Consider the following 72,089-nt stretch of genomic DNA (forward strand, 5'->3'; position numbering starts at 1 on the left):
AATCAAAATTAAAATAAAATAAATATACAAAATTAAAAACAAACAGAGTGAATAAATAAATAAATAAGATAAAATAAATAAAAAAAATTCAAAAAATATGCAATTACACATAAAAATCACATAGGAGCATATAAGATTTTTAAATAATAAAAGAAAATACCTCCCCTTGAAGTAGTAGCTAATTAGGTTTGGATTTACCCTATTTAAAGCTCCAAAAATCAACAAAGTAGTCAATGTACCAATTTAATTAACATATAAAAGCAATAATATGTAAAGAAATGAAAATAATCATGAAATTAAATAATTAAAGCATTTAAATAAAAGTAAACAACTCATATTCAAGAAATTAAAACAAGCAAGGACCTAATTAAACAATTAAAGAATTTTAGAGGTCAAATTATTATTATTATAAATATTAAGGGTCTAAATTAAAACAAAGTTAAGGACTCAAAACAAAGCCTACAACACCTAATGATAAAATTTACAAAAATAAATCAAAACCCTCTCACCAAACCCCAAACAAAATATTACCCAAAATTTTTTTAATTATTTTACTAAAATCCAAATCAAAATCTATCAAAATTATTAAACCATCAAATTTCATCCCAAAACTCATGAATAATCTGTCCAAAAATCGCATTAAAGCATACCAAATAAAAATAACATTTTAAGGGACAAACATTAATTAATTTTTCCAATTTTCTGGGCCATAGTAACATTATTTAGAAAACTAGGGGTTAAAGTGCAATTTTTGAAATTGTGCATGCAAGCAATCGAGAAGCTTTCTTATTCTCTCTGCAACTTCTTGCATCCTGAAGTTCATTGCCTATGAGCGTTTCCAGTCAGTTTTTCTAAACATGCAAGACCTTGTAATCATTGCACTTTGTAATCGCACACCCAACAACATAAGGAAGAAAAGAAAATAAACAAAAAAAGAAACTATAACCAGAAAACAGATGGCTAAAAGAAAAGAGTAAACATCAATAAAAAATGAAAAAACTTATGTTGCATAGATTCCATCTTGTATATGCATAGGAATGAACAAGGGAGGCTGGAGAGTTACCTTTCTCTGCCTTAAAGATTCGAAATCGTAGTGGAAATCCACAGGAAGAGTGAGCGAACTTCACCAAGAATCGAGAAACCCAGGCTGCAAATTTTGGTGAAGAGTTATGAAGGCCTAAACTTTGGGCTCGAATTTGAAGACTAAAACGACGTTCTTTTTAGGAGTTTACAGAACAAGAATTACTCCCCTACAACTAAAGAAAGTCTAGAAATCAAAATATCCTGAAATAAACTAGTAATAAAAGAACAAATCTCGGCCGAATATGAGGGGATGATCAGCCTGTTTTCCAAGAATTTTTCTGCAAAAACCTTTTATCTCTTCCTATTTTCCCTCTTTTGCTGTTTTTCTCTCCTCCGCTGCCCTCTTTCTTGTTCCTCCTCCTCATTCAGCCCTCACCCTCTCTCATTCTCTCCTCCCTTCTCCCTGTTTCTTTCTTCCCTTGCTCCCTGCTAAAACCCTCCTTTTCTTCCTCTTTCGTTCTTTTTTTTTATTCCGTCTCCTCCCCAAAGCTCTTTTCTTCCTTCCTTTCTTGTTTTCCCTTTTCTGATCTCCCCCAGATTTTCCCCAGGTTCCCTTGGATTTTTCCTCTTTCTCCTTTTTCTCTCCCCCGATTTTTTCTCCTCCTATTTCTTTCTTTTTGCTGTTTTTTCTTCTTTCTCCCTCAGCCACCTCATTGTCTTTCTCTTTCTTTCTCCCTTTCTTCCTTTTTTCTTGCTTGAAACTCTCCCTTGTTCTTTTTCCTTCCCCCAGCCTCTCGGTTTCTTTGTTTCTTCTTTCTTTCACTCTTACCCGAAGCCCCTCTCTTGTTTCTTCCTCCTTTCACTACAACAAAAATGGCCTTTAGTGGCATTTAAAGGTGTCAGTATAAATAATCTAACCTGACACTTTATTTATCCTCCCACCTAGGGCGAGTGTTGTCCCTTCCAATGTGGGGATAGCCTCAAATCTTTAGCAGCATTCAAATGTGTCAGGAAAACCATGCTGCTATAGCATTCCCTCTGCCAACAAAAACTTTTTTTGTGATAATCGAAAGTGTCAGTATAGCATTAGAACATCAGTGGCGGATCAGTAGGATATCCAATTTATGAAGACATCTTGAGTTGTCTTAATATATGGCTTTAAGGACACATAGCCATGTGAATTTACACTGCTTTGGACGACATGCCCATTTGTCATTAGTGTTTTTCGAAGCTAAGCTATGCTGACACTTTTAATTGTCAGGAGTTTTTTTCCTATTTTTTTTATATGGAAGCAACCTGCAATTAGTCCTCCCCGCTGTACATTCCATCAACCAGAATCCCAAGGGACTTGTAAAATTAACCCAAAGAGCAGAATGCATATAGCAATTTAAAAGAAGAAGTCGATACTCAAATATAATTCATTGAATTAAAAGTCGGTAACAAGTACAAACATAGCAAGTACTAAAATCTCAAACAAGTACTAAAACATTCTCATGTACACAAACTTGAAATACTCTCTTGTGCACAAACTGAAAGATTCTCATCCCTAACAAGTTGAAAGAACTAACAGTAGCTTCCAAACTTTCCAATGAAATGAGAGCTTTCAGTCATAACCACGAAGTCTCCATCAATCTTCAGCTGGTTCCACCTGTGCACAAAGTTTGTGGGGGATCATTAGATCATCATACTAACAAGAGCTTTCCAGAAAAGCCACTATGTATTTGCTAAATATCAAATTAAATTGTCGTGATTCCAGAGGCGAAGCCATTCATGATGAGACCTAAGAGCCACGATGTAAAGACATGAACCCCTTTTCCACTACTCTGGGTTAGGCCACGAGCCATGTCATTTTGTTTGATTCAAAGTTAGGAACCATTCTAAGGATTTAAATTTGTTCAAATTTTCTGTATTCGACGAAATAATCACTTCCAGGGGGAAATTTTGCAACCCACTCACACTTAAGATCAATCTGCTATCAATGAAAAACTAAACCTTATATCCACTCAGTAACATAAAGTCAACTGCTAACAAAACTAGTTACATGCATTTCATATCGGCAATTACATGACAGATCAATGCGTAAAGTTAAAAGCTTTCAGAATAAGTATTAACAACTCAATGCCCATAAAGCCAATACATAAATGTGCAGCAGTAGCTGATCATGAAGCTTTAGTTGCATTTACTTCTTAAATATTAGCTAGAGAAAAGATCATAACGTTTCCCACCTGGAAGCTTTAATTTCATCTATTAGTTACCACCTCATACTTGCCAACAACCATAATCACACCACTCATCCTCTTATACCAACCACAAAGTCCAATAAACCCAATCTCCTGCCCCCTGACCCTCCTCTTCCCTATCCCAAAAAAAAATAAGAAAACTTAAAAAAGAAAGAACAGAACAAGAAATGGTTCTTGGAACATTTACAATTTTCACAACCCTTTCACAACAAATACATGGAAAGCACTAATAAACATCATCTGTAGGCCCAATTGAATCAAACAAAACTGACTACTAGTGAAATGAGAGCCTTGAGTCATAACCACGAATATCCCATCAATCTTCAACTGGTTCCTCTTATCTCACTGGAAAGGTCAAACAACAGAGATATCTTGGACAAAATTTCACGAAGCACTAACATCACAAATGAACGAATCCAAGTGCTCAATGAAGAAGTTTGAATGATTACTTGTGATTACTTGTTCACTGGATTGTCACAATTAGCACATCTAGACTATATAGTAAGTAAACATATCAAATACTAATAAACAAGGATAAGGGAGTGATTTTCGAATTATAGAACTAATTAAGAACATTAAGATATTTGCTTGAGTATTTGTTTTGTCCCCTTTAAGGCATCCTATGATTAAATCATAGCAATTGAAAGAACATAGGTACAAACAAAACTCATTACGTCAGTCAACCCAGCTATTAAAAGAAATTAAAAACTCCCACAAGCCTGCAGCATTTTTGTCTAAGAAAAGCCCATGACGTGTCTGCTTGAGAGCATAAACAGTTAATTGGCATTAAAGACGAATTACCATGGAGTAAAACTACACAGGTATGCAGAAAACGAACTTAGAGCACAATGGAAAAGGAAATTGCAAAATGCGTACCAAAGAGAGATCAAATTAAAGAAAAAGGCTAACATTCAATAGTCAGTCATTAAATACGTATTGTATAAACAATATCTCACCCTTAGTTCCACACGGGAAAGATAAGGCCTCTTCTCTGTGTCATGAGAAAATCGAACTTTTCCCTTTTTCTCTCCTGACTTCATCCATTCCTTATTAACATTGGGATGAATCCACATATCTTCCATGTCTTCTTTCGAAGTTCTGGAGTTCCAAGTTGTATTCAATGGACCTGCTGCCTCGTGTATAAACACACAAAATTTCTTTTTCAGCACAAATTGGAGTGAATTAATAAAAGATAGAATGAGATTCACAGTAGTCAAATCATAAAATTCAAAATGTTAATTTGGTAAAAGTCAAACTAGTCAGGTTTCAAGGATTGACCTAGAAAAATTGGATATAGGTTAGACTGATTAGGCACTATTTGTAAGGAATTCATACTAATAAAACACCAGAAAAGATATTTCATTCTGGAGAAAGTGCACTTCTTCTGTCTCCTTAACTAAGGTATCCAAATAGAATTACAGCTTTCTGTTTTGGTGTAAAGACAAAATAGTTAAACCCAAAATGTTCAAGAAACTAAGATGAGATATTTCTAGGACAGAACAACTTAATCTGAGTCCTCCACTTGTTCTATCACTAAACCAACGACATAACCAGAATCATATTCCAACAGGGAGACTGCATTTTTTCATAGATTAATCAGAAGATAACAAAATTTGAAATACAGTAAAAAACAACGGAACATGTGTATCTACCAACTTATAAAGCAATGATCATAATACTTGCACGTTAAAAAAAAAATTACAAGTTCAGCTCAACTTATCACCTTCGAGTTAACAAGGAAACATACACTTATCAGCAACAGAGTCTTATGCGAGTATATATATTGACACAATTCGATTATCCACCCTAGATTGATTAATTGACGACTATATGAGTTATTTCAAGCTACAGTAGAGCATAGCAGTAAACATTCATTGTTGCACAAAATCAAAATGATCTCCATGCCAAAAATAGCATCTTCATCAAGTAGCCAATAAAATGAGACTACTAGCTTCTAAAAAGAGATTTACCTTCTTGTATTATTGTCAAAGCTACAAATTAGTATAGTATCAATATTAGAAAATGAGTTTCTTTTCACTAAATTTCTATTAGTGTATATATTATTGAGTAAATTAATATCAGTACCAAAAGAAAGAAGGTTGACATTTTATCGAACAGGTTATGGACAACAAATCCTTAAAGCTGAACAGGGAGATTTAGCAAAAAACATTATATCAGATTCAACAAAAACATTGTATCAGATTCAAGTAGACAACCAAGAGGAATCAATTTAGGGCAGGAAGAAGTAAACGAGGTATATCATGGGGGTTAAAGAGAGTCCCGCACCCCTTTCACCTGGTCTTTTTGTCCTTGGAGCGGAGGTTCCTACTATAAGACTAGAAACTGGAAATCAAATTGCAAAAGCTGCAAGAACTGCATTAACTCAAGGACTCGGCTATCCAACACTCTTGTGGCTAGGCTGGTAGGAGATTGGGATCTTTGTAGAAAGGCAGGCTGTCCCTAATGCCCTCTATCGAATAAGAAGTAGTAGTATCCCAACCAAACAAGGGTTAGTTGTGCGGTAGCTGGAATCTGGCTTTGTTATTCTTGGTTTTGATGATCACAAAAGTTCGTTTATACTGACCAAGATTGATCAGGCCTGATGGAACAAGGAAAGCATATGTTTGATTGACTCCAGTCTACGATGCTTTGGATGTGGCAAACAAGATTGAAATAATATAAATGAATTTAGTCATTGTTTTGTTCCGATCAAAGATACTGTCTTTTAAGTATGTCTAGTTTGTCATTCTTGGTACTTTGAAATGTTTATCTAACCTCCTTCAAATACAAGTGTTTCTGTCTATCCAAGAATCAGGTTCAAATATGTCATGAAATGCAAGACAACCAAAATGAGAAGCAAAAACAGGACAATCAGGTCGGACGGCCGAAAGGAAACTGTCGGACGTCCGGAAGGATCGGACGCACACCTCGGACGCATATCAACCAGATCGGACGTCCGAAAAATTCCAAGATAACTTGCTAGCTCTCGGCCTACGATCGGACGCTGTGCTGTCGGACGACAAAAATCTCATCGGACGTCCGAACTTCAACTTGGCTATTTTCGGACGATTGGTTCGGACGATGATTTGATCGTCGGACGTCCGAAAGCCCCAACGGCTAGCTGACCCTTCATCTGCCTTCTATCCGTTGGAAGCTTTAATGAAGCTCATTTCTGTTCCCCTTTAAAAACAAACTGTTCTGAACGAAGGGAGGACTTTTGCACACTTTGTTTACAAGATCTCAAGAGATATTTTAGCTAGAAAATAGTCTCCAAAGCTAGATTTGTTTTAAAGTGGTGTGAATTTCTGGTGAGCATTTCTTTTGTGATTGAAAGGATCTTTAGTGTAGCTTTGTTGAGGGTTTTCTGAGTGATTGTAAAACTTCTTAGCTTGACTAAGTGAGGCTTAGGGCAAGGAGGAAGTGCTCCCTCCATTGTACATCTAGTTGATCGTCTTCCATCAAAGAGAAGTTGCTCTTCCTAGTGTGTGGTCTTCAAGTTTGAGGATAGCTTGGTAGACACTTGGTTTGATTCCCCAATTTACTTTTCTGTTTAATAAAATTCTCATTGCTTGTTTATACTTGTGTTTCTGATCAATATTGCTCTTGTCTTCTAATCCACTTGGTTGATCATTACTAGAAAAGAAGGAAATTTTCATTTAGCAAAAATTGCCTAAATCTGATTAAGATTTTGAATAACCCAATTCACCCCCCCTCTTGGTTGTCTTTGGGACTTACAATTGGTATCAGAGCTTGGTCTCCTTGAGATTAAGCTCTAACGGCTTGGAGTAAAGATGACAACCAGTCATGCTATGTTTGTTGAGGGGCAATCTGTTACTAGGCCTCCCATGTTCAGTGGCTCCAACTATGTTAGCTGGAAAGAACGGATGATTATTTTTTTGCAATCTATTGATATTGAACTGTGGTTTATTGTGAGTGAAGGACCGCATGAAGCTAACTTTCTTGATGCAGATACATGGCTGCTTCGGCCAAAAATGAGAGCTGAAATGAATGCTCAAGACAGGACTAACCTCACATTGAATGCCAAGGCCATGAATGTTCTTTATAGTGCCTTAGATTCAAATGAATCAATTAGAGTGAAAGGCTGTAAATCAGCCAAAGAAATGTGGGATAAGTTAAGAGAAATCCATGAGGGTGGTGACAATGTGAGAGAACAGAGAAAGGCCATCTTGGTCACAAAGTATGAATCTTTTAAGATTGAACCTCTTGAGGATATTGACAAAATGTTTTGCAGGTTCACTGACTTGATCAAAGATCTCGAGGTGTTGGGCAAAGAGTACACCTTGGGAGAGAAGAACAGAAAAATTCTCAATGCATTGGGCAAAGAATGGGAAAATAAAGTGACTGCAATAGAGGAGGCTAAGGATTTAAGTTCTGTGCCTATTGAATCTATCATTAACTCACTAACCTCTTATGAGTTAAAACTGAAATCTAAAGTGCAGGAGGAAGAGGATGCTAGAGCAAAAAGAAATATTGCTCTAAAGACTACTCAAAGTGAAGATGATCCAGCTCACTTGGATGATGAAGATTCGGATGGTGATGATAATGATTTTGCTCTCATCACAAGAGGCTTCAAAAGAATCTTGAATAAAAGGAAGTTCAGAAATGGAGGACCTAGCAATCAATTCCAAAATTATTCATCAAATGCAAGGAACAAAGGAAAACAAGAATTCAACAAGAAGCAAGTGGACAAATGCTATGAATGTGGACAGCCTGGACACTATGCAAACGAATGCCCCATGAAGAAAATGAAAGATGGAAAAGCTGATCGAAAGCCAAGATTCAACAACTTCCAGATTACTTGGAATGAATGCAACTCTGAAGGGGAAGTTGAAGAAGAGGAAGAATCAGCTCAAATGGCCTTCATGGCTATTGGAGTTAATGAGGTAACTTCCATACACTCTCAATCTGAAAGTGATGATGAAGAAGATGATGATCTTGAATCCTTTGTTGAAAAACTGCATAATGCTTTGAAGGAATCTTATGATAAGAACAAGCAGCTAAAACAGAAAATTGCTTTTCTCATTCATGAAAATGCATGTCTCCTTCAACAAAATAAACAACTAAAAACTGACAATGAATGTCTTGTAAGAGCCGGATTTGATGTTCAGAATGAGCTTGGTATGAAAGACTAAGTGGTTTTTTGATTGAAAATGGTTTCAAAAGGGGTGTTGTGGACACCACACTTTTTACTAAGCAAGTGTTGAATGACCTTCTTATTGTGCAAATATATGTTGATGATATTATTTTTGGTGCTACTAATGAGTATCTATGCAAGGATTTTTCCACCACTATGCAAAGTGAATTTGAAATGATTATGATGGGAGAATTAAATTTCTTCCTTGGACTTCAAATACATCAAGCTCTTGAGGGAATTTTTATAAATCAAGCAAAATATACCAAGGAGTTGCTGAAAAGGTTTGGCATGGAGGACTCAAAGCAAGTTGGAACTCCAATGTGCACTTCTACAAAGCTTGACAAAGATGAAGAAGGTAATCATGTGGATGAAAAGTAATATAGAGGTATGATCGGAAGCCTACTCTATTTAACCGCAAGTAGACCTGATATTATGTTTGCTGTTTGCTTGTGTGCTAGATTTCAATCTTGTCCAAAAGAATCACATTTGAATGCTGTAAAAAGAATTTTTAGCTATTTGAAAGGTACATTAGACTATGTTCTTTGGTATGCTAGATCTAATGAGTTTGCACTATACGGTTATTCGGATGCTGATTTTGGAGGTTGTCGTGTGGATAGAAAGAGTACTAGTGGAACTTGTCATTTTCTTGGAAATTGTTTAGTCTCTTGGTTTAGCAAAAAGCAAAATGCAATATCTTTGTCTACAACCGAAGCGGAATATATTGCCGCTAGTGCATGTTGTGCTCAACTTTTATGGATGAAGCACACTTTGAATGATTTTGGATTGTTGTATGACTGCATGCCTGTATTCTGTGATAATACTAGTGCTATAAATTTGACCAAAAATCCTATTCATCATTCTAGGACAAAGCACATAGATATAAAGCATCACTTTATTCGTGATCTTGTTCAAAAAGGTGACATATGTGTAAATTATGTTTGTTCTAAAGATCAATTTGCTGATATTTTTACCAAAGCTCTGCCATTAGATCAGTTCATTCATCTAAGATCAAAATTAGGAATAATCGAAAAATCATCCTAAAATTTCTCAAAGTCTTCGGACGTCCGAAAGAAGATGAACGGACGTCCGATGATGTTCTTCAGCCATTTTCCAGAATTGCGCCTGTTCGGACGCAACTGTCGGACGCACAACTTCGTTCGGCCGTCCGACAGTGCAACGGCTCACTTTTTAAATTAACTTTCTCCCTTATTTGCTTCAAACTCTTCTTTTCTATTTCCTCTCGGACGAAAACCCTCTCATTTCTCACTCTCAAATTCATACCATTCTGAAGCTCTCATTCCCAAATTGACTCAAACAAAACTTTTCCTGATTGATTGCGATTCATTTCTCCTAATTATTTCATCGAATCGCAAAACATTTCGTAAATTCCCAAATTTCCCTCAAAACCCTACTTTCTCATAACCGCTCTGTCAAATCTTGTTCAAGGACTTTGTGTCCCAAAATTTCTGTGCGATTCACTTCCCTACTGCTGTGTGCATCATTTGCATCCCTCATTCCACACATTTCGCACAATGGTGAATCTAAGGGGAGGAAAAGTTACTGCCGGACGCAAGCATCCACTCAGGGATGAGGATGAGAGTCTTCCCACTGTCAAACGGACATCCAAACGCTTCAAAAGAGGAGCTATCAAGGGTCAAATGTCACGGCCTACACCACAACCCTCCTCTCAGCCTGAATCTGGACAGGGGACATCTTCTCAACCGCCTCCAAAATCAGCCCCTCCTCCTACATTCTTTGATGATGCTGCGAAAGACAAATACTCCTGGATATCCCAGAAGGGTGTCATCCCTCAAAGAACTGTAAACCCCTCTGAATTTCGCTCCATAGGTTTAGAATCCATTCTGAGTCTATTTGCTTTCCAGAAATGGTCACATCTTATTTCTATGCCAAATGTCTACTATCCTGATATGTTGCATCAATTTTTTGCCAATCTAAGGAAAGGTTCTGACCCAACTGAAATATTTTCCAGGGTTAATGGGGTAGACTTAATCATTGACTCTGAAATTGTGAACTCCATTTTAAATACTACCATTGAACGTTTATGCAAAGATAAGATTGCTAATTTCTTTTCCTATGAAGAGCTCCCGACTGTGGCAAATCATTTTGATGGGACAAAAATGTTAACCTATTTCAAAAGAAGTTTTTCCTCACATGCTGATGCTAAATTGAATGATCTGGCCCCTGTGAATTTAATTGCTTTTTCTATCATTTCAAACCTGCTTGTGCCTACTGATGGCCATAGAACTGATGCAAACAAAATGGAGTTGTACCTCTTTTATTGTTTTCAAGAAAAAATTCGTATTGATTTTGGTTTTGTCATGTGCAAGTTCTTACTTCGCTATGCCACTGATTCTCGCAGAAAATTATCTTATGGAAAGTTTCTTCAAAAGATTTTTGAGTTTAACAAAGTCCCTATTCTAGGTGTTTGTCCTAAAGAAGCATCTTCTTATGCCTTTACAAAAGGGTATTTTGAAAGGAAAAATTTTGTTTTCAAAGATAATCTGTGGGCTTATAAGGGTGCATCTTCTAGTGAACTTAGGTCTAAGGCTGCACATGATCCTTCATCTATTCCACTCACTCCCATTCATCCTAGGAAATCTGCCTCTAAGGCATCTTCCTCTTCCAGTGATGAAGTAATTGAGCTCCTTCGTGAACTCAAACAGCATGTTCTTCTTCTAGAACATGGTCTAATGCTCACTATGTCCTCTGAGCAACAAACTGCCTTCCTAGACAAAAAGAACCTCCTGTTTCCCCCCCTGTAGTTGAGGAAGTTTCCCATGACAAAGAGTCACACCCCACTGATCCAAGTTCATCAATTCCGGATCCTGGTTCTTCAACCCCTGTGACTCCTCATGGCACCTCTACATCAGATAAAGGCAAGACACCAGTTGAAGAGGCTGCTGAAGATGATGAAGAAACTGAAGAGGAGGATCTTGATCAATATCAGCTCTCTCGGAGGACACCTGGATCCACTTAGTTCATCATTTAGGACATTTACATTTTGTTTGTCTCTTTTATGTTTTCGTGGTATTCAACAATGAATATGTAATGTAATGGATATTTTAAGTTTTGTTTTGGATGTTTAAGTACTGTTTTGATGGATGTCTGAATATTTTGATGGATGATTGTCTATTCTGCTTATGTGAATGTAATGAATTTGTGGATTGTCTATTCTGATTGATGGTCTAAGTTTTGATGTGTGAACTTGTCTAAATTTGTGAATTTGTGGATATGTTGATGTGATTGGTTGCCCGTTTGTGATGACAAAAAGGGGGAGATATGGTATCAAATGATTTGATTGAGTGATGATTGATAATTGGTGATGTTGGCATGATTGATGATTGGTGATGTTAGGATATGTTGGATTGATTGTTTAAATTTGGAGTGGCTGATATGCTTAATTGTTTAACTCGGATGGGCAGCTTTGTGAGGGGGAGTTTTTCAAAATTTTCAAATTTTGTGATTCACTAAGACAGGGGGAGTTCTTGTCTATTTTGAAAGGGGGAGTTTTCATTGCAATAATAAAATTTCATTTCAAACTTTTGTTTTGTCATCATCAAAAAGGGGGAGAATGTTATTCTTGGTTTTGATGATCACAAAAGTTCGTTTATACTGACCAAGATTGATCAGGCCTGATGGAACAAGGAAAGCATATGTTTGATTGACTCCAGTCTACGATGCTTTGGATGTGGCAAACAAGATTGAAATAATATAAATGAATTTAGTCATTGTTTTGTTCCGATCAAAGATACTGTCTTTTAAGTATGTCTAGTTTGTCATTCTTGGTACTTTGAAATGTTTATCTAACCTCCTTCAAATACAAGTGTTTCTGTCTATCCAAGAATCAGGTTCAAATATGTCATGAAATGCAAGACAACCAAAATGAGAAGCAAAAACAGGACAATCAGGTCGGACGGCCGAAAGGAAACTGTCGGACGTCCGGAAGGATCGGACGCACACCTCGGACGCATATCAACCAGATCGGACGTCCGAAAAATTCCAAGATAACTTGCTAGCTCTCGGCCTACGATCGGACGCTGTGCTGTCGGACGACAAAAATCTCATCGGACGTCCGAACTTCAACTTGGCTATTTTCGGACGATTGGTTCGGACGATGATTTGATCGTCGGACGTCCGAAAGCCCCAACGGCTAGCTGACCCTTCATCTGCCTTCTATCCGTTGGAAGCTTTAATGAAGCTCATTTCTGTTCCCCTTTAAAAACAAACTGTTCTGAACGAAGGGAGGACTTTTGCACACTTTGTTTACAAGATCTCAAGAGATATTTTAGCTAGAAAATAGTCTCCAAAGCTAGATTTGTTTTAAAGTGGTGTGAATTTCTGGTGAGCATTTCTTTTGTGATTGAAAGGATCTTTAGTGTAGCTTTGTTGAGGGTTTTCTGAGTGATTGTAAAACTTCTTAGCTTGACTAAGTGAGGCTTAGGGCAAGGAGGAAGTGCTCCCTCCATTGTACATCTAGTTGATCGTCTTCCATCAAAGAGAAGTTGCTCTTCCTAGTGTGTGGTCTTCAAGTTTGAGGATAGCTTGGTAGACACTTGGTTTGATTCCCCAATTTACTTTTCTGTTTAATAAAATTCTCATTGCTTGTTTATACTTGTGTTTCTGATCAATATTGCTCTTGTCTTCTAATCCACTTGGTTGATCATTACTAGAAAAGAAGGAAATTTTCATTTAGCAAAAATTGCTTAAATCTGATTAAGATTTTGAATAACCCAATTCACCCCCCCTCTTGGTTGTCTTTGGGACTTACAGGCTTGCTGCCAAAGGGGTTGGATATCGATTGTTTCGCTGTCACCAACTTGATTGCTCGCTGCTAGATATGAATAGCCCACAAGTCTTCATCCCCATTTCAGTTAGGGTAGATGGCTCCTGCGTGGGCTGTTGCTTTCGCATGGCCTGCTTGAAACTACCCAAGTTTGCCAAGGCACGATTGTGTGCACTTGAATTTAGGGCCTTAGCCTCCTGGCACTCCAACTTGCAACGACGAGGGAATTAAGATCTTCGGCAAAAGCCTCTTCCTTGGGGTCCCAAAAAGAGAGAGCCAAGAAGGGGTGGCACTTGAATCGCAGGTTCTGAAAACAGTGAAGGGCCTCTCGGGAAGAGACCCAAGCATAATTACCGGTCTTAGCTCCTTCCTCCTCAAATGGACAGAGCCTCCTCTTTCCTTGGGAATTTCTTTTCTCTATTTTTACTTTTTTCAAAGCTTTCGTGTGGTAGGTTTTGTCCCAGATCCTTTTTCTGCAGTCCATACCTTCAATAGGAAAGCAAGGGTAGTTTGATTGCGGAGAGATTCAACAGAAAAACTTTGTGGGCAAAGGAAAATTTTGGTCGAGAGTTTTGAGAGATAGTTTGCCAAGAGAGAGTTTGTGAGAGAGATGAGAAGAATCAAAATTTCACTTGCCGGCAAAATGAAAGATTTGAGATTTCACTAAGTGCTTTGGCAGGCAAAGGAATCCTCTATCAAAATCAAATGATATGGTTTTGTGTTTTAACTTTTTTGATGTGTCTCACATTTTCTCAAGTGTCATGATAGGGAGCCTAAAGATATATTATTATTTTTATATCAAATAAAATAAAAAAAAATTAAAGTATATATTATTGAATTGATAACAAGTGTCATGATAGAAGTGTTATAATGACACAAACCAACAAGTGTCCTTATAGACGTGTCAGAAAATGCCATTTTTGTTGTAGTGTTTCCAGATTTTTGTTTTTTAGATTTTTCCCAAATTTTCCTTTCAAATTTCTACAAATTCAATAAGTGTCCTTGCCACCTAACCCCTAAATGTTGTGGTGTCAAAAAAATCAAAGACACATGTCTAATACTCACCTAACCCACTTGACTACTTTGCATGGCCTTCACCTATCTTGTTTTTCTTTTTCTTTTTTTTTTCAAAACAAATTTAGGGTAACCAAACTGTTAACTCCTAATTGAGATTTACCTTGCAAATTTTCACTTTATTTTTGAAGCAATTGAATTTAAAAAGATTAAAACATATTTTTTGTGAGAATTTTCTTTTCTTTTTTTAAAAAATTTAATGCAAAAATGTTTTAAAAAGAAAAATGATGAACCTAACTTACTAAAATAAATAAAAACAAGCACTAACTATCATTTTGCAAACTTAGTCAACTAAACAAAAATAAAATAAAAACAAGAATAAATAATAATAATAAAATAAATCTAAAATTGAATTAAATAAAATTGAAATTTTGGTGTCTACAACTTGCACCTCTTTGTCTGGGTTTCAAAGAAAGTTGAGACAAAGATGTAGACACCAAATACTTACCTATAGTTATTCTGCTGCGAACTGAAATAAGCAAACATATAAAGGTCAGTGGGATAAAATCCGAACCTGCCATAACATCGGTCAGTGGGATAAAACCCGAATCTGCTGTAAAATTGGTCAGTAGGATAAAAACCCTACCCTGCCATAACATCGGTTAGTGGGATGAAAACCCGAGCTTGCCGTAAAATTAGTCAGTGGTACAAAATTCGAACCTGCTATAACATCGGTCAGTAGAATAAAAATTCGAGCCTACCATAAAATTGGTCAGTGGGATAAAAACCCGAACCTGCCATAACATCGGTCAATGGGATTAAAATACGAGTCTGCTGTAAAATTGGTCAGTGAGATAAAACTCGAACCTGCTATAAAATCGGTCAGTGGGAAAAAAATCCGAACCTGCCGTAAAATTGGAAAGATTTTTGTAGAATGCTTTTCTATAAAACTTCGAAGATTCTAATGGAGGAAGCTAACTCTCTTAAAGAATTTGCCCCAGTGTGATGTTATTGGACATTTGAACCTGCAAAAGAGGAATAATCAGAATAACAGATAATGCTACCACCATCCGATCAATCCCTCCTTCAAGAAATGTGTAAACATGAGTATTTGAACGTTCTTCCCCAATATGGCGAAAACTCAACTTTGCTCTGCGAACTGTATCAAGTTTCGTTAATCAAATATGATATTTGGTATCCAGGCACTTTCAATAAATCATAGGGATTGCCATTTGATAAATCAAAAAAGATAAATGAGACCATGAAACACAAGAAAAAAATATTCTGCTTACACAAAAATGATGAATATTCCACTAATATGAAAACAATCATTTATTTTTATTGAAAAAAAAATTGATTTTAGAGAAATAAATCTGTAAACACAGCAAGTTTATGCTTGATAAACCAAAGTACTTTGATCTCAAACAAAAATGCCACGTTTGACCTTTTGGATATCGTTCCTTCGGAGTTCAATGTCGACAACAGAACCACAACGTAAAGAGAAATCCAAATGAATTGAGTCACCAGCCCTTCAATTCCATGCTTACTTTTTCTCATAAAACCCAACCTTAGCGCCCTTTCGAGTTTTCAGTAAAGTTACCCCCACCTTTTTATTTTTTCTTTCTTTTCCATCATCATTTTTCATCTTTTTCTCTCTTTTTTCTTCTTTTTATTTCAAATGTGTCTTTTTGGATTTTCACCTAATGAACAAATCTTGCCGATAGCCTTTATCAATTCAGAAATATGTTTTAAGAAATGATGGCATCAGTGCGACAATCCTTCCCCTGCAAAATTGGTGAAAGTATATTGACATCATTTGCCATGTGACTTAAAAAAATTCCTAAAAGAGGTGATGCAAAGAACGGAAGTCAGGACTTTCAGTTTTTCGTAATATAGTCAGGTAGGGTGTTAAGAAAAGTTTAAGACTTGAGGAAGATTTTATAAGTGTTTAAATCACCTGAGGTCGCATCTTCATATTAATCCTATTTAGGATTAAATTAAAATTGCCCCAGTTTATTCTCAACCAAAATTCTTTTCTTTAATTTCTTTTCCTTTTGTTCCTCTATCATTTTTCATTCATCTTTTTCCAACTCAAACTTGCCCCAGTGTGAGGTTTGCGATTCTCAGGGGTTGCCAAACGAAATAATACATTCTGAAAGTTCAAAAGGGATAACTGGAGATAAAATGTTTAATCGGAAAGCAAAAATGCCTGATTTTCATTCCATTCTTCGCATTAACCCTGAAAGAAAACTTATATTTATCAGATGAAAATTTTTTTACACATATCCGAATTGATCGGTTGAGAGAAAACTTATCCATCCATTTCTGCGAGAACAAGTGTTCCACCAGGCAATACCTTTTGGACGATAAAAGCGCCCTACCAATTTGGGGCAAACTTGCCTTTGGTCTTCTCTTGCACTGGCAAAATCCGTTTCAACAATTTGTCTCCTTCTTCGAATAGTCGCGGTTTGACCTTCTTTTTGTAAGCACGGACCATTTTCTTTTGATAGTACTGACCATGACAAATGGCATTTAACCTTTTCTCATCAATCAAAGACAACTACTCATGACGTTGTTTAATCCAATTGGTTTCATCTAGTTTGGTCTCCATTAGTATGCGCAATGAAGAAATTTCGATCTCAGTGCCAATATTAATGATTTCTGTTTCTTCTAAATTCGAATAGAATTTCTCTTCATATTATTCAAGAATCTTTAACAAAGATTCAGATTCTTTCTCGTTATCGCTCTTATCCTAAATTTCTGATTCCATAATTTCAAATTTGTGAGAGATATCGAGATTGCAGTCATTAAATTCCAGAAGATTGATATCCAAAAGGTCAATGTGTTTTATTTTTGACCATCTGAAAAAAAATGAGATAGATATAGCAATGCGTAAGTAAAATAATTGGAAAATGAACACTGTGTATTTTACTGAATTTCAAATAAAGGACCAAACGTCATGCTATTTAACAAAAGATACGCTACTTAATATTAGACTTGTATTGAAAAGACAGTTGATTCAAAACTATTTACAAAACTGAAAGGTAAAAGATGAACAATGCCAATGATTTCTTTCATAGTTCTCAACCAAATACAATCCCTAGATTTACCTAAATTCCTTTTGAGAGGGAATGTGATTTGCAGTCCAGTTTTGGATGGCTCCTTTGAGCACAAAAGGCATCTGGACTATTTCAATTACTTCATTCTCCGCCACAATGTATTTGGCAAGTTTCTCAAACTCCTCATCAGTGGTAATTGCCCCTACAGCATCATTATGCTCAAGAAGAGGGTTATTGCTGACATTTGACCCTGACTCATCTCTTTTCCCTAAAATTATGTCCCCAGCGTCAATCATGTCTTGGATCTTATGTTTTAGTGCCCAACAATTGCCAGTACAGTGGTCAAAACTTCCAGAGTGATATGCACAAATGGCTTGCGGATCATAACCAGCAGGATTGCTCCAAGGGTAGGTTTTAGGAGGCACCATGCCAATTTTACCAGCAGCCTTAAGTTGCTTGTATAATTGGTCAAGGGGTCGGTCTAAATTGGTAAAAATATGGTATTGGATTTGGTTTTGGGTTTCATTGGTTTGAGGATAATTATAGGTTTAGTTATTTGGTAGAACAGGTCTTGGATTAAAAGAAAGTCGAGATTGAGTTCGCAAACTTGGTTGAGAAATTTAGAAAGGTGGTGCAGGTATGTTTGTATAGTTGGATTGGAGGCGAGAATGGTTGACAGTAGTGTGATAGACAGGACGGGAGTTTGGGTAATACATGTAGGAGGATGAGTAGGTGAGTCGATTCTGAAATCTGGATCTAGTCGGGGGACCCTGATCCCAAACGAAAGCATTCTCTCCTTCCTTCTTATTGAACTGAGGCTTCTTGCCACTACTGCTCTGACTTTGCAAAGCTTCCAGTTGCATTTTCAAGGTCAACACGTTGACTATCTTTCCTTCTTTGACAAATTCATCAAATTCTTCTAACTTGCTTCAAATGAGCATTCAGTCATTCGAAAAATTTCCTCAAAATAAGACGGGTCATGAGATTTGATAAACGTTCGAACAATTTCGTCCTCAAACATCGAGGATTCCACTTTAGCAGCTAGTTTCCTCCAATACTTGGCATACGTCTTATAATCCTCCGACGGTTTCCTCTTAGTCCCCTCAAGTGTGGTTCTCGTCGGTGCAAGCTCACAATTATACTCATATTGTCTTACAAAAGCGGTTGACAAATTCTACCATATTCTCATCTCATCAGGCTTCAAATTGGAGTACCAATCCAGTGCGTCACATTCTAAACTCTCGGGAAACAATCGAACTGGCAAATTCTCGTCATCTATTGGGCTTCCTAATTTGTTTACAAACATTCAAAAATGTGTTTTGAGATTGCCCGTTCTATCATACTTGCTAAATTTGGGTATTTTAAAACCCACAGGCAGTTGCATATTAGGAAATAGACACAATTCATTATTGTCCAAACCTCCTTATTTGCTCAAGCCTTGGCTCTTCCTCATAAACTCGTCAAACTGATCTAACCTTTTTAACAGATTCTTGTCGATTGGCGTGGAGGATTCTCCTACTTCAACTTTTCCTTTGACAGCAGTGTCTAGCGTGAATGGTTCTGCAGTGGAATAATAATATGGCCCTTGAGATTCAAGTGGCATGATCAGACTAACAGGTGAATAATTTTGAGGAGTTTGAATGTGAGAAGGATTGATTTGGATATTGGATGCATAGGTATGTGGGAGGTCATGAGTGGGATAGGTGAAAGGTTTCTCAGGTGGATTTACGAAATGTGGAGCAAAAGAGGTTTGACTATAGAATAGGGGTAGTGGTTGAGGTTCAGGATGGCTAGCAGGTAAGAGATCTTGCTGGACACCGCTGTTGCTGCCAGCAACCAACTGATCAATCACGCGCCGTTGTGTGGCCATCTCCATACTTAATTCACTGAATTTGTTTAACATTTCGCTCAGTTGAGTTCCCAGATTTGCAAGGTCAGCAGGTGACGTCATCGCAGGCCTATCGAATGATTCAGGATGTGCATTCATGTTTACACTATTTCTCAAAACTTGTCTACGTGATCGTATGATGATGGGGTTTCTTTGTGTAGTTATATTTGTAATTACCTAAAAATTTAGAAAAAATCCTATTTAGATTCCCCTCTTGATTAACTGCTGACAAAAAGCAAGAAAAAAACTCGAGTTAGTAAAAATTTAACTAATTCAAATGCATGTCCTATTGGGGAGCCCTATGCCAAGGGTTGGCCTAGAATGAAAATACAATCCTCTAGAGTAGGCACCATACAATACCTGATGAATCCAATCAACTTATTGATATGCGAGTGAAAAATAATTTGAAAAATTTAGTCAATTGGAGTGGCAAGAGACATTTGTCCTAACAAAATGAGAACAAAGTCCGAATGGATCGATTACTTTGATTAACACATAAAGTGATGTGTGAAAGAGCCTACTCTTGAAAGGATTGTAATGTCTCGACTAGTTTATTCAGTGAACCTTAGATCGAAACCCTAAAAGAGAATAAACGGGTCAAATGGATCGGGTGAAATTGATGATTTATTCAAAAATTGACTGGATTGCCCTAAAAATGGGTAAACTGGTCAAATGGATTGAATGAAATTGATGATTTATTCAAAATTGATTGGATCACCCTAAAAATAGGTAAACTGATCAAATGAATTGAAATGAAATTGATGATTTATTCAAAATTGACTGGATCACCCTAAAAATGAGTAAACTGGTCAAATGAATTGAATGAAATTGATGATTTATTCAAAATTGAATGGATTGTTTTAAAAATGAATTGGATGGAATTGATGGTTTATTTGAAAGTTGATTAGATTATCCTAAAAGTGAATAAACTAGTATAATGGATTATTCGAAAATTGACTAAATTGTCAACCCATTTGTGATTTTCAAATTGTACGAATTTCGTTACAATGCATTAGTCTTTGAGTTTTCTAAAATTAAGATTTGGTCTCGATATATTTATCGTCTCAACAATGAAGAATTATTTGTGAATTTCTTCAACTTAATGTCCTTTACGCAAGGGATTTGTACCAATTCTGATAAAATGGCGAAAAGATGATTATTAGATGCTCATATTCTAACATGTAAAATTGCTCTATCATCTTCGAGGCCAAAGTCACCATCGTGGAAGGGATCTAATCCTACCTTACCTTGTGCACTACCCCTTTGGATGATACAAAAAATATAAACGTTCAAGTCTCATTGGATTACATATCCGAAACACAAGGTGGTTTATTCCAAACGTGGGATTCCCTAAATGGCATTCCCTCTAAAACTTATGCATGATGCCAATTTATCAAAACAATTAAATATGCAATTTGAAATGAAACATGACCTAAGGGACCCTTCGTATGTTAGGGTGGGTCTAAAATGATGTGCAATTTTTAACCTATGAATGCAATACATTAGAATTTAAACGTGCAATAACCTATTTAAGGGGGTAGGTTCTAAAAGAGTATCATGCCAGCACTCTTATTTTTTAATGTTTGTGAATGCAATAGACGAGAAAACAAGGAAAGGTTATTTAAACAAATAACATATAACATGTTGGGGCAATTAGATGATACAAAAAGCAAAAAAAAAAAAAAAAGGAAAGAGGGGTGGAATCCCTCCCTTTGTGCCTAGTGTTCCTAGTTAGGTACAGTCGACTCTATCCTAGATGATTTCTAATATGGATGCATGAGTTTGGGCTCACTAATTCATCTAGATTCGATAAGGTTTTCAGGCTCCCAAACCTTCAGACCAAAGGCGAAGAGTCATCAATCCCAAGGTCTAAGAGTTGGTGGTTCGAGTGATCTCTCGGATATTGCTACGCGCACGTCGTGCCACGGCCACATGTCTAAGTGGATCGATCCTAATTCTAAGAAGGTGGAGTTGTGTGACAACCACTAAAAGTAAAAAGAAATGAGGGTTTATAAAGTAAAACGTCTGCACGTATGAAGTGCTCCTTTTGAAGGGAAGGATTAAATACCATCAAATGTGGGTGAAGGTTCTAGGTTGGCTATCCCCCTCCCCAAGATGCAAGCACGAAAAACATAAGTGAATCAAAGAAAATAAAACACATTATTCATCATATACATGGAAATCGAGACGATTGTGCGTGTTAAATGCAAGAAACCCTAAAAAGGAAAAAATACAACTTAAAACCTCCAAATGTGATATATTCAAATGTTCGGACTCTCTAAAGTCCCCAGTGGAGTCGTCAAACTGTCGCACCCCATTTTTGAAAAATAAAATTACGGGTTATAAAAATGAATTTTTGATTAATTGTGATTGAAAAATGAGTTTTTGATTTTTAGAAAAAATAAAGAAATGAGGGCCTAAAAATGGGACTTAAAAGTGTGACGATTTTGACCCAAAATAATAGTTTAAAAAGAACTTTTTTTTAAGAAAAATGGGAGTCGCCACTTGGTATTGAGTTAAGGTGTATCAAGTCACCTAAACTGAATTTTAAATAAAAAGTAGAGAAAACCCTTTTTAAACGACTCCAAGTCTTTGAAAATTAAGAGAAAAAGGCTCGGGAGTCACAGTTGAAAAAGAGAAGGTAAGGATAAAAATTCAAGGCACCCTTTCAACCAAACCAAGGCTAGTTGCATGATTTAGTCGAAAAATTTTCTTAATTTAACCTATAAAATTTATCATATTCGAAGGTTACTACATGAATACAAACCTAGATCTAATGGATATCGGGGAGTCGAAATATATCTTTAAATCTTGATTTGGTGCAAAATCACATTAATTGTGATGCCCAAGAGGGGCTCATTGTAGAGATCACAAACATGCAAAATATGAGACTCGAAGGAAAGAAAAGAAAAGAAAATAATAATATACAAATATACATGATCTAAAAGAATGCATCATAACGGGTGCATGGAACTTTGATTCGTGACTAGATTTTCCTTTTTGTAGAGGAGATACAACGTGCTAAGGTTTAAGAGGCTATACTCGTCCATATTCCATATTTAAAGGGTTCTCTCCTAATCTAATCAAACAAATGATCTAACCTATTTCTAATTTTTCCTAAATGAGATGCAAATCTAAATATTATGTTTCACATATATAGGGATAAGGGATATTTATTAAAGAAAATATCATGTAAAAAGGATTTTAAAAAGTAGAAAAATATGTATGAAATGTAATGATTTGTCACACAAACATGATCTAATGCGTGGTCGGTTCCTAAGGGTCTAGCATTGGACTAACCCATATCTATAAGTTCTCACTAGTGTTGGACTAGTAAAAAATAGAAAAAAAGGGTCGCAACTAGCGTTGGACTAGTGTGGTGACGTCATGCACTTATTATAATCAAATATATCATATAAAATATAATAAAAAAATAAGCACATAAATCATATACAACATATAGCACATAAGCATGATATTTAAATGCAAAAGATTCTAAAAAAGTGAGTAAACACATAAGCACACAAACATGCAAACACAAACAAATAAAAGTGAATAAAGACCCAACTATTACATTTGGGAGCCCTAACTACAATCTAAAGGGGTAAAGAATGAAATGAAATAAAATAATAACCTAACTATTACAATTTGGCATTTAATTGCCTCTCAAATAATCAAAAATTAAAATAAAATAAATATACAAAATTAAAAACAAATAGAGTGAATAAATAAATAAATAAGATAAAATAAATAACAGACATTCAAAAAACATGCAATTACACACATAAAATCACATAGGAGCACATAAGATTTTTAAATAATAAAAGAAAATACCTCCCCTTGAAGTAGTAGCTAATTGGGTTTGGATTTACCCAATTTAAACCTCCAAAAATCAACAAAGTAGTCAATGTACCAATTTAATTAATAAATAAAAGCAATAATATGTAAAGAAATGGAAATAATCATGAAATTAAACAATTAAAGCATTTAAATGAAAGTAAACAACCCATATTCAAGAAATTAAAACAAGCAAGGACCTAATTGAAACAATTAAAGAAGTTTGAGAGGTCAAATTATTATTATTATAAATATTAAGGGTCTAAATTAAAACAAAGTTAAGGACTCAAAACAAAGCCTACTACACCTAATGATAAAATTCACAAAAATAAATCAAAACCCTCTCACCAAACCCCAAACAAAATATTACCCAAAATTTTTTTAATTATTTTACTAAAATCCCAATCAAAATCTATCAAAAATTATTAAACCTTCAAATTTCATCCCAAAACTCATGAATAATCTGTCCAAAAATCACATTAAAGCATATCAAATAAAAATAACATTTTAAGGGACAAACATTAATTAATTTTTCCAATTTTCTAGGCCATAGTAACATTATTTAAAAAATTAGGGGTTAAAGTGCAATTTTTGAAATTGTGCATGCAAGCCATCGAGAAGCTTTCTTATTCTTTCTGCAACTTCTTGCGTCCTGAAGTTCATTGCCCAGGAGCGTTTTTCAGTCAGTTTTTCTAAACATGCAAGACCTTATAATCATTGCACTTTTTAATCGCACACCCAACAACATAAGGAAGAAAAGAAAATAAAACAAAAAAAGAAACTATAACCAGAAAACAGATGGCTAAAAGAAAAGAGTAAACATCAATAAAAAATGAAAAAACTTATGTTGCATAGATTCCATCTTGTATATGCATAGGAATGAACAAGGGAGGCTGGAGAGTTACCTTTCTCTGCCTTAAAGATTCGAAATCGTAGTGGAAATCCACGGGAATAGTGAGCGAACTTCACCAAGAATCGAGAAACCCAGGCTACAAATTTTGGTGAAGAGTTATGAAGGCCTGAACTTTGGGCTCGAATTTGAAGACTAAAACGACGTTCTTTTTAGGAGTTTACAGAACAAGAATTACTCCCCTACAACTAAAGAAAGTCCAGAAATCAAAATATCCTGAAATAAACTAGTAATAAAAGAAAAATTCTCGCCCGAATATGAGTGGATGATCAGCCTGTTTTCCAAGAATTTTTCTGCAAAAACCTTTTTCCTCTCCCTCTTTTCCCTCTTTTGCTGTTTTTCTCTCCTCCGCCGCCCTCTTTCTTGTTCCTCCTCCTTGTTCAGCCCTCACCCTCTCTCAATCTCTCCTCCCTTCTCCCTTTTTCTTTCTTCCTTTGCTCCCTACTGAAACCCTCTTTTTCTTCCTCTTTCGTTCTTTTTTTTTGGTTCCGTCTCCTCCCCTATTAGCTGTATATTAGGTGTATAGATAATATTAGATATATATTAGTTACATAAGTCATTAGTTGGCTGGGATTCTGCTATATCTCTAGGTGATTGGATTCTGGTAAAAATCTAGGTATGTTCCTCAATCATAGGAGGATTTTTTGGCGGCTAAGGTTTTGGCCAAATCCTGTATATAGCCATTGTCGAATGTGGAGAAAGGAGAGAATGTTTCTCAAAGCTTTATCTCTTCTCTTTAACATGGTATCGGAGCCACACAAGAAAAAGTAACTCTTTTGACACCAAAGATTCATGGCGTCTTCAAGGAATTCCGGATCAGATGATAGGAAGAAATCCATCTCGCCGTTTGCCCTTACGGCAAATGATAATCCAGGAAACCTAATTACTTATACCCAATTGAAAGGTACCAACTATGAAGAGTGGGCGAAAGCAATTCGTATTTCGCTTCGAGCGAAGAAGAAAAATGGGTTTATCGATGATTCAATCAAACAACCAACCGATGACTCAAACGAGGTAGAAGATTGGTGGACTGTGAACTCCATGATTATCTCATGGATTTTTAATACAATAGAGCCAAGTCTGCGTTCCACGATCTCTTACAGAGAAACGGCCAAAGAGTTGTGGGATGATATCCAACAACTGTTTTCTGTACGCAATGGAGCGAGGGTTCATCAATTAAAAACTGAAGTTTCAAAGTGCAAACAAAACGGTGATACCGTTATGGGCTATTATGGTAGACTCAAAAAGATCTGGGATGATCTGAATGATCACAATCTGATGCCAGTGTGCACTTGTTGTGGTTGTACATGCAGTCTAAATGCACGGCTGGAACGGCGCAGTGAAGAGGAGAGAGTTCATCAGTTTCTCATGGGACTCGATGAAACTCCTTACAGCACCATTCGGTCCACCATAATAGCAACTGATCCCCAACCTAACATGTACTGAGTCTACTCGCAGGTGACGGAGCAGGAGCAGGTTTGCTCTATAACGCAGAATCCCGCTCCTGAGAAGACGGATCCGGTCAGTTTTGCAGTTAAGGCACCAGTTGTAGACGGATCGCGCAATTCAGGAGGAACTCGACGAGATGACAGACCTCTATGTTCTTATTGTCAAAGATCAGGACACACCATTGACACTTGCTATCAGTTACACGGATTTCCTGCTGGGTGAAGAGCAGATACGACTGGCCGTGGTAAAGAAAAAGGCGGATGGCCAGGTCGCGGTAGGGGTGGGGCGGCAAATGCAACTGTTGTGCAGACCGCAGAAACTACCGCATCATCGATGCATGTTCTTGGAGATGCAGACAAGGTGGGGCTGGAAAATCTTAGTGCAGAAGATTGGTTGACATTGAAGTCACTCTTGAGCACACACAAATCAATGTCGAGCCATCGTTTGTCTGGTAAGGAGAATTTACAATGGCTTTTTGATACCGGCGCTTCCCATCATATGACTGGAGTCGTTGAGTCTTTTAGCGAAGTGTGGAATATTTCTCCTTGTCCTGTGAAGTTGCCTAATGGTGAACAAGTTATGGCTACAAAGGAAGGAACTGTTATTTTGGGATCTTTGTGTCTTAAGAATGTCTTATTTGTACCTGACTTAGACTGTAATTTGATCTCAGTGTCAAAGTTGGCTCGAGACAAGACTCTTATATTGAAGTTTACTGATTGTCTATGTGTTGTACAGGACCGTACTTCGAGGATGCTGATTGGAGCGGGTGAAGAGCGAGAAGGGCTGTATGTTGTGAGGGAAGTACTTTCCGCTCGAGCAAATAAGGTGAACGGCGCCGTTAGTGCAGAGCTTTGGCACCAAAGACTAGGACACCCCTCTAAGCGTGTTGTGGAATTACTTTCTCCTATGATCGGTGGTATTAAGTTCGGGTCAGATTTAGGTCATTGTGATGTCTGTTTGCAGGCAAAACATACTCGAACTCCTTTTGTTTCTAGTGAAAATAAGGCTGCTGAAATTTTTGAGTTGATACATTGTGATTTATGGGGTCCATATCGTGAAGTGTCTCTTTGTGGTTCTAAATATTTTCTAACTATTGTGGATGATTACTCACGTGCTGTTTGGATCTTCTTGATAAAGGAGAAGCACGAGGTGCCTAAGATCCTTAAAAATTTTTTGGCTTTCACTGAACGCCAATTTAATAGAAAGGTCACAATTGTTCGTAGTGACAATGGCAAAGAATTTACATGTTTAACCAGTTACTTGAAAGATCTTGGAATCATTCATCAAATGTCTATGGTGGACACTCCTCAGCAAAATTGGCGCGTTGAACGTAAACATAGACATATCCTTAATGTGGGAAGGGCGCTTCGTTTTCAATCTTGTTTGCCTATCACATTTTGGGGTGAATGCATTTTGACTGCAGGCTATTTGATTAATTGAACTCCCACACCACTTCTGGATGGAAAAACACCTTTTGAAGTATTGTTTGGCAAAGCACCATCTCTTAATAATTTACGAGTCTTCGGTTGTCTCTGCTATGCACACAGTCTTAATCGCGACAGAGATAAATTCACCAGTCGAAGTCGTAAATGTGTGTTCGTTGGATACCCTTATGCCAAGAAGGGGTGGAGGTTATATGATTTAGATACTGGCGTCCTGTTTGAGTCACGAGATGTGGTATTCATTGAGTCCGAGTTTCCTTTCTTTACGGAGATTGTGGACCGAGACATCTCCAATGCAATTTTCACTCCACATGCTTTTGGTAATTTTGAAGAGGAAGCACACTAGCTATTGCCTTCTACCGATCGCGAAGGACACAGGAGCTCATCTACCTTGCACTCTGAGAGAGTGCTTGAGGACACCGGTGGGTCCGACAATATGAACCGAGGTGATACTACTGAGCTAGAGGTTGTGCTTGGTCGTGGATAACGGCAACGATATTCTTCTGTTCGGCTTCAAGATTATGTCACACATATAGCTCGCCTCAGCCCGTCACCTGCTCATTCATCCTCGACGGCGTCCACAGTTACACCATACCCTATTACTCATTATGTAACCTGTAATCAATTCTCCTTGCCACATCACCGTTTCTTGGTGGCTATAACTGCAGGGCGTGAGCCTTCCAGTTATTCAGAAGCCGTTCGTTCTCAATGTTGGCGCGATGCAATGAAGGAAGAGATAAAGGCGTTGGAAACTAATGGTACGTGGACCATTGAAGAGTTGCCTAAGGGGAAGAAAGCGTTAAGCAGCAAATGGGTCTACCGTATTAAGTATCATGCAGACGGGTCCATTGAACGTTATAAAGCCCGCTTGGTGGTTTTTGGCAATCATCAAGTCGAAGGAATTGACTACACAGAAACCTTCGCACCGACGGCCAAGATGGTGACAGTTCGCACATTCCTCGTAGTGGCAGCGGCAAAGCACTGGGAATTACATCAAATGGATGTCCACAATGCTTTCCTTCATGGTGAGCTTGACGAAGAGGTAAATATGCGCTTCCCTCCAGGATTTGCGGCATCAGGACACAACAAAGTGTGTCGTTTGCGCAAGTCTCTCTATGGTTTGCGACAAGCCCCACGGTGTTGGTTTGCCAAGTTAACAGCGGCCCTTACTCGCTACGATTTTGTTCAGTCTTCCTCCGATTACTCTTTGTTTACTTACCAGCAAGATGCTATGCACTTATCAATTTTGGTTTATGTCGATGACCTGATGATTGGAGGTAATGATTCGGCAGCTATACAACGTTTCAAATGCTACTTAAGCCACTGTTTCCATATGAAGGATCTTGGTACGCTCAAATATTTTTTATGTCTTGAAGTTGCTTGAAATTCTACTGGCATTGTTCTCAATCAACGCAAATATGCGTTGGATATTATTTCTGAAATAGGTCTCTTGGGATCCAAGCCAGCTAGCACTCCTATAGAGCAAAATCATCGTCTAGGATTTAATGAGGGTGTCGATATGAAATCTCCTGCACAGTATCGCAGGCTCGTTGGCCGCCTTATATATTTGACTATCACACGTCCCGAATTATCCTATTGTGTTCATATCTTAGCTCAATTCTTGCAGCAGCCGAAGGAAGCGTATTGGGAAGCAGCTCTACGAGTGGTTCGCTATCTGAAGTCCAATCCGGGTCAAGGTATATTGCTCAAATCCTTCTCTGACTTACGCCTAACAGCCTATTATGATGCTGATTGGGCAAGTTGTCCTATGACACGTAGATCTTTGACCGCATACTTTGTGTTTCTTGGTGATTCTCCGATTTTGTGGAAAACTAAGAAGCAACCAACGGTATCTCGTTCATCTGCAGAAGCCGAGTACCGCGCTTTAGCCGTCACCACATGTGAGTTGAAATGGTTACGCGAGTTGCTCTTTACTCTTGGTGCTCACCATCCTACTCCTATGCATATCTACTGTGACAATCAGTCTGCATTACACATCGCTCAGAATCCCATTTTTCATGAATGCACTAAGCATATTGAGGTTGACTGTCATTTCGTTCGCGATGAGATTTGTCGTGGTACCATTCGTCCAGCCTATGTTCCGACTACTCATCAATTGGCTGATATTCTTACCAAAGCACTGGGCAAGCATCAGTTTGTTCAATTACTCGCCAAGTTGGGCATTTCAAATCTTCATGCTCCAACTTGAGAAGGGGTATTAGCTGTATATTAGTTGTATAGATAATATTAGATATATATTAGATATATATTAGATAGATAAGTCATTAGTTGGCTGGGATTCTGGTATATCTCTAGGTGATTGGATTCTGGTAAAATTCTAGGTATGTTCCTCAATCATAGGAGGATTTTCTGGCGGCTAAGGTTTTGGCCAAATCCTATATATAGGCATTGTCGAATGTAGAGAAAGGAGAGACTGTTTCTCAAAGCTTTATCTCTTCTCTTTGACATCCCCGAAGCTCCTTTCTTCCTCCCTTTCTTGTTTTCCCTTTTCTGATCTCCCCCAGATTTTCCCCAAGTTCCCTTGGATTTTTCCTCTTTCTCCTTTTTCTCTCCCTCGAAACCCTTTGCTTCATTTTCTGGTTTTTTCTCCTCCTGTTTCTTTCTTTTTGCTGTTTTTTCTTCTTCCTCCTTCAGCCACCTCCCTTTCTTTCTCTGTCTTTCTCCCTTTCTTCCTTTTTTCTTGCTCGAAACTCTCCCTTGTTCTTTTTCCTTCCCCCAGCCTCTCGGTTTCTTTTTTTCTTCTTTCTTTCACTCTTACCCGAACCCTCTCTCTGGTTTCTTCCTCCTTTCCAGATTTTTGTTTTTTAGATTTTTCTCAATTTTTCCTTCCAAATTTCTACCAATTCAACAAGTGTCCTTGCCACCTAACCCCTAAATGTTGTGGTGTCAAAAAAATCAAAGATACATATCTAATGCTCACCTAACCCACTTAGCTATTTTGCATGGCCTCCACCTATCTTGTTTTTCTTTTTTTTTTCTTTTTCAAAAGAAATTTAGGGTAATCAAAATGTTAATTCTTAATTGAGATTTACCTTGCAAATTTTCACTTTATTTTGAAGCAACTGAATTCAAAAAGATTAAAACTTATTTTTTGTGAGAATTTTCTCTTTTTTTTCAGAAATTTAATGCAATAATGTTTTAAAAAAATGATGAACCTAATTTACTAAAATAAATAAAAATAAGCACTAACTATCATTTTGCAAACTTAATCAACTAAAACAAAAATAAAATAAAAACAAGAATAAATAAATAAAAAAAATAAAGCTAAAATTGAATTAAATAAAATTGAAATTTTGGTGTCTACATATAACATCACAATTTTGCCTTTTAGACACTACATTCTCCATTTTTCTTTTCATTTGAGGGTGAGTTGTATATTTCTAGGTTTCCCTTGCATTATATCACAGCAACCTGAAGTTCGCCAAACTTCTCAATTTGAGAAAAAGAAAAGTGGTATTCTCTATTAGATTCTGAAACATGGTTTGACTGTGTTGTAAGCAAAAGTATTCATCATGTAGCTCATATTTGTCCTTAAGTGTGCATTTCACAGTTAGGAGCTCTTCACAATAGCGGCATAATAAGCATCTAGCCTGAAATCAACCTAAAAATAAAGTAGCTTTTAAGACTAGTACTGTTAATGCATGTTCAATATCGATAATTAGGATATATTTTCTTCTCCATTTTTGCTATTAGGTGAACGCATTACAAGAGGGACTCAGCTGTTATCGACTATAAGTGAAACTCCAAATGAATTGCCTGCAATTCCATCTTGTGGTTATTGTCATGCTAAGAGATTCCATTCAGAATCTCCTAATTTTTGTTGTTCTGATGTGGAAGTTTTGCTCAAAGAAAACAAGTTACCTGATGTGCTGGTTGAATTATACACTGGAACTAGCGAAGAAACTATTTGTTTCTGCACATATGTTAGGACATATAATAGCTTATTTGCCTTTACTTCTTTTGGTGTTACATGTGATAAGGAATTATGTAAGAGAAATAAAGGTATATATACCTTTAGAGTCCAAGGGCAGGCATATCATTTTATTAATGAGCTGATTTCTCATGGAACAAATAGGCTATATTTACAGCTTTACTTTCATGATACTAAACATGAGCTGGAGAACAGAACGGCTTTTTTAAATAAGTCGATTGAGTTTATTGTTTCAAAATTGATGAAAGTCATGGAAGCCAATCCATATGCCTATTTCTTTAGAAGCTTGAGAACTGTTCCAGATCTAGATTCATATCAGATTGTGTTAAGGACTGAATGCCAGAATGATCAGAGAGTACTCAATAAGCCATCCGTTTCACAGATAGCAGCTTTTTGGGTTGATCGTAAAGATATTGATCAAGGTTATGCCAAACATATCAGAGTTTATACTCCGCAAGGTCACAGCCAATGTATCTAGTACTATTTGCTATGACCCTCTCCAATATCCGCTGTTGCATCTGTTTGGTGAAACTGGTTGGCATGCTGGTATTAGGAGATTTGAGAATAGGAATACAAAGAAAAGAAATAGGACCTCGAACAAGAAACCTGTTACTGTCAATTCTAAGAAAGTAAGGAATGCTGATGGAATTATTCAAAATGAAGAGCAAAGTAATGCAAAATCCTATAGAATAAATATTCTTGTATTTTTATAATATAGAGTGTTTTATAGAAATCAAGCTAAATCTATTTGTTTGGTGTTGTTTTCTAATATTGCAGCTGTCCGTGAAGCAGAAAGCTTAAAAGAATTTGTATCTATGCGCGAATACTATGCATATAAATTCCAGATGCGATCCGAGAACAGTCCAAACATACTTAACACTGGTCGAGAACTGCTACAATATGTAGTTGATATATATGTAAAGATTGAAATGCAAAGGCTTGACTTCTTCCAAAGCAAACAAAAGGAAATCAAAACAAAACAACTGCAAGGTATAATGGATTCTGTTTCTTAGGGTGAATATAGAGGCTCTCAAGTTGGTCAGCGAATTGTGCTACTAGCTACATTCATTAGAGGCCCTCGAGACATGAAGAGACGATACATGGATGCTATGACTTTAGTTCAGAGGTTCGGAAAGTTAGATCTTTTCTTAACTATGACTTAATGATTCATGGAAAGAAATTAAAGAGCATTTACTTCCAACTGATGAAACAGCCAATAGATGTGATCTACATGCTTGAGTTTTCCATGCTAAGTCGAATGCATTAAAAGATGAAAAGGTTTTGGTGAAAGAGATTTTCTGAGAGATCACTATTTATACATACGTGATAGAATTCCAGAACAGAGGCTTGCCACATGTGCATTTCCTTAATATATTGAAGTCTAATTCCAAGCTATATTCAACAAATTCTTATGACCAGATTGTTTCAGTTGAGCTGCCAAATAAAGAAATGTATCCTCACCTATATAAGATGGTCAGAAAGTATATGATACATGGACCATACGGTAACGATAACCCAGATAATGTGTGTATGCGCAATGGAAAGTGCAAAAACAAATATCCTAAGGAATTTGTTGCTGAAACAACACACACATTAAATGGTTATCCAAAATATAGAAGGAGAGATGATGGCAGATATGTTGTTATCCATGGAAAAAATTTGTATAATGGGTAGGTTATTCCATATAATACCTACTTATTAGCTAAGTTTAATTGCCATATAAACGTCGAAATCTGTTCTACAATTAAGGTTGTCAAGTATATGTACAAATACATATATAAAAGACATGACAAAATCAAGTTTCAATTAAATCCAAATGATAGCTCAATTGTAGTTGATGAGATTAAACAATTCCAGTTAGCAAGATGGGTAGAAATAGCAAAAGCTATGTGGAGGATATACAGGTTTGCGCTCTATGATATGAATCCATCAGTTATTCGTTTAAAGCTACATCTAGAAAATTTTCAGCCATTGACTTTTGATAAGTGTGCAAATCTGAAAAATGTGCTAAGAAATCCAGCAGCCAAGCGTACAATGCTCACTGAGTTCTTTAGAACAAATGCAACAAATACCGAAGCTGAATCTTTGAAATATACTTATGTTGGGTTTCCAGAGCATTATGTTTGGATTCCTAAATATCGAGCACGGAAAAAAAGAAAGCCAAATGGTGTTGTCCGAAGGATAGTTACAGCAAATCCAAGTGAATGCGAGAGATATTTTTTGTGACAACTATTGCTGAATGTAAGAGCTCCTAAGTCTTTTGATGATTTGAAAATAGCCGATGGTGTTTATGTCAATGTTTTAAAACTCGGACTGTTAGTTGAACCAGTGAGGTGTTCTGGTCAAGATTCAACCAGTCAGACCTGTTCAACCCTAGTTCAATGAATTTTTTTAAAAATAATATATATATATATGCACAAAATAAGACATCCAATGGACTAATTTAAAAATTTATATGATAAAAAGTTTAATATTTTCAAAAATTTTTGATTTTCAATAATCAATTTTTTACATTATAAGTTGAAATAAATAAATTTCATTTCAATTTCAATTATATTTACCAAAAAGTAATCTTAAATCCAATCAAAAAATAACACAATAGTTTTAAATTATGCAAAATTCATGTCTATAAGAATTAAACATTGTGAGTTTAAATTTCAATTCATGTTTTTGGGATTTAGAGATTGCAACTTAAAACAAAAAGAAGTTTGGAGGAAGTCAGAAGAATCGAAAATAGAGAAGAAACTTGATAAGAAACAAAAAATGAGATGAAAGTGAGTGGTTGTGACATTTAATAATTAGTCTTTGGGATTAAACAAAAATAATTCCTTTTTTTAATTTTTTTTTAATTTAATAGACAAAAACAAAATTAAAATAATGGAAGATAACATCAATAAATTAAAACTAAAGAGGTTGGATTAAAAAGGGGTGACAAAAGAAAAGAGGGGAGAGAGAGAGAGAGAGAGTTGAAAATTAGAAAGAAAGAGTCATGAGAAGATAAGATTTTGTAGAAAAAACAGAGGAAAAAAAGATGGAGATTTGTTTTATGTAAATGTGTTATCAAAAGAGACTAATTGGATGTGATGGTGCAATGGTTACTATGTTGGACTTCTATAGCAAAGATCCCAAATTTGATCCTTGGCAGTTGCATTTTGCAAAACTTAAAAAATATTGAGGGAAAAATAAAAAAATCAGGAATTACTTGTTCGGCCGGTTTTATCGGTTTTGATGAGTTTGACTGGTCTTGACTAGTTATTTGACACTTTCAACTGCAGCATAGAACCGAACCAGTTTCACAACTAGTTTGCGATTCAATCGATTAAACCGGCCGGTCCAGTTCGATTTTCAAAACATTAGTTTATGTTGATACATTTCGTGAAGTAGCAATGATAAGGGACTATATGCTCTGCGAAGATTATTTGCTATCACCTTAGTGTTCTTCCCTCCAGTGAATGCAAAATAGCTATGGCAAAAATTTGAAGAGTCTATGTCAGAAGACTTTTACAAAATTCCGGGTCTATTGCCTAAGGAGATCCAATTCAGAGTGCTGAAGCATATAAATGATGTAATAGCATCAATGGGTAAAAATATAAATAGCTTTGGCTTGGTCCCAAGAATTCTCAAATTTCATGGTTCAAAAAATGAAACAAGAGATACAGCAAGTGAAATGCATATTAGAGTGATTGATGATGAATTAGTAGCAATTCAGTTACTAAATTCTGATCAAAAGATTGCCTTTAATGCTGTACTCGAATCTGTTTATGTACACAAACAGGGATGTTTCTTTGTCGATGGCCCTAGTGGTACTGGAAAAACTTTCCTATATAAAGCTCTTTTAGTTAAGATCAGATCAAAAGGTGATATCGCTCTGGCTACAGCAAGTTGTGGAGTAGCTGCATCAATACTCCCAAGCAGCAGAATAGCACATTCTCGATTTAAGATCCCAATAGACATTGATGGAACAAACATTTGTAGAATTGGTAAGCAAACAGCTTTGGCAAAACTGCTCCAACAAGCAAAATTGATTATTTGGGACGAGGCATCAATGGCAAATAGAATCTGCATTGAGGCGGTAAATGATCTGCTAACGGATCTGATGGACTCTTAAGAACTATTTGGCTCCAAAATTATTGTTTTTGGTGGAGATTTTAGACAAGTTTTGCCAGTTATTACTAATGTAGGAAGGAATGACTTTGTTGAGGCTTCTCTTGTGAAATCTTATATATATGGCAATAGCTTCAGAAACTATATCTTAGAGAAAATATGCGTGAAAAATCTGATCCATCTTTCCTGGACTACCTACTTTCTATAGGAAATGGAACACAGGAAAAAATTCACAATGATTATATCAAGATCCCAGATCCTTTTTTGATTCCATATCAAGATGAAGGCACTTCTTTATCAGAGCTGATTTCTACAATTTATCCATCTTTTGATGATTTTTGTCAAAGTGATCTACCAAATCTAAATAAAGCTATACTAACAACAAAAAGTGATTTTGTTGATTATATTAACTCAACTCTCATACAACAGTTTCCGGTGATGCTTCTGAATACATAAGTACAGATAGGACTCTTAATGTTTGTGACCAAGCTACATATGAAGATTTTTGAATAGTTTTAACTCCAAATGGTTTTCCACCTCATCACTTACAGTTAAAACACAATTGTCTTGTAATGTTGTTTAGAAATATTGATCTGCCAAAAGGCCTATGTAATGGTACTAGGCTTATTATCAAGTCTCTTAGAGATAATGTTATAGATGCGGTTATTAGTAGTAGTGGTGAATTTGCAGGAAAACAGGTGTTCTTGCATAGAATTCAGTTCAGAACTTCTGCTGATAGTAACTATCCTATTCCTTTTGAGAGAATTCAGTTTCATGTTAGACTATGTTTTGCAATGACCATAAACAAGGCTCAAGGCCAGATATTAGATACTGTTGGTATTTATTTGCGTGAACCTGTTTTTTTCACATGGTCAATTATATGTTGCTTTGTCTAGAGCAAAGAATGCTAACTCAGCGAAGATTCTAATTAAGCATCCATTTTGTGATAGTAATCAGTACAATCTGACAAAAAATGTTGTTTATCAAGAAGTTTTAAGCTAGCAATAGACCAATGATTTCTTTTGTTTGTTTTCTTTATATAATTCCTTTTGCAATCTGTTGAACTGCATGTAAAGACTGATGCAACTATATAAGGCTTCTCATATGTGTTTTCACATGTGCTTACCTATTTTATTAGAATTCTCATGGACCGACCAACTTTACCAATTGCTGAAATTAAAGCTAGGCAGTAAGAGTAGACGTGCCTAATACAAGTTGTAGAAAAATAAAGACTTGCTTTATCACAATCCAAAAAACCAGTTGGATACCAAAAAATGACTTTCGTTGATGAATAGGTATAAAAGGTTATATTTATTCATTTACATCATTTTTTTTATTAATTGTATTTAATGTATGATATATGTATTTAATCTATATTTCAAAGGGAACTAAAGTGCACACCTCATCTATGGAACTGATATCTAGTTCTTTCATAAGTATTTTGAGTTGTACAGGCGCTACTATGTGTCAAATGCAAAGGTCATGCCAATTCTTCAAAAGTATTAAGACCCGTGAAGGAGAATGTATATGGACTATCGACAATTCTACTATTGTTGAGCCAATCAATGAATTAGAACCGCCTCTATTACCATCACTCTATGGTTTTACGCCGTTTAACAAAATCTATGACCACATTGCTGATAATTCACAGATTGGTAACTAATTATTATGTTTAACTTTGCATCATTTCCTTATTATGCATGTCTATTAATGTTCATTTTTCTACATAGATATGTTCGGCATTGTTGTTCAGCTTCTGCCAAAAAAAGAACGGACACAAAATTCTCAATCAAACAAGAGACAGATAGTTATTATTGACCAATGGTATTGCCTATAACAAATTACTTCCTCTATTGGCCCTCTAAATGTCATCATACATAAAGTTTTTCATAAGCATTGTTTAAATGTCATTTTCAGTTGTATTCCTATCACTCTTACTCTCTGGAATGACTGACATTCACGAAGGTAGTGCAATAGCTGAGATTCTCAACACAGAACCATGCGTTGCTGGGATTAGGCTCAAAACAACTTCTTTTCGAAGTAAGAGAAACAACATTCTTATACTACGATTATACAAAGTTTTAATATAGGCATTTGGTAATAAGACTTGTTACTCTCTCATTGCATTATCTAGCTATCAATGTGTAGACAAAGTTTGGCACATCTATACTGATTAATCTGCCATTACCAGAAGTTGTTGAACTATGCAATTGGTAATATGATCTTGTTCTTTTCCTAGCAATTATTTCAATACACCTAATTCTTACTCTTACAACCTTTTATGCATTCCTTCCTTATAGCTATTTGTTACAATTCAGGTATAATGAAGAAGAGGAAAAAATTCAGAGAATAGAGAGTTTCTTCTTCCTATGCCACTAGCTTCTGACATTAAAACTATAGATGATTTGCTTTCACTGCTAGAAGTATAACAATAAGATCCTTTTTCTATTACCATTAATTCTCTTTTACATCATTTCACTTGTGCCTCTTATATTGCAGAAAAAAGCAATATGGGTACAAGGAATTCCTCAATTGTTGGATAGAAGTCAAAACCTTTGGTATTATGCTTGTCCTTTCTGTCATAAGTCTCTTCGAGCAAACGAAGAGTCACAGGTGCCATGCATGCCCTACAACAAAACTATTCGTGTAGAAGCCAGGTTAGCTTACTTTTTCCCCCTGAAACGAAATCACAATCTATACTCACTTTTTTGCTACTAAGAAGATTCATAGTAACAAGAAGAATTTCGCTCTAACAACCCCTTTCCATTGTAGGAGCTGAATGACTATTCAGCTGAAAGATTATTCTAAAGAAGTCAAGCTCAATCTGTATGGCAAAGACATACAAAAAATACTTCCATACACAGTAGAAGAATTGAAATCTCAGTAGCAAAGGGTGAGCATGCATTTCTATTTATAACCAAATAACACCTTTAGAAAAATGACTCTTCCTATTCGATATTGTGCTTTCCTTTGTTTTTAGGAAATCTCAACAGCAAAGGGTGAGCATGCATTTCTATTTATAACCAAATAACACCTTTAGAAAAATGACTCTTCGTATTTGATATTGTGCTTTCCTTTGTTTTTAGGGAACTATTTCCTATGAAGTTATAGAAGGAATGATGAACAAGAACATCATTATTTGTTTCATCAAAAAAACTTCCAGCTTCTACGAATCATATGGAACTGATGAATTTGCTACAATCATTGCTCATGCTATTCCTAATATCAATGAAGACATGCTCAATTCTTTCATCACTAGTTGTTCTCTAGTTACATCTAATGAACAATCCATAGCCTATTTTTTCAAAAACCTTAGCAAATGCCAAGACCATTGCATCATTAGACACAATTTCTACTCCCACTAAATCAGAGACTTGGCCAACTACTGTTTCTCGACAATAAAAGAAAGACAAGAGTAGCAGTGATCAATCTAAGTCAGTGACAGCTTTGAAAGTAGCAAAATGCTCTTCAAAGAAGCCACACACTGAATGACAAATTTCATGTGCCTTAATAGCTTTGGTTTTCAGCTTTTTTTTTGAGAGATAGAAACTCTTTGCTAATAAACCAATGCATGTAATTAGCAATCTGTTATCTTGTCTAAGTTGTCTATTTTGGTTCACCTTATAGAGAATATATTTCATGCATAAAACTATAATTTTGTTTAATATGATTGCATGGAATATAATCTCTGGTTCAATGCTATGAACTTTTCCTTTTCTCAACTTTTAAGGTTATTATCATCTCATCTCTCTACTTTTTTGTATTCAATCTTTTCCTTATTCCATTACAACTATAAGATCAAACCCATTATAGTCCAAACATATTGAGCTGCAAGACTATATACTGAACTACAATGATTACTCTCTCCTTATTCTCTGTAGAGTTACCCCTTAAAACATCCAAAATATACTCTGTCTTTACTTTCTTACCAAACATCAGTATCAGTACACACAATACATATCACAATGCATACACCCTACAAGTTTCATGTACTATTCTGTTGTTTTACACTTCTGAATCTATTGAAAACTATTAAAGCTATCCCAAAATATGAATAATAAATCACCATTTATCTATACATTCATTAACTACTCTCTGTATTTGTTGATACTTTCTCTACTGATTATCAATTTCCTGCTCTGACACTGAAGCGAACGTACTTGATTAACAAAAAGATCATAATCTACTCATAGTACTATCTTATCATTCAAGCAAAATGAATCTCTGCTACTTTCTATAAATACTACAGATTTTCATAATCAAACATATGTATTCAGACATTTTCATTCTCTGCTTATACTTATGTCCATTTTTCTAATTTCCCTTTTTCCTCTTATTGTTTTGCTTAAACTTCGTACTACTGAATCCAACTTAGCAGAGATCAACACTAATAACAACTCTAGATCTTACTAATATCACTTGCTACGCAACTAACTAGATAGTTGTCTACACAATTAACTGGATAGTTGTGATTCAAGTGATTGAAGCCACTCACATCTTAACTTCAAAATAGTCCTCAAATGGAAAAATGTATTGAAGATTTTTGCTTGTTAACCCACAAGTATTTATCCTATATTAAATTTATCGCTTTACCTTAACAACTACTCTTCTAAATAGCCAAACTTTTGAATTTTTTGCATAATTTCTACCATTTACAAGGAATCGAGGTGCAAGCAATTTTCACAGATACTACCATACTTCTTGTTAATGACTTACTGTTGTCATTTAAGAGATACTCAATTTCAAACGCATTAGTTCATTTAAACCAACAAGCATCCTCTGTTGGAGATTGCCTATATTATTGGATTCTTGGTCCTACAACTCTCATTGAAGAAATCAATGACTTTAAAGATCCAAAATTTCCACCACACTTGACCTTGGACACTTTTTCTTCCCTCCAAAACCATGCTGATACTGATAGATACCTGAGTACTTTGTCATTTTTTTTCATTTCCTTTATATTATTCCTACAAACATATGATTCATACAAATTTAACAAAGTCTATTGCAAATATATTTGGAATTGTTATTTATGCTATGCCACTTAGAGGAATCCAGATTCAAGAGCAGCTATTTCAATCAAGAGACTACGTAATTGTTAATCAAGAGTAAGCACTCTTAGTAATTAAAATACTCATCAATTTACCTTACAAACAATAACAGACCCTTAACACTCTCATGTTGTACTTGGTTAGAAAAAAAAAACCAATCATCATAACAATGCATGATGACTGTCAAAGAAATGAAGGAGTTCTGATAACTGGAAGAGTAGAAGCATCTACCATCTTAGCAATCAGAATAAGAACAACTACAAAAAAAAAACTGTAACATTTCTAACATATATGTTTTGTGAACCTTGTATTAATCAACTTGAGGCTTATCCATATCTGTTTCTTTTTTTGCAAACTTTAGACCTATCTCTGGAAATATAGCCATCATCTGTTATTATGCTTGACCCTCCTGTTCAAGAATTAGTCCAAATAATTCACTGGTAACTATAAGTTTAGCTTTAATTCATTATCCACTATCAATCAGCTCTTTTCCTAACAAAAACTGCTACAGGTTTAACAATAATCTTTCAGCTTTAAGCAACATGATTCATCAGAGAAAGTTTGTTGATCTTGCAACTCTTCTTCCTCCAATAAAGGACACTAAACTAACTACAATTGAAGTACTACTTCAACATCCAAGATTCACAAGATCTTCAGCATTTTACTTATTCTTTTGCGCATAAGATGAATATACAACTATTATATACAACTCACTACATTTAACCACGATATCAGAAAGAAACAAACAACCTGGATTAAAGGACAGGTTCAAATCAACTATTATCGATCAGCATTTCTATATTCTGCCTATCCTTACTACCATGAACCTGATGAGTTTACAGCAACATGGGGTCTTAAATGTCAATCCTGTCATGCAGAAATGAATCCTGTGCCAAGGTGAATCATACACATATTTACTCAGCAGCTCTTATAATTTAATTTAACAACTATCTCCATAGAGCTTGTGTTCCACTAATAATAACTAATCATACTAACCAAATACATGCTATTGCTTTGAAAGAAGAAGTCAAGAAATTATGAGCATAACTGTTGCTCAACTTCAGGAGGCTAACACTGAGGTATATTTTGCAAAAAAGACATTTCACCTAACAAAGCATTCACCTATATTAATTCACTTACAACTACCAATAAACAAGACTTTACCCTACTTTATCATATAGCTCAAGCCCTTTAAGAAAAGACATTGCTATGCTATATCAAAAAATCAACCCTGCGGATCAGATTAATGAAAAGTACAAACCATACTATAGTGACTGCATACAATACTGAAAACCTTGCCACTGACAACCACTCTTGAAATGGCCCTTTTCTATATGCTTTCTTTTGTTCATCATTGCAGATGTACGCTACTTCTTCCTATTTTGTTTACCAGCATCACATCCGCACTACTTATAAGTTATACTTTTTCCTTATCTACCGTATGAATGCTAAATTATGTTTTCTATGATTTAATTGCCATATATGACTTAATGAATACAGATATATAATTTAATTAACATAATAGTAATGCATTTGTATTTTACATCACCACTGATAAAACTATCAACCATTCTCACTACCAAACCTATCAAACAAAGGAAAACTGACAAACAAACAACATAGTAATACATTATAATATCACTCAATAATACTCTTAATCACTCTCACTAGCAGAACTAACAAATAAAGGAGAACTAGGAGAACGCGCCGATTCCTTTGCTATCTCATCCTTCATTCTTCTAGCAATTAATTTCAACATAAACAAATATCGACCATTCTTAAGAATACAGGCGCCCAATCATCATGCCTGTAAAAAGTCTTAAATAGTTCATAAACTACATTTTTCAACAAGATACTATTTGCTTGAGCTCGAGCAAGAGGTTCAGCAGGTTTATTGCGGTAGCTATTTCTCATGGGAAAACAAGCACCCCCAACAATTGTTACCCTATTCAATGCATCTTCCAAATCTGGATAATCATCTTGAACATTTGGAAATCTTCTATTAGCAGTTGCCATAGTTTTAAACAGAAGGGAGAAGAAAATAAAAGAAGATCGAATCCTACAAAACAGATTTCAGCAATAGCACAACTGATAAATGCCCTAGACATAGAAAAACATGTACACATAAAGCCTGTGCTTATATTCTCACAAATACAACCAAATAAAAAGCTACTGTACTTACGTGAACCCATTGTATAGCTAATCTTTTACTGCTGTATGCTGCCAATGCTTTGCTATCATTGCATCTTAGAATATGTACATAAAGAAATACAGACTGCTACACGCTTTTTTCCTATACATTATCAAAAAAATGTTCAAATTGGTGCTCCACAGCATTGACAACAGAGTTTCTCACATGCTTTTTTATTTTATGAAAAATTACATACCATTTTAACATACACAAAACATAATTATTCTTGCAAGTCTTAATTTTTTTTTCATATTCCAATTTTCAAAAACTAACAAAAATACAACTAATTATTCCTTTTTTTGACATTTAGTGTGCCATATTGAAAAATTAAAACAATCTTTTTTCACCTCAATTTCCACTGAACAAGATTAATTTTCCATATTCTACTCTAAATAATTATATAGAAAAAATTACAACAAAATACTTAAGTCACAACAGGCGCCCAACTCCACGCCTTGCGCGGAGCTGTGCCTAGTATTACAAGATAAGAATAGCTAAACAACAAAAAAAGGAAGAGAACGGCTGGGTTGAATGATAAGGTGGAAGGGATTGTAAATAAGAAATCTTGGATTTAACACCTATCACTTACTAAAAAAAACAAAAGAAGAAAAATAATCACCAATCGTTCGACCACAAATTTAATGCAATCATGCTATATAATAACTAACGAATTTGTCAAACAAATTTAATGCAATCATGCCGCAACTATAGTAATAACTAACAAATTTGCCAAAAGATCACAAAACAAATTCATCTGACACTGAAAATTAAATAATATTACGAATGAAGAACAAAATTATAGATAGATGATGATTGGTGTCAAGCGAACACAATTTTAACAATCATGTAGTCAATGGAGAAATAAATGAATGAATTTGTTAATAGATCACAAATAAATTCATTCATTACTTTAAAATATAAATGTATTACAAAATGAAGAAAAAATTACACACAAATGTCGATCAAATTTTCATAAGAACAATATTCAAATTTTCTATACAAATTGAAGTCCAAAACTAACTTTTTTCAACTGAAAACTACTCCGTAAAGGTTTAAATTACCATGTAGCAATGATTTAGAGATGTTTGGTTCTTCACTAAAGAGTTGGAGCTTCTACATGTCTTCTTCTTAATTTTCATTACAAGTTGAAGTCAGAAAATGAATAGACGAAGGCATTTTTTAGATTTTTTTTTTAAAATTACTAGAAGAAAGCTTGAAGTACCATTGCACATGGACTCGAACATGCTTCTTCCTTCTCCATTATTTAGCTAGAGCTGTTGCATGAGTTTCTCGATGTTGGAGAGAAAAAGATTTGAAGAGAAATTTTGTAGAGACAGAAAGTTGTAGAGAGAGAAAGAGTTACAAAGAGAGGGAAAGAGAGTTGTAGAGAGAGAGAGAGAGAATGGAGGGAAACTTTTGAATTATAATGATAGTGCTGAAGATGTGAGCTCTATATGCTAATGGACCAAAATGCCCTTAAGTCTTTGGGTTTTTTTTTAAAAAAGTTTTCTTTATTTATTTATTTTTTGTTAAAGTATCATTTTTATTATTCACCCAATAAGAGGATATAGTTACAGAGCCCTATCTCTGCGAAAAGATGGATATGCGAATTTGTCCATCCGATATTCACCCCTAGACATTGCAGGCAACCCTGCAATACTATCATACATACAGACCGAATGAGAAGGATGAGTGGAGCCTATATTGGCCAATACATCCGCGACCTTGTTCGCCTCCCTATAACAGTGAGCGATTTGGAGCCCACCCTGAGTCATTTGCTCAATCTTCCCCACCTCACCCCTGACTGACCACGGGCATCGGTAACTTCTCGCAAGAATCCGTTGTAGTAGCAAGGAGTCTGTCTCGACCACCAAATTACCCATGAAACCTTGTTGCTCACACAATTGGAGCCCTATCAGCAGTGCCCTTGCCTCCACTTGCACGCTGGTACACCTCCCAAGGTATTGGGAGAACGCAAACACCATGCACCCCTCAGAATTCCGAAGGATCCCCCCACCGCCACTCACCCCTGGGTTACCCTTTGAGCACCCATCTATATTGAGCTTTACAACGCTAGGCCCCAGAGTACGCCACCGAATTTATCGGATGATGAAAGCATCTGGACGGCATTCCACCAGCTCCACGAATGTAGGCCACTCCAACACCCGCTGAAACTCCCCGAACCGTAGCCAGTACGCATCCTTTAATTCCCGAAAGATGGCATGATAGACACCAACAGGGTTAGGCACTGTACCGTGGAACATTGCTTTATTCCTAGCCTTCCAAAGATGCCAAAAGCTGAGAATGGGTACGAGCCGGAACACGAACCGCAGCCGTTCCGACTTCACCTGCCTGAGCCACCACCTACCCATCCACCCTCGAACATGTTCTACATTCATAGCCAGACCACATGGCAGTCCAAAAAACCTCCACACGGCAGCCGCAAGATCTCCCTCGACGAACAAGTGTTGAAGGGACTCAATGGTCGACTGCTGGCAACAAGAGCACTTTGACAGAAGATGAAAACCGCGCGCCGCCAACACGTCATCCAGTGGTAGGCAATTAAGTAATAAACGAAGCATAAAGAAAGACACCTTTACGAGAACACTGGCATGCCAAACCTGCCGGAATAAGAGAGACGATGGTTTTATCTCCCGGACCTCGCTATAAGCGGAGGATAACGAGAATTGACCTGAACTCGTTGCTGTCCAAATCATTCTATCCGGGGAAATCCCACCTGGGGGACTCACCGCTAGCACCTGCTGGACCATGTCGAGTGGTAGAATTTCAGCTAGCCTCCACGTGACCCAGCCCCCATTCGCCAATACGTCGGTAAATGTGACATCCCCCCGAGCCTCCACTCTAAGGTAGAGGGCTCCGTGCCCAGTCCAATTATCATACCAGAAGTTGCATCAACCCTCACCCAGCTGCCACACAATACTTAATTCCGCCAAACCCCTAATATCGAGGAGACGTCTCCAGGTTGCTGAACATACGGGAGACAGGGAGATCTGGCAGGGATGACGCCCCTTGCAATATTTGGACACGAGAAATGTCGCCCACAAAGACAGACCGCATCGAAAATTCCACCATAATTTGCAAGAGAAAGCCTTATATGTGCTACTAAGCGAGCGAAAGCCCGCCTCTCCTTCCTCGGTGGGGAAACACAACTCCCTCCATCGGATCCAGTGATATTTCTTTTTCTCGTCCCCGGCACCCCACAGGAAGTCCGCACATACCCTCTCAATTATCCGGAAGATACCTCTTGGCATGACACTCATTCCCAACAAATGGGTCGGGATGCTAGATAGGACATCTTTGATCAAAACAATTTTCCCCCCAAACGACAGCAGGCGTGATTTCCAAGATAGTACCTTCTCCAGGATCTTCTGGCACAAGTACGAGAAATAAACCTCCTTGGCTCTACTAACAAACAACGGCCCACCCAGATAGCGAACCGGAAAATCTTGTTTCCAAAACTTTGTTACCCTCTCAATTACTCGCTTGCGCACCACCGACGTCCGAGGATGAACTAGATAGCCACTCTTTTGCACGTTAACCAATTGGCCCGAGTCATTCTGGTACCATGCCAAGATCTGCATGATTCTCTTCAAAGACGCCGTCCCACCATTTGCAAAAATTATAACGTCGTCTGCAAATGCCAAATGAGTTACAGACGGGCAATGCTGCGGTACCTTGTAGCCCACAAACCCCGACTGATAAACCAGCGAATTTAAAGCTCGGGATAGCACCTCCGAGCCAATAATGAAAAGTGCCAGGGATAAGGGGTCCCCCTGTCGGAGCCCTCTAGAAGATTTGAAGAAGCCATAGGGCACCCCATTTACCAGCACCGAGAACCAGACATTGGAAATCAACCTCCAAACCATGTCAATAAACCTCTCCCCAAAGCCAAATCGGCGCAAGACAGTGATAAGGAATTGCCAAGAGACCCTATCATACGCTTTTGCCATATCCAACTTAAGAGCCAAATTCCCCCCCCTGCACCTCCTACCCATATCAGACATCAATTCCTGTGCCAACAAATAATTATCCGAGATAGACCTACCCTTAACAAAGCCACTTTGTTGGGGGGAAATAATCCGAGGAAGAATACCTGCTAATCGTCCCACTAAGATACGAGATATAACTTTGTTCAAGAAATTACAGACACTGATAGGACGGAATTGAGTGAAATCCTTCGGGTTCATGACCTTAGGGAGAAGGACAATGGACGTTGCCGTAATGAAACGCGGGAGTTCCGCACCACAAAAGAAACTCAAGACCGCCCTGTACACATCATGAGCCACCACCTCCCATGCAGTTGTAAAGAATTTTCCCGAGAACCCGTCAGGCCCCGCGGCACTATCACCATCCATTTCAAAAATCACCCTCTTGACCTCTTCCAACGAGGGGGCCACCTCTAAGCCTACATTATCATTCTCAGCGCTCAAGTCAGGGATCACATAAAGAAGTTGGAAATCAGATACTGGGTCGGCTGAAAATAGGCGACGAAAATGATTGACAGCTTCCTGCCCTATCCCGTCAGGATCCATCACCCATTCCTCCCTTGAGTCCATCACCCCATGAATTGTTGCCCGAAAATGACGTTGTTTGACCACCGAATGAAAATATCTTGAATTCAGATCCCCATGTTTCATCCACTTAACCCTAGCTTTCTGGCTCCAGAACTGCTCTTCCACAGCAAGCAGCCTATGCAGAGAAGCCTGTGCCCGCTGAAGCTCCATATAGGCCTCATCGGACAGGTCGGACTGTACCCTAAGCTCCGCTGCCGCTACCACCGCCTCTCCCTTTTTAATATTTTCAAAGATATCACCAAATACATGCCTGTTCCATAAGTGAAGAGCACGGGATACATTCTTCAACTTCCCCCAGACCACACAGAAAGGAGAGTCGGAGACCTCAGTCTGCCATGCATCCTTGACCACATCCAAAAACCCCTCCTTGGAAGGCCAAACGTTCAAAAAACGGAAAGAACGACACCGATAGGCAAGCTTAGGAGCGAAAGAGAGCAACAGAGGGGCGTGATCCGAAAGAGCCCGTACCAAGTGGGACACAGAGATAGACAAGGAGAAGTTTAGACACTCCTCATTGATTAATAGTCTATCCAAACGCTTCCAAATGCGGGCACGCCCGAGTCTATTATTACACCAAGTGAAACTATTGCCAGAGAAACCAGCATCAAACACCCCCCATTACTCATAAATCGAGAAAGTTCTACACCCTCTGCTGGCCTAAACAGTCTCCCCCCTTTCTTTTCGTTGGCCGAGAGAATAAGATTAAAATCCCCAACCACGTACCATGGCCCTTGCGCTGGCCTATCCCGCAATAAGCCCTCCCAGAGCCGCTGCCGGTCAGGCACCAGGCACTTCGCATGAACAAAAGAGACTATAATGGGGGTAGGGAATTGAGGGTGCACCCAACGAATAGAGAGATGCTGATCCGACTCCCCAACCACCTGACTAGCAAAATGTGTTCTAAAGAAAACCCACAGATCCCCAGACGAGTTACACACAACAAAGTCAAAGTTTAAGCGCAAGCGAATAGAGTCAACTTCATCCTTAGATAATTTGGGTTCACAGATCCCCACCACCGATAGCTTATGCATGTGAATCAATTTTTTTAGTCGTCTAAAATTTGGAGGCTTAGATATCCCCCGAATATTCCAAAAACATGCACTAATCATGAGATAAGACATGAAAGGTATTTTGAGATTTTTTGGATACCGACCTGAGTTCTCTATCTGACGGAATCGAGGCTCGGACACCCCGCCCCTTAGCCTTTTGAAACCTGGGATCTAGGGATGAGACTTGGTCAAGGTGTAGGTTCAGAGACACATCCTGCGGCTCCACCCCCCCACCGTGCTGCTCAACTAGCCCCATTGGCGAAAGGCAGCCCGCACTCACGACAATGCCAGTAGCATCACACGGCGGCACATCAACTACCTCCTCCTCAGCAAGCTCAGCTGGAATACTACTTCCAGGCAGCGCGATTGCCCCTGTAGAACCCCCATTCTCCTCCTCAACCACCCGCGAAGCAAGATCAATAATGATCGTATCAGCTGCAGCCACAATCGCGTTCTCCACCAGGTCGGCAGCCACCCCCATGCTGTCCAGCTCCTGCTGCAACTCCTCTCCCATCTCCCGTCAGCCAGTGCGGCCTCCCCAGAGCTCGCCACAGCAGGCTGCCCAGTCGGTTCCTCATTCCCCGCTGGTTCCAAGGGGCTTAGAGTAACCCCCGCTTGAACAGAAATTTTCTCTGGTCCAGTCCCGCAAAGCTCCACTCGCAACGTTTAATAATATATAACGTTTGGATGGTTACATACATATATATACATTTATGTATATAACGTTTAATAATATATGTATATATGTATATATATGCAAATAATATATAACGTTTGGATGGTTACAAACGTTTAATAATATATTAACGTTATACATGGTTACATACATATATATATATATATATATATATATATATATATATATATTCATGGGCGTTTTTATAGTTTTCATTTTTACTCACCAGCCGATCTCGATAAAACTTATCTTGCAATCAATTAATTTGGGGAGGGTAAAATATATAACGTTTAATAATGCTAATAATGGCATGTTGGTTAATTTAGGGAGTGAAAAACATTAAGTGCTTGTTGTTTTTTTGACTTTTTTAAATTGAATTTGATTATGTTTTAAAAAATTTTGTTTCAGCTTTAAGTTTTGCAATTTGATTTTAATTAGTACTCTCACCAAAATCAAGCCAAGTTAATAAGTTAAATCATTCAAACCACATAGAATCAAAAAAATTTTAAGCATTACAGAATTAAAAGTAAAAAAAATCATCAGCATTGAATTAAAGCTTTTAGAATATTAAAGACCAAATCAAATTCGGGATCAAGTTGAGAAATAATTGATATCATTTACCAATGAAATAATTATTCAACAAGCAAAAATCAATCACTGGCAGACTTGAAATTTAGAAAAGTATTAGTTTCATCCCTTCAAATTTAATTAAGTAGCACATAAGCCTCTTTTCATTAGGGTTTGTATTCAAATTTCATAAATGGTGTATTATAATCACATAATAAGCATGTCAATTGTTTTATTTTCAATATTGTTGATTTTTAAATTAATAATATTGCACATATAAAATTTTTATATTACTTATAGTTAAACAAAAATAAGGTCCTTGACATTGGTTGATTTAAGATTTTTTTAGGCCAAGAAGGATTTAAAATTATAGTTTATATAATCATGATTCTAAATCATAGCATCACATGACTCTACAATCTAGAGGTGTAGAATCAATACAAGATCGTACTTGATAGGATATAAATGTAGTTCATTTATATGTATAAGTTGCCAGTTAACTATGTTATTTGGACTTTATTTTGAATGGAAAGTACTTATTTTTGTTCTTATATTGTTCAAATAGATGAAGAGTTCAATTGAGAAGAAAATGGATCAAAAACTTGGCACAAAGAAGTAATGGAAGAAAAAGAAGTGAAGAGGTAGGGGTTTGGTAGGAATAACATATTTTAGTATTTTGGTAATAAATTGAGCTACCCAAATCTAATTAAGATGATTCTAGATTCATTTTGAAGTTAAGAGAATGACCTACAATTCTTTTAAGACATCAAAGTCCAGTTCATATGTTTTCATAGCCAAAAATCCAAATTACTAAAGTACAGTTTCACTATGATGCTCTTCTGGCCAGTTTTCAGTATTTTGGATATATCTTAGCATTTAGGACTCCAAATGACATGATTCTTGTGAAATTGAAAATGTAATTCAAAGAGTTACAACTTTCATGTTTTGTACATAAGTTGATTCAGCCTCCTTTAGAAGTACTTTGGCTTCAAATATGATCCACGCACGGATCCTTGTAGATCCGCCCAAGGATCCCATGTCCTACGCCGAACATTGAAAGGGACTACACGTCAGACTTTCCCGGATTCTGAGAGTTCGTGAGCATCGAAACAAGTTCAGGACTGGACTTAAGGTCAGTCTTTGAGCTAGACTTTATCGGGAAACATGCTCAAACTCTATTTTTGGCAGCTTTTCAAAATCTAATCCTACCATACTTCGGTCACAACTTTAGGAAACTATAAATAGGAGCACTTTAGGTCATCTTTAGGTTAGAAAACACTTGTCTAAACATTAGTTCTAGGATTTTTTCTTCAAGATTCAAGAATAAAAGTTGGAGATCTAGGCACGAATTTAGAGTTTCATCAACTGGGAAGTTCTACATGCTCTTTAGTCTAAGTCTTCTATTTTTCAATATTGAATTCTTGTTTACTCTTTACAATTATGATGAACTAAATTGTTTCTAGGGTTAGAGTCTTGTGAAGGAGTTTTGATTATTTATCCAAGTTAAATTCTTAACATTTTTCTAGAATTATCTATCTTAATTTAATTACATGTTTGTGTTTGGTCACCATGGACATGCTCTAAGGGTTTGTATTAAACTCAGAGGGCATATGCAGCTGTGTACTAAATAAGTAAACATACTTAGTCTAATCACAAGAGTAGATTACAATTTAAGATTTTAAAGAGTTTAATTAAATACTTATGATCTTGAAAGAGGTGTGAAATTTAATTAGGCACAATTTAGATGTATTGAGAGATAATCTAAAGTACTTGTGTGTGATGTATTCTTAGATTATTAAGAAAATAATTGGATAATTAATTCTAACTCTGGATCAAGATCTAATACCGTAGTCTCTTGCCAATTATTTTCTCAACCCTATTTTGTTCAATTTGACTATTTGTTTTTATTTCTTCCTTAGATATTAAACCTCTTGAATTTGGATTTCATTGCTTTCTTCTCATAATAATTAAAGTAGATAAAATTAACTTGTCCTTGTGAATTCGGCCTTGAAATATTCCAAGTAATCTATTACTACGTGCTTGTAGGAATTAGTAGATCAGTACTAAATCAACAATTGTCACGAAATCATAATAGGATCATTTAAGATCGTTTAGAATTTCATAGAATCGTACACGATTGTAAAATTTAGATAGCAATTCGATTTAGGTTTGTTACTAGTTATAGCTCTGCTATTGAAATTTATAATTAAATATTGTCTGAAATTAAGCTTACCATTGAATAACTCTTTTTAAAAGGTTTACACATTAGAATAGAGGCTAAGGAAAGTACTTGCAAATCCATATTAGAGAAAGCACAAAAGAGCCTTGCACTTGATGTGAATAATCCCAGCAATTTAAAAGCAACAAAGGCTCAACTTACTGAATTCAATCTAACTCTATCAAACTTCATTCAGAATGTGAATGGGTAGGAAAGAAATCCAAATATTATGGATAAATGTATAATAAATGGCATGAATAGGAAAACGTCTGCGTCTAGTTTCATGGGGATTGATCATAAGATAAAAAGGATGTCAAACTTAGTCTAAAAGGAGCTTCTATAAATTTTGATTTAGATACCAGAAGCAGCTGTCCCTTTCTTGGCATCAATTGAACTGTTTTCCAGACAAATTACTTTATAAGAGTTAAAATGTTGGTAGTTGGTAGTGTGTTACAATTTCTTTCAAATACACTCTCATATGGTTCGAATTTGTTTACATGTTGCATTGTCAATTGGGAATCCAATATAGCTCAATGGTTGAAGAAATTTTGCCCCTTTTTTGAGTTATGTCTGTCTATATTTATAACCAAATAATTACAACTTTTGACTTTATGAACCTTACATTACCCGAGAGAGAGAGAGACGGAGAGAGACTATCTTTATTGCAACATCTATGACTAACAGTGTAATTTTCCGCTGGAAATCAGAAATTGATAATAATGGAAGGTGGAATTTCTAAACATTCATCATCCTGCACTAAAACAAAAAAATTTACAGAAGGATTGTTCTGCTTTCAAAATTTGCTATGTGTGTCCCAATTACATCTTATTATGCTTTTTGCATCATAAAAACGGATATTCATCAGAAAACAGAGCAAAAACAGAGTATTAATGAACCATACGTGCAACAGAATTCCTTTGATTGGGAAGCTTTCTACATCATCATCATCATCATCGTATTGTTCAACGAAATGATCAGCTCTCAAACTAACTAGTACGCAAACAATCAAACAGACTAAAAGTTTCAGCTACAAATGAATGTCTCAGAAAATCAAAGAACTCATGCAGAGTTTCAATCCAGCAACAAGAAAATGATCCACTAGGAAATAACAGTGCCACCTAAGTATTATCGAGTCTTTATGGCCTAATTGAACTGCTCAGTCAGCGAAATGCTTGATGTTATAGCAATAGTAGAACCATGAAACTGGCTAATTCAAGAAATCATTTATCATCATCAAAGGACTGAAGCCATCCTTATACTGGCATCAAATTCTTCCATATCAATGGCCTTCTTGAAAAGGGGTTGCTCCAGAATCTGCTCCACTGCAGTCAGATCAAAATTATCGAGGCACATCAACACTACTTCCAAGAAATCCCTTGAGAATTCTCTCTCATCAGCATTATCATCTGAGAATTCTATCTCAACGGCATTATCATTCTTATTCTTGGGAATGACCTTCAAATCCTTCTTGAGTTTCTCTGTCAGCGCTACTATACCTTTCTTCTTCTTCTTCTTCTTCAATTTTTCCTCCAGGTGCTCACCACAACAAGGCTTCACCAGCTTCTCCAGCACAGGCAATTTGATTGTCGATTTCTTGAGTTCTTCATCAGCAATTCCCAATTTTTCCTTCCCTTTCTGCATGGCTTCTTCTTTTAATTCTTGATCATCAGAAACTTCCAATTTTTCCTTCCCTTTCTGCTTGGCCATTTCTTTCCCTTTCGGATCATCAGCAAGTTCCAATTTTTCCTTTCCTTTCTGCATTGCCTTTTCTTTCATTTCCTGATCGTCATCAATTACCAATTTTCCCTTTCCTTTCTGTATCTCCTTTTCTTTCAGTTTCTGATCGTCAGCGCTTTCCAATTTTTCCTTCCTTTTATTCTTGGCCTTCTCTTTCCCTTTCTTATCAGGATAGGCCAATTTCAGCCTCAAAACCCTGGTCATATTGTCGGTAAATCTTACCCACTTTTGAAGCCCATTGCAGTCTCCTGGTAAAGAACCGTAGCCCATCTCCAAAGCGGCAATTCCCAAACCCCATATGCCATTAGTGGGGGCTTCACCTTCTTTCCATGCAGCTCCACCTGCTTTCCCTGAGTGCTCCGTCAGATCAGCAACAAGCTTAATGGTGATGGGATCTTGCTCAGCATCAACACAGATTTTACTGGACTCAACGGGATTATGAAAACTGGACTTGGAGACGGGGAGAAAATAGAGAGCCGTCAGAACGTCTCGCATAATGATGGCTATGGAATCTTCAGGCATCCCATTTGGGAATCCTGTACGGATTATGTGTCTCAGGGATCGCTCTTCCGGAAAGACTTCACCAGTAGTAAGGAAAAGGATGTTCGGGCAGTCGTCTGCCCCTGACGAAGTTGCCATTTTCCTTGAGCTCCTGATCAATGTTCTTGTTGCCTTTTTTTTTCGTTTCTTGGAATTTCTGGGGTTGATTCCTTTCACTTTCTTGATAGAAAACTTTGAAGAAGAAACTATGATCGGAAATGGTTAGTGCGAATTGAAAAAATGAGCTGGGAGTGAAAGAAGTGGGATTTGATGGTCGAATATATAGAGAGCATTGGGAGATGGTTTGCGCTCTTGAAAACCGTTAGAAGGCGGTTAGAGGATGGCCCCAAAAACTAATAGATACATCGAATAGAAAATTATATGAATTTACGGCCCAATGATGGGGTTTGGAATATTTGATGGGTTTTGAGTATTGAGGAAGAGATTTTGTGGTAATTAATTATGGAAATATTATGTTCGTTTAATTTTGTCTTGAAAAAATTTACAACGAAAAGAATTGAGTTTTGGTTAGGAAGAGGGATTTTACAATTTTGTATTACTTCCAACTGAATCTTTAAGGGTAATTGCATCTACCGCCCCAAGGTTTGGACTTAATACTGATTGGTCCCCGAGGTTTGGCAATTTTTTCGTCAGCCCCCTGGACCAGGCAAACGCTTATCAAGCATCCCCTGGACGGGCAAACTTTGACTTCCATTGTTGAATCTAAGAAATTACCTTAAAACCAAGCCTGCATATGTGAAATTATCTTCAAGTCCATCCACACAATCTAATTTCCCCGAGTTCATGGTTTTGATGCTTGAGGTGATCATGATAAAATAATTTCCTCGAAGGGATAGTGAAAGTCATCAAATGGATGACAAAATTTTCACATAATTTTTAATGAAGAAGATGTATTACTTTTGCTTCTAAATTGTTACGATGCTAAAAAAGGTTCAAAGTTCTTAAGTTTTAATTTTTTTTGGGGTGAATTTTAGTGAGACAGAGTATTATGAAACGCACAAGAAAAATAAGAAAGACATCTCCCGGACAGATAAGAAATTAGTCACTCTCCAAGAGTAGGATTGAGTTTAATAACAACCCCAAGACTTCACAAGATTAATAACAACTACTCTATCTGTCCTGCACAAGAACTTCTATGCCCACATATGCCCCCATACTAGCAAAACCTTCACTCCAAACTATAAAGCAATGGGGGTGGAAAACGTGAGTGAAAAAGAGGGTGAGGTCGCATTTTTAGTCCTCCATTGTTCTATTTTGCACCAACTTGAGTTGCAAATTTCTCTGCGATGAAAGATGTACTGACTCTTTCACAAAACATAAAAGTTGTAACTTTTTGAGCTAGCTTTCCATAACATTAAGAATTATGTTATTTGGAGCTCTGGAGGTCAAGAAATGTTAGAAACACCCTCTACTGATTAGAACCCTATTTCAGACCTTGGTAGTAGAAATGCAACTCTATATATTGATTATTTGACCTTGAAAACGTACGAATTGAATTTTGATGTCTTTATAAGAAATGTATAATATGTTTTACTTTTGAAATGGTTCAAGAATCATTTTAATCCAATGTTTTTATCTCAAATTATACCCAAAATACTACAATGTGTTAGAGCAACCAAACTTTTCTTCTTTGATCTTAACTGCACTTCACACTTTGAATATTTTACACTTTATGCTCACTTGAAATCATTTCAAATCATCAAAAATCATCCAAATTTCTTCTTACTTCACTTCAATTGATTATTGAATCATCAAACCTATAAAAACATGAAATTTTCATCTATTGAAATCCATAAAAATATAATAATTTTTTACATTTACCACAAAATGCAAAATTTCACTAGAAACCCAATTATTTAGTTATAAAAATGACTAAAACAGACCAAAAATTAATCAATAAAACATATTAAAAAGATGCAAAATACACACTTATCGGCCATTCAAACATGTCTGCACTAGAACCGCTTCACGCCCCAAGCTCCTAAATTTCAAACCTTAGACATCAACCATAAATCTGGACTCGACTGGCCACTCACAGACATGCAAATGACAGGTTATCAATCTGTGCAATAATAAAAACCTGCTCAACTAAAGTTAATTTCTAAAGATAGTGGTAAGTAGGGTCGAATCCATAGGAATTGGGTATAACTGTTTCTTTTCAAATTCACAGTAACAAATGAGGTGTTTTTGTGCAGAAGGTGACAATCAAAGAAATTCAAATAAAATCTAAGAAGCTATTAAAAATTAAATAACAATTTACTAAAATCAAATGAATAATAATTAAGGCTCTAGCCAAGTAAAAACTTCAGCAATGGTTCACCTAATTGATCATCGATGCAAAGCCAATTCCAATTATTTACTAATAAATAGGTTATAACTGCAAACAAGAGATGACAGTCAACTCCTCCTTACTGTGTCAGTGATTAAGGTACGATCGTTAATCATTGCCCTAATTGAAAAATAATCCTACGTACGTCCGTAAGATTTAATTCTCCAATTACCTTACGTTTAGAGGAGCCCTATTCTAACCAAATAACACACTACCAGGGTTATTTTAGGTTAATCCGCGTATTCCCCTGACACAAACCCAATCATGTCAGTTGTCACTATATCAAGGCAATTAAACAATTACGAATTTAATGCCCTAATTGACAATAGATTACCAAATTAACTAATTATCCGGATCCAAGACAGTTAATTAATTAAATAACCATAAGTACTGAAATCAAAGAATATGCGAATACCAATAAATAAAAGAAAAAGATAAAATTAAATCGATCTCACAATCTTTAGGCGAATCAAAACCTCCGTTGTTCCTTGACTAGACAAAGGGATTTAACTTATCCATTGTCTATTCCTACTGAAAAGAAAAGAAAAGTAACTAAAGATGAAAGGAAAAGTCAAAGGCTGATGCTTCATTCCTCCTGACATGCGTAAGAAAAAGCAAAAGAAGATCCAAAGGAAAAAACCTAAGAAGGGAACTAAGCTGAAGGAGAAAAATCCTATGCTACTCCTAATGCCTATTCCTATCTAATTTCTATCTAAGACTGGCTACTGTGCGGCAGCTTCCCCGAGAGGAAGAAGCCCCCAGCCCTTCGTTCCTTTTCTTCTTTTATGCTGTCTTCCGCAAATTACCAAAGAGGGTCGCGTCTTGATATTCCAAAAATACCCCTGGACTCCTTCCTGATGACTGTTAAATTGGCCTTGGTTGTGGTATTTTCGTTCTACTTCCTGAAATAAATTCAAATTACGAAAAGTGAGTAGAATCTAATATTTAATCCACATCAGGTCAGGTAATAGGAAAAATTAATAATAAAATAAATGATAAAATCGCACCCTATCAATTCCCCCCACACCTAAACCATGCTTGTCCTCAAGCATGAGAACAGCAAACAAATACCAATATTTGACAATGACTATTGCTCTATCTACTATATTGCCAAGATACCAAGAAAAATATAGACCAAGTATCAGTGATCAAAATTCAAGAAACATCACTCCGGTAAGCTTCTAAACCACAAACTCCTTCAATTCCATGTTAACTAATCTAAGAAAAAGGAATGGTTGATCAATATTTATCAGCAAATGGTCCAACTATTAACCAAAATCTCAACATTAAATCCACAAACTGGCAAGCTGACGTTAACCACATATCGACACAACCTTCACCTTTTCATCACACTTTTCGATTTTTCACTTTTTTTGTTTTTGTTTTTGTTTTTCTTTTTTTTTTTTACAATAGTAGTAAAAGACTTAGTCTCCAGCCATTAGAGTTTTTTGACGCGAACTCTGACATTTGTCAGATGAAAGAACCCGGTTACTTAGCTTCTATCGCCACGTGACCACGTACTCATAGCAATTACTATTTTTGGACGCGAGAATCGACACTTTTGGTGAAGATCCCCGGTTACTCTATAGTAAAGACTAGCGGAGTACAGTCAACTCTTATTCTCAACTAAATAACCCAAAAACTCAATATAACACAAAAACTAAAAGAAAATTTGCATCAGCTAGCCTCATTTTCAAACATGGATAACTAAGGTTAATAACCGGACCAATTCACATGAAAATGCCAACAATCATTCCCTATACCTAGAAAAGTTAACCAAAAATTATAAGAGTAAAACAATCATCGATATTCACCAAAGAGATGTTCTTGGACTCAACCACCTTAACTTGATACACTTTTATTATTAAAACTTGGCAATAGCAGAACTAGAGGTAACAATCTAACATCAAACTTTGGCAGTCAGATGAGAGCTAGACAGATAAATGTCAAAAAAGTAACAAAAACTAGACAAATACCAAACTAAAAATAAAGAAAAAATATCCAAAAACTAAAAACTACTAAAAACTAAAAACTAGAAACACTGGCACCCCACCTGATCCCTCCCCCCACACCTAAATGACACATTGTCCTCAATGTGACAAATAAACAGCAATAGCAAGAAGAAGGGCAACAGGACTTCCTTGAAGTTGTCAAAACAGCGGTGAGCCTCGGTGGTTGAAGAGAGAGAGAGAGAGACGCTCGGGAGGCGAGACGCACGTCGGCGGCGTGCTTGATCGGGGGAAACGGCGGCGGCGGTCTCTGAGAGAAAGGAGAGAGGCGGCGAGATGCGATGGTGGAGATGGAGTGAGAGTGCGTGGGGAAGAGGGATGGCGGCTGACTGGCGAGATGGAGGAGATGGCGGCGTGCTAGGGAGCCTCGGTCGACACAGAGGAGAACAGGGGAGAAGAAAGAAAGAAGAAAGAAAAAGAAAGAAAGAAAGAAAAGAAAGAAGAGGGAAGAAAGAAAAAGAAAAAGAAAATAGTATTTGTGTTTTTTTTTTTTTTGCTTTTACATTTTTTTTCTCTTTTTAGAATTTTTTTTACGGGAAGACTCTCCCTTTTTTTTTAGTTAATTACTAAAAAAAAAGTTTTTTTTTGATATTTTTTTTTATATATAACTTCTTTTTTTATAATTATTATTATTGACAAAATTTATTTTAGAAATTCAAAAGTAGAGATTAACAGAAAATCAATAATCGTTCTTGACCTTTTTTGAATACTTCACTTTCCCGCGAACGTGACGTGGGCACGTGAAGAAGGCATGGAATGAGGAGCTCTCCAGGTGACTTGACACGGGCACGTCATGAGGACAAGAACCCTTTCTGACCAAGAGTTCTTCATGGGATTTGACGCGGGCACGTCAAGGGGATCGAAACCCTTTTTACTAAGCACCAGAAAATCGCAATGTGCCACGCGCCCAGTTGACGCGGATGCGTCATGTCAGATAGATACCTACGAATCATCAAAAATGAAAATTGAAACCAGAAATCAGTCAAATTCAAGAAAAACATATTTCAACTAACAAATAAAATCGAACAAACAACTAAAAGAAATTGGGTTGCCTCCCAATGAGCGCCTTTCTTTAATGTCTTTGGCTAGATATTATCATGTTTTGTTCATGGAGGATAAAATCTTATGGCTCGTCTTAATGTTTCATCCTCTATATAGTCCTGATAGCCCTCGTAAATAGAGTAATCTTTGGACACACGAGTTACGGGCTTCCATGGACTAGTAAATGGCGCCAAACAAGTCAACGATAATTTGCATTCTCCATTCACTCCCCCCTTACGTGCATTTATTGGTCCAAGATATCTTGTCATCGCTACTCTTAATTTATTCCTGTCATGAAATTCAAAATTTTCTGGTATAATAAAGTCAATTTCATTAATAGGAATTAAAAAATAAGAATCAGGAGAATATTGATTAAAGACTGGAGGAGATGTCACCGCATTTGGAGATTGTACACTGGATTCATTCACTTGGACGAATTGATATTGGGGTCTCATTTCTTGCACTTCAACTTCCTTTTCAACTGCATCTTTAGATCCGTTTTCTTGAAACTCTTGCACTTCCATGTCATTTGACCGGATAATTGCACTCTCATCTTCTTCAAGGTTGATGTTGGTCTGTGAGGGCAATTCTTCATACATGTGAGAAGCTAATTGATTTATCTTGGATGTCAATAGATGCATTTGATTCGCCAGGTTACTAATGCTCGCTTGTGTCTCCTGATGAAATCGATATGTATTAGTAGCGAATAATTCAATCATTTCCTGAAGAGACATACCTGACATGGATGATGGTTGTTGAGACTCTTGCTGTTGAGAACCCATTGGTCTGGTCGCATAATTAAAATTGGAATCATCCCACCATCCTTAATCATACCCGTTTGAATAAAGGTCATACCACGTTTGATATTGAGGTGAAAAATCTTCAAAAGTATCAATTGGAGCACTTAGGTTATCTTGAAATGCAGGGCATATGTCGGTTGAATAACCTGAAGCAAAATAAGTTCCACAATTTGCAACAGCCAATTGATCATTAGAAAAAACACGAGTCTCATAACCCTATTCAGGAATAAAGTCCAGTCTATCATCAAAATACGGAATGTTAGCAGCCATAAACTATATAAAAAAAAGAGAAAAATAAATAAGAAATAAAAATAAGATGAACTCAAAAATAAACAAATTAATCTGGCATCAGTCCCCGGCAACGTCGCCAAAAATTGACAGGTTATCAATCTGTGCAATAATAAAAACCTGCTCAACTAAAGTTAATTTCTAAAGATAGTGGTAAGTAGGGTCGAATCCATAGGAATTGGGTATAACTGTTTCTTTTCAAATTCACAGTAACAAATGAGGTGTTTTTGTGCAGAAGGTGACAATCAAAGAAATTCAAATAAAATCTAAGAAGCTATTAAAAATTAAATAACAATTTACTAAAATCAAATGAATAATAATTAAGGCTCTAGCCAAGTAAAAACTTCAGCAATGGTTCACCTAATTGATCATCGATGCAAAGCCAATTCCAATTATTTACTAATAAATAGGTTATAACTGCAAACAAGAGATGACAGTCAACTCCTCCTTACTGTGTCAGTGATTAAGGTACGATCGTTAATCATTGCCCTAATTGAAAAATAATCCTACGTACGTCCGTAAGATTTAATTCTCCAATTACCTTACGTTTAGAGGAGCCCTATTCTAACCAAATAACACACTACCAGGGTTATTTTAGGTTAATCCGCGTATTCCCCTGACACAAACCCAATCATGTCAGTTGTCACTATATCAAGGCAATTAAACAATTACGAATTTAATGCCCTAATTGACAATAGATTACCAAATTAACTAATTATCCGGATCCAAGACAGTTAATTAATTAAATAACCATAAGTACTGAAATCAAAGAATATGCGAATACCAATAAATAAAAGAAAAAGATAAAATTAAATCGATCTCACAATCTTTAGGCGAATCAAAACCTCCGTTGTTCCTTGACTAGACAAAGGGATTTAACTTATCCATTGTCTATTCCTACTGAAAAGAAAAGAAAAGTAACTAAAGATGAAAGGAAAAGTCAAAGGCTGATGCTTCATTCCTCCTGACATGCGTAAGAAAAAGCAAAAGAAGATCCAAAGGAAAAAACCTAAGAAGGGAACTAAGCTGAAGGAGAAAAATCCTATGCTACTCCTAATGCCTATTCCTATCTAATTTCTATCTAAGACTGGCTACTGTGCGGCAGCTTCCCCGAGAGGAAGAAGCCCCCAGCCCTTCGTTCCTTTTCTTCTTTTATGCTGTCTTCCGCAAATTACCAAAGAGGGTCGTGTGAGAACCCTCACTTTAAAATACAATTTGTCTAAACTACATGCCTTACTCTAAGAATGAAACCACATATTATAAGCCCTAATATTGTATCCCCTATGTGGTATCGTATACTCTAAGAAATTAAAACATTTTTCTTGAGTTAGTTTTAACTATTTCACCACTTATAATATACCCTTGCATAGCATTCTACATGTATTAAAACAATTTCCATGCATTACATTTCATATCCTTTCACTTCAACTAAAACAATATTTTTAGTTAGTTTTATTTTCCACCACTTACATTGTACCAAGTGGCTTTTATTTGTGGTTGGGACTTTATGTGAGATATTAGTGGTGTTAAATAGGTATTGGTACATTTGGAAGGGTTGAAACATAATTAGTCAAAGGATTAATAGAAGTTGTGGACAAGAAGTGACCGTGTGGCAAAATCCTAGCCAAGCATTTTGTTGACTAAGGGTTAAGAGACAAATTTAAGTTGGACTTGGCCATTTTCTTCTCCTTATGGCCGAATTTCTTAGGGCTTAGCAAGGAAGAGAGAGAGCTCCAACATCTTGCTTTCTAACCCTAGCTTAAACTTGAGCAAAAACCAAAAGAGAAAGAGTTTGAGTTAGTGAGAAATTTTCCTCCAACCTAGTGCTTGATTCAAGCTTGAAGTTCTCACTTTTGGTGGATTGATTTGGTGGCTCAAGCATCTTACAAGAAAGGTAAGTACACTTTAAATGGTAGTTTTATGATAATATATCATGTGCATCAAAGTGTTAATGGCAAACTACAAGTTGTTTGATTGAGATTTGGAGTAATCTCTTGGAATAAACCAAAGAGTAGTTGAGTTAGGTGGCATGCCTACCAAATGTTTGATGAAATGTTTGCACTTTGGTCATGGTTATTTATGAGGTTTGTGATCCTTAATCTTTGGTTTTATTGTGTTATATGAAGTACTTAAAGCCTTGAGGGCAAACTAGAAGTTGCCCTAAACTAGAAATTGTGGTTAAAACTCTTGAACTAAAAAAGTAGTAAGTGAGTTAGTAAGTATGCCTACCATGTGTTTGATGAAATGTTTGCACCTTGTTCATGTGTGTGTATGAGGTATTAACATGTTTTAAACCTCTTTTGAGTTAGATCTGAAACTTGTTATGTGAAGGGAGTGAACATCATAAAAGGGGTGAAAGTTAGAAGATTTTGGTGAAGGTGCTGTCCATAATTTTAAGGGCTTGCTGCCCTGTTTTTTTTTGGTATTTTTGTGCTTAATTTGACTACAAATATGAGAGATATATGTTGGGTTATGTGTGTGGAGGTTGTCTACAAAAAATTAGCCATTTTGAGTTATAAACAAAGAGGCAAAACTGGACTAGGGCCAGAAATATTCTGACCAGCAATCTTGTGAAGGTCATAACGATTTACTCGATTATTAGAATTGAGTTCCGTTTGTGGCATTTGAAAGTAGACTCTTAGAGCTTTAAAATGGTACCAAGCTCATTTTCTGGTTCGTCTCGAGCGATTCGTGGCGAGTCTTGAAAGTTGGCTGTCCGGTTATTACTGTTCATCCGAGACTGTCCAGAAAATTCATTTGGTTGCTTGATTTTGAACCACTTATGTTGGGATTTTGGAAATGGTTTCTTCTACAAAAATATAGTCGTATGAATCTAGTTTCCAACGCCACCAACGGAATCTAATCAGACTTTCTTACAGTGAATTATAACCGTTTTCCCGAGACTGCTGGGCAAGACTGTTCAACCCGAGAAAGGAAACCTTAAGCCTGAATGAAACTTTTCTTTTGCTAAGCTTTCATGTACACACTAAACTTGTTTTCTCATGAACTTTTACCATGGTATGGACCTCATTTGCATGCTGGATTAAGTAGCTTAGACTACTCACTTGGTTTCTTAATGAACCTATAATTTAGTGAGGAACGAATCTAATTGTTAACGATTTCACTCGTTGCCCTAGGTTTGGGGAACGAAGGTGACCGTAACTAAGATGTTTAACGTTGATTATTACTTTTGCTGGACAGGTGAGTGTTCCACTACTTGCTACCTGTTATGTGAAATATCTGAAATACTTGATTGTTAACTGTTGGAGCCAAATACGATTTTGATAAAATGGAAGCGAGTGTGTACTTTATCGCACCCGACCTCCCTTATTTTTCACTGAAGCTCTGTATACTGTTATTATGAGATGTGATATCTCCATGAATGCCTGTGATTGAGTTGTTTGGGTGATATCCATCAACTACTGCTACTGTTTGGGTACCCAACCTCATAGGTGAGTTGGTTGTATCGAGCCAGCAAAGGATTGGTCGAGAAGACCGATAAACCTTGAGGACTGTTTACTGTACACTGGAAATCGAATGTTGCTTGGAGGTCCCTGGTGAAGCATAGCCATTGTGCTTGCTTGTTGTGTTGTCCAACACCACCAGTGGTAAAATCCTCGATTTGAAACTGTTTCTTTGGAATCCTTGAGTATTGGAAACTCGAATTCCTGGTATACTCGAGTATTACCAAACTATTGTTTATGGAGTGCGGGCCCGGTGGGGGGTTAATTGGTGGACGGAGACTGGAGAAAGCGGTGTTCTACGGACTTTATATCCGGTAAATGCAAACGTTGATGGAGTGTCAATGGAACCGATAATGATCAAGTTCAAGTCGATTTGGCTTTTGGAAGCCACCCGTATCCTTGAATTGAACTGTGATTTAACTGTTATTTTACTATACGGTGTTTATTTGGCTATTTTGTGATCTTACATGGCTATATGTTTACTTGTCTTATTTGGAACCTCACTGGGCCTTAGCTCACCCCACTCCCTTTGTTTTCCTTAACAGATCGGGAAGGGATTTGATCAAGAGCTTTCTTAGCTTTATTTTGATCGTACTTGCGTTTTGAGGTTGTAACCTTGGTTAAGCAGACTTGTAAGTTTAAATTTTTAAATATGACTTATGCTATGTAATTTTGAGTGTGGAGTGGTAAGTTGACATGTGATGATATATGTACTAAATTGGATCGTTGGGTTTGTGATTATATGTTAATTAGGGTTCAATTCCCTGTATCGGAAGATGTTTCCTCCGTTTCATTGATGATATTAGTTCTTTGAACAACTGAGTCCTGGCGAGAGCTGGGCAAGCAGCCCGCTGATACCCTAGGGTTCGCCCTAGGGAGAGGTGGGGCTGTCACAGTTGGTATCAGAGCTTAGACTTCAGATCTTTGTAGAGTATCCTAGACATAAAAGTTTAGGATGCTGGACTATGGGATTGGTTTGAAAGTTAAGTGATCATTGGAAGAAAAAAAAAATTTTGAGCCTAGGTTTGAATTGGTTTGGACGAGTTAGGAATTTTCGACTTAAGGATTATATTTGATTATTTTTCCTTAAGAGTGCTTAAGTTTATCTACACTTTGTGTAGGTTGGATGAATCTGGCGGCCCTAGCAATAGACCGGTTGGCGAGCCGTCCCATGGGGACTTATCGATGATTAAGTATCAAATCAGATCTGGAGGCCTAGAGCATATTGGAGCCCATCTGACCGCTATAGGCATTGCGAGTGTCGGCATATTTACACTTATCCTAATGAAGTAGTTTTGGCCGTAGTGAAGGAGCGGAAGGTCCTAGCGAGGGATAATACTAGGCTTGGATTTGAAATGAATTATGTGAAAAAAACTATTGAAATGCGAGTTGAGCGGATTAAGGAACTTGAGTATGATGTGGTCAAGGGCCGAGAAAGGGTTGATGATCTGAGCGCGCAGCTTGGCGAAACTCAAGAGCACATGGTTAAGAGGGCCAGGAAAGTGAGGAATAGAGCAGAGTCCATTCTGAATATTTGTGATGATCTGCTAGGAGAAGTGAGTGACGAGACTTCCCACATTGGAGATGACACAGTAGATGAACCCGCCCAATCTGGGGGGTCAACTAGTCCTACGACAGATTAAGCCTCTACTTCTAGACTATTACTTTGGATGATTTTGACTATTGTACATAGAAATGATAGGGGAGGTTGTGACTTGGTGGTTGTACAGTTTTCTTTTGACCATTTGTGCTAGATTTTTCTTGACATGACTGTACGATTATATCTGTACTTTTGAGGCTCGTACTTGCTACTTTTGGTTCTATTACCTTGTAAATGACTGCTATGAGCCTTTTAATGGATAATATTTTGGCTTTTTACTGTTGACTTTGATCTTTGACTGTTGACTGTTGACTTTTGACTTTGACTCTATTTCGACATTGGCTTTTAACTGCTTTGCATTTTCACTCGTTTATCGAGACTCTAATTTCATTTCTTATTTGACTTTTAAATATGAATAAGCATCTATTGTATACCCACATTTGCTTACCCTATTAGTTATAATACTTGGACCCTAGACCAGTGAGTAATAAAGGAGAATAGGTCCAGGACCAAGAAGAGGAATAAAGGTTTGTAGTCAATTAGAACCAAGGACCCGGAGGTGGAGTAGGAGACCAGGTAGCTACAGCTATCAATCGTATGACTGATCTACTGTTTACTGGCCCGTTCGGTTGACCAACAAGGTCAAACACCGGGTAACTAGTAAAGGAACCTTGAAGTAAGTGAAGATAGAGCTCTGAATCAGTTCCAAAAGTTCACACCTCCTAAATTTCTTGGAGAACTAGATCCCGAAATTGCCGAGAACTGGTTTGAAAGAATGGAAGATACTTTTGCTGCTTCGCGTGGTCCCCGTGCGGAGTGAGCTTGGGGTCAAGTGGTGTTTTTGTCCGATTATGTGGGTAAGTGGTAAGGACTAGGTGCTCTTCTGGGGCGTAAGCTATGAATCATGACTGTTATAAGCATAAACCCTTTATCAGGATAATAGATATGTATGTCGGGTAGAAATCTCTAATATGAGTGATTTCCTCTTGGGGCCGGCCGACTCGAGTTGTGAATTGTCTTATTGTGGATTCTTGTACTTGGGTACCAAATAGTGGAGAGCGCTAGAATAAGGGTCTGTATCTTGATTGCATTTGAGCTGAGTTTTGATGGCAAAAGTCAAGGCACGAAAGATCCTAATATTTGACCTAGTTATTGGACTGATTGAGGGAATGAATCTCGGAAGCTATCATGGATTAATCTCGAAATAGTCTGACAGGGTTTCTATAGACGGTGGCTAGATTGTACTGTACGTCGAGAAATTTGCACTGAAAACCTATTTCCTTCACCCATGACTGTGAAGACATGATAAGTGTTTATTTCGAATGTGAGGCTGTTTGATTACAACTATATGGATATTTCTACTCCTCTAGTGATATTCTTCCTATACTTCCTTGACACCTATCCACTAATGTCTCAGTATGGACTTGACTCGATTATGATCGTGGCGAGATCATGAGTTTTGGAATTATGCATGGGAATTTGAGAAAAGAATTGGATTCTATACCTGTATGCAAGAGCTTGAGATAGGATGTAGAAGTTCCGACACATAAAGTACGCTTTAGGGTTGCTATGTGCATAAGTGATAAGGATACTTTCGTATTGAAATTCCCGAATAAGAATGAATGGCATTGTATTTTGAGCTATTAGCCTACCTGTATTCTACTATCTTGTCTATCTCACTTGAGGATAGCTACGTTTAATTCCTTGTGGTAGGATCGGAGGAGAATGAATTTAAAAGTTATATGACTAGAGTTTTCAATTGTAATTAGTTACTTACTTTGCTCCTTTGATTTACTAGCAAGCTACTATCGAGATAAGTGAATCAGTGAGATGACAAATGTGACTGATCTGCATAAGAAAATAGAGATTATTCAAAAAGAAATAGAGTTCCAAAAGAGATGAACTGAGTACTGGAAAAGATGATGGAAACCAAAATACCTAGAGAACATTGAACTATTGCATCAGAACATACGATTGAAAGGAAATATGAAGGGGTTCTAGAAGAGGTACAGAATAAGTTTCTACCAGTACATTTGCCTAGTTGAATAGCCATTAATGAGGTTTTTGCCTGGATAAGTTATAATCATTGGACTATGCATAGTGACATTTTTATATAGCAAGATGTATTCCCTTAGGAACAGTGGACTTGGTACCTGTTGTTTTAATAAGTGCTATGAAATATTGGTGGTGGTGCAGTATTGGATCCTTATCCCTGAGTTTATTGCCCTACTTTGGTTTTTGAGTTAAAAATTTATCGTTTGTCACTCGAAGGGAAGAAATGATTTAATGTACAGTGTATGGGTTAAAGAGCTAGCAAGAATAGTAACCATGTTGTAACTCTTCTTTCTATCGAGATTAAGGTTTGCGTCACATTTTTCACCTTGACTAAATCAACAATTTGACCGAATTGTCTTCATCTTCCCTCTTACTTGGCCGAACCAAGAGAGCAGAGAAAGCAAAGAGAGACCTCCAACTCCAACCTCAATTTTGTACTTGAATCTGAAGTTACTCCATGGAAATGTTAACTAAGAAAGATTTCAAGGTATTGGTGGAGTGATTTTTTAGGAAGAAGCCCTGAATTTCCATCTTTCTTGAGGTTACAAGGTAACTTTGGCTAGCAATTTTCCTCTACTCCCAATATAGGTAAACTAGTGGATTAAGGTAGTACTTTTGGCAGCTTTATGAAAAATTTCATGGGTTGAAGTAGTGTTGTGGTAATTTATAGTTTTATGGTGAATTTTCTACCACACGTCATGCTTAAGTATTGACCATGGTCTGATAGCTTTGGTATGACTTGCCTAAAGAAAATTCTAACTTGTGATTAAGAATTTCAGTTTCGGGTTTCATTTTGCTAAACTTGAGTAGACGACGGTTATATGCTTGATATAGTGAGATGTAGTGAGATGTTGGCTTGGTATGTATATGCTTGAGTTAAAGCTATTTTGTGGAAAGAATGAAGCCTTGAATTGGCTGAAAAAGTAGTAAACACAAAGGATGTACCGCTGAAAATTTGTCCGCAGGAAACCTTGGGCAGTTTTAGGAAACCTGTTATATCTTGATGAAAAAAAAAAGAAGAATTGAGTTTTGTTTGTTATTTTCGCAACTAGATTCAGAGTACTATCAACTGTGAAAAGTCCACTATTGTTCTTAATTCCCATGAATATCTGTGATTTTGCAAAATTGACTAAAATCGCATACATGTTCTGTCTTTTACTGGGTGGAACCGAAAATTTAGGTGGGAATTTGACTGACTTATGGATTGGATCTTACAATGGTACGTTCTAGAAGTTGTAACCCTTTGAATCTATTTTTCGACCGTATAAAGTTTATAAATTGTGGACTTAAGAAGCTTGAGATATGATTTTTCAAATGATATCATGCAATACTCTAAAAAAAAAAAATTCAAAAGGACATTCGTGCAAAATATCCTGAGCTAAGAAGAGAATTTCGAGGACGAAATTCTTTAAAGAGGGAGAGAGTGTGAGAATCCTAACTTTAAAATATAATTTGTCTAAACTACATGCCTTACTCTAAGAATGAAACCACGGATTATAAGCCCTAACATTGTATCCCCTATGTGGTATCGTATACTCTAAGAAATTAAAACGTTTTTCTTGAATTAGTTTTAACTATTTCACCACTTATAATATACCCTTGCATAGCATTCTACATGTATTAAAATAATTTCCATGCATTACATTTCATATCCTTTCACTTCAACTAAAACAATTTTTTTAGTTACCACTTACATTGTACCAAGTGGCTTTTATTTGTGGTTGGAACTTTATGTGAGATATTAGTGGTGTTAAATAGGTATTGGTACATTTGGAAGGGTTGAAACATAATTAGTCAAAGGATTAATAGAAGTTGTGGACAAGAAGTGACCGTGTGGCAAAATCCTAGCCAAGTATTTTGTTGACTAAGGGTTAAGAGACAAATTTAAGTTGGACTTGGCCATTTTCTTCTCCTTATGGCCGAATTTCTTAGGGCTTAGCAAGGAAGAGAGAGAGCTCCAACATCTAGCTTAAACTTGAGCAAAAACCAAAAGAGAAAGAGTTTGAGTTAGTGAGAAATTTTCCTCCAATCTAGTGCTTGATTCAAGCTTGAAGTTCTCACTTTTGGTGGATTAATTTGGTGGCTCAAGCATCTTACAAGAAAGGTAAGTACACTTTAAATGGTAGTTTTATGGTAATATATCATGTGCATCAAAGTATTAATGGCAAACTACAAGTTGTTTGATTGAGATTTGGAGTAATCTCTTGGAATAAACCAAAGAGAAGTTGAGTTAGGTGGCATGCCTACCAAGTGTTTGATGAAATGTTTGCACTTTGGTCATGGTTATTTATGAGGTGTGTGATCCTTAATCTTTGGTTTTATTGTGTTATATGAAGTACTTAAAGCCTTGAGGGCAAACTAGAAGTTGCCCTAAACTAGAAATTGTGGTTAAAACTCTTGAACTAAAAAAGTAGTAAGTGAGTTAGTAAGTATGCCAACCATGTATTTGATGAAATGTTTGCACCTTGTTCATGTGTGTGTATGAGGTATTAACATGTTTTAAACCTCTTTTGAGTTAGATCTGAAACTTGTTATGTGAAGGGAGTGAAAATCATAAAAGGGGTGAAAGTTAGAAGATTTTGGTGAAGGTGCTGTCCATAATTTTAAGGGCTTGCTGCCCTGTTTTGTTTTGGTATTTTTGTGCATAATTAGGCTACAAATATGAGGGATATATGTTGGGTTATGTGTGTGGAGGTTGTCTACAAAAAATTAGCCATTTTGGTTGGATAAATTTTGAGTTATAAACAAAGAGGCAAAACTGGACTAGGTCACGAAATTTTCTGACCAGCAATTTTGTGAAGGTCATAACGATTTACTCGATGATCAGAATTGAGTGCCGTTTGTGGAATTTGAAAGTAGACTCTTAGAGCTTTAAAATGGTACCAAGCTCATTTTCTGGTTCGTTCCGAACGATTCGTGGCGAGTCTTGAAAGTTGGCTGCCCGGTTATTACTGTTCATCCGAGACTGTCCAGAAAATTCATTTGGTTGCTTAATTTTGAACCACTTATGTTGGGATTTTGGGAATGGTTTTTTCTACAAAAATATAGCCGTATGAATCTAGTTTGTAATGCCACCAAAAGAATCTAATTCAGACTTTCCTATAATGTATTATAACCATTTTCCCGAGACTGCCGGGCAAGACTGTTCAACCCGAAAAAGGAAACCTTAAGCCTAAATGAAACTTTTCTTTTGCTAAGCTTTCATGTACACACTAAACTTGTTTTCTCATGAACTTTTACCATGGTATGGATCTCATTTGCATGCTAGATTAAGTAACTTAGACTATTCACTTGGTTTCTTAATAAACCTATAATTTAGTGAAGAATGAATCTAATTGTTAACGATTTCACTCGTTGCCCTAGGTTTGGGGAACGAAGATGACCGTAACTGAGATGTTTAACGTTAATTACTACTTTTGCTGGACAGGTGAGTGTTCCACTACTTGCTACCTGTTATGTGAAATATCTGAAATACTTGATTGTTAACTGTTGGAGCCAAATACGGTTTTGATAAAATGGAAGCGAGTGTATACTTGATCGCACCCGACCTCCCTTATTTTTCACTGAAGCTCTGTATACTGTTATTATGAGATGTGATATCTCCATGAATGCCTGTGATTGAGTTGTTTGGGTGATATCCATCAACTACTGCTACTGTTTGGGTACCCAACCTCATAGGTGAGTTGGTTGTATTGAGCCAGCAAGGGCTTGGTCGAGAAGACCGATAAACCTTGAGGACTGTTTACTGTACACTGAAAATCGAATGTTGCTTGGAGGTCCCTGGTGAAACATATCCATTGTGCTTGCTTGTTGTGTTGTCCAACACCACCAGTGGTAAAATCCTCGATTTGATCCTGTTTCTTTGGAATCCTTGAGTATTGGAAACTCGGATTCCTGGTATACTCGAGTATTATCAAACTACTGTTTATGGAGTGCAGGTTCGGTGGAGGGTTGATTGGTGGACGAAAACTGAAGAAAGCGGTGTTCTATGGACTTTATATCCGGTAAATGCAAACGTTGATGGAGTGTCAACGGAACCGGTAATGATCAAACTCAAGTGGATTTGGCTTTTAGAAACCTCCCATATCCTTGAATTGAACTGTGATTTAACTGTTATTTTACTATACGGTGTTTATTTGGCTATTTTGTGATCTTACATGGCTATGTGTTTACTTGTCTTATTTGGAAGCTCACTGGGCGTTAGCTCACCCCACTCCCTTTGTTTTTCTTAACAAATCGGGAAGGGATTTGATCAAAAGCTTTCTTAGCTTTATTTTGATCGTACTTGCATTTTGAGGTTGTAACCTTGGTTAAGCAGACTTGTAAGCTTAAATTTTTAAGTATGACTTATGCTATGTAATTTTGAGTGTTGAGTGGTAAGTTGACATGTGATGATATATGTACTAAATTGGATCGTTGGGTTTGTGATTATATGTTAATTAGGGTTTCAATTCCCTGTATCGGAAGATGTTTCCTCCGTTTCATTGATGATATTAGTTCTTTGAACAATTGAGTCCTGGTGAGAGTTGGGCAAGCAACCCGCTGATACCCTAGGGTTCGCCCTAGGGAGAGGTGGGACTGTCACAGGTCGCGTCTTGATATTCGAAAAATACCCCTGGACTCCTTCCTGATAACTGTCAAATTGGCCTTGATTGTGGTATTTTCGTTCTATTTCCTGAAATAAATGCAAATTACGAAAATTGAGTAGAATCTAATATTTAATCCACATCAGGTCAGGTAATAGGGAAAATAAATAATAAAATAAATGATAAAATCTCACTTATCAATTTCCCCCACACCTAAACGATGCTTGTCCTCAAGCATGAGAACAGCAAACAAATACCAATATTTGACAATGACTATTGCTCTATCTACTATATTGCCAAAATACCAAGAAAAACATAGACCAAGTATCAGTGATTAAAATTCAAGAAACATCACCCCGGTTAGTTTCTAAACCACAAACTCCTTCAATTTCAGG

At 36.7% G+C, this 72,089-nt stretch overlaps 2 protein-coding genes across 2 annotated transcripts; one reads left to right on the forward strand and one right to left on the reverse strand.

Annotated features, from left to right (window-relative positions):
• The first annotated feature begins 34,260 nt into the window (after positions 1-34,260).
• LOC113729313 (uncharacterized) lies at positions 34,261-34,881 on the forward strand. Its single transcript, XM_027253623.1, has one exon. It carries the CDS (start codon positions 34,261-34,263, stop codon positions 34,879-34,881), a length of 621 nt encoding a protein of 206 aa, XP_027109424.1.
• A 9,337-nt stretch (positions 34,882-44,218) lies between these two features.
• On the reverse strand, positions 44,219-44,890 carry LOC140036416 (uncharacterized). Its single transcript, XM_072077812.1, has one exon. The coding sequence runs from the start codon at positions 44,888-44,890 to the stop codon at positions 44,219-44,221; it is 672 nt and encodes a 223-aa protein (XP_071933913.1).
• Positions 44,891-72,089: the final 27,199 nt, after the last annotated feature.

This window comes from Coffea arabica, chromosome 2e (assembly GCF_036785885.1).
Source record: "Coffea arabica cultivar ET-39 chromosome 2e, Coffea Arabica ET-39 HiFi, whole genome shotgun sequence".
In the NCBI taxonomy this organism is placed as follows: Eukaryota; Viridiplantae; Streptophyta; class Magnoliopsida; order Gentianales; family Rubiaceae; genus Coffea; species Coffea arabica.

What these genes read in the sequence shown, in the direction of transcription:
- LOC113729313 (XM_027253623.1), top strand. Translation starts at nt 34,261, where the DNA reads ATGTCAGAAGACTTTTACAAAATTCCGGGTCTATTGCCTAAGGAGATC.
- LOC140036416 (XM_072077812.1), bottom strand. Translation starts at nt 44,890, where the DNA reads ATGGTCCAGCAGGTGCTAGCGGTGAGTCCCCCAGGTGGGATTTCCCCG.